Source organism: Hemitrygon akajei, chromosome 5 (assembly GCF_048418815.1).
Source record: "Hemitrygon akajei chromosome 5, sHemAka1.3, whole genome shotgun sequence".
Lineage (NCBI taxonomy): Eukaryota > Metazoa > Chordata > Chondrichthyes > Myliobatiformes > Dasyatidae > Hemitrygon > Hemitrygon akajei.
Genome location: NC_133128.1, coordinates 92,077,756 through 92,145,602, shown reverse-complemented (window position 1 = coordinate 92,145,602; position 67,847 = coordinate 92,077,756). Strand labels below are relative to the sequence as shown.

The 67,847-nt window shown below is 42.2% G+C and overlaps 1 protein-coding gene across 5 annotated transcripts; it reads left to right on the top strand.

Moving 5' to 3' along the window:
• The first annotated feature begins 7,489 nt into the window (after nucleotides 1-7,489).
• On the top strand, nucleotides 7,490-50,647 carry mtrf1 (mitochondrial translational release factor 1). 5 transcript variants are annotated; one of them, XM_073046047.1, is made up of 10 exons: nucleotides 7,490-7,603; nucleotides 10,377-10,822; nucleotides 13,134-13,225; nucleotides 14,891-14,972; nucleotides 18,465-18,515; nucleotides 20,708-20,880; nucleotides 30,283-30,400; nucleotides 33,804-33,940; nucleotides 47,504-47,602; nucleotides 49,917-50,647. In XM_073046047.1, the coding sequence occupies exons 2-10, from the start codon at nucleotides 10,420-10,422 to the stop codon at nucleotides 50,037-50,039; spliced, it is 1,278 nt and encodes a 425-aa protein (XP_072902148.1). In that variant the 5' UTR covers nucleotides 7,490-7,603; nucleotides 10,377-10,419; the 3' UTR covers nucleotides 50,040-50,647. The 5 variants fall into 5 exon arrangements, with proteins under 5 accessions (XP_072902148.1, XP_072902146.1, XP_072902149.1 ...); XM_073046045.1 differs by having other exon boundaries at nucleotides 18,408-18,515; XM_073046046.1 differs by lacking the exon at nucleotides 7,490-7,603 and adding an exon at nucleotides 7,604-7,683 and having other exon boundaries at nucleotides 18,408-18,515.
• Nucleotides 50,648-67,847: the final 17,200 nt, after the last annotated feature.

Sequence of the window (67,847 nt, the reverse complement as noted above, 5' to 3'; positions counted from 1 at the left end):
GACCAATCAGGACACTATCGACTTTTGCTTTAAATAAACCTTAGCCTCCACAGCATTCCACAAATTCACTACTCTCTGACTAAAAAATTCCTCCTTACTTCTGTTCTAAAGGGTCACCCCTCAACTTTGAGGCTGTGCCCTCTGGTTCTGGACACTCCTACCACAGGAAACATCTTCTCCACATCCACCTTATCTAGTCTTTTCAACATTCAGTAGGTTTCAATGAGAACCCCCCGCATTCTTCTAAATTCCAGTGACTACAGGCCCAAAGCTGCCAAACGCTCCTCATATGTTAACCCCATTCATTCTCAGAATCATCCTCCTTAACCTCCTCAGGACTCTCTCCAATGACAACATATCCTTTCTGAGATATGGGGCCCAAAACAGTTTTCAATACTCCAAGCGCAGCCTGACCAGTGTCTTATAAAGCCTCATCATTATCTAGTTGTTTTTATTTTCTATTCCCCTTGAAACGAATGCCAACATTGCATTTGCCTTCTTTACCACAGAATCAACCTGTGAATTAACCTTCTGGGAGTCTTGCACGAGGTCTCCTTAGTCCCTCTGCAGCTCTGATGTTTGAATTTTCTCCCCATTTAGATAACAGTCTTGCACTTTTGTTAGTTTTACCAAAATGTATCACAGTATCATATTTCCCAATATTGTATTCCAACTGCCACATTTGTGCCCAGTCTTCCAATGTGTCTAAATCCTTCTGCAATCACATTGCTTCCTCAGCACCACCTGCTCCTCCACCTAACTTCGTATAATCTGCAAACTTTGCCACAAAGCCATCAATTTCATTATCCAAATCATTGACAAACAATGTGGAAAGTAGCAGTCCCAATACTGACCCCCAAGGAACACCACTAGTCACTGGCAGCCAACCAAAAATGGTCCCCTTTGCTCCAACTCGTTACCTCCTGCCTGTCAGCCATTTCTCTATCCTTGGCTGTATCTTTCCTGCAATGCCATGGGATTTTATCTTGTTAAGCAGCCTCATGTGTGGCACCTTATCAAATGTCTTCTGAAAATCCAAGTAAATGACATCCACCACCTCTCCTTTGTCAACCCTGCTGGTTACTCCTTGAAGAACTCTTAACAGGTTTATCAAGCAAGATTCCCCTTTACAGAAACCATGCTGACTTTTGACTTATTTTATCATTAGTCTCCAAGTATGTTGAAACCTCATCCTTAATAATGGACCCCAAAACTTTCCCAACCATTAACTGGCCTATAATTTCCTTTCTTTTGCCTTCCTCCCTTCTAAAAGAGTGGAGTGATATTTGCACTTTTCTAGTCCTCCAGAACCATGCCAGAATCAAGTGATTCTTGAAAGATTATAACCAATGCATCTGCTGTCTCTTCAGCAACCTCTTTCAGAATTCTGGGATGTAGTTCATCTGTCCCAGTGACTTATTCACTTTAAGACCTGAGTTTGCTTAGCTCTTTTTCCTTTGTAATAACGATGACACTCACCCCTGCTCCCGGACCTCTGGCACACTGCTGGTGTCTTCCACAGTGAAGACAGATGCAAAGTACTTAATCAATTCATCCGCCGTTTCTTTGTCCCCCATTACTATTTCACAGGCATCATTTTCCAATGGTCCAAATTCTACCCACAGCTCCCTTTTTCTCTTATAACTAAAAGAAAATCGTATCCTGCTTTATATTATTGGCTAGTTTGCCCTCATATTTCATCTTTTCCCTTTTTAATGTTTTTGTTGCCCTTTGTTGGATTTTAAAAACTTGGTCTACTGAAAGATCAGAATGGTAATCTAAGCCAAAAGAGATGGGGAGATCTTAAATGGAGTCTTTGCATCTGCACTACTTGGGGTCTAATGCTCTTCTCTTGAACAATAGCGGTGGCATGGAAAGGGGAGACTTGCAGCTTGGACAACTGCCGGTCTTCCATAAAAAGAACTTTGCCCAGGTTTGCGCCCTGGAAACTTTCCAAGGCGCAAATCCATGGTCTATCGAGACAACGAAGGCCTACATCTAATATTCAGGGGTGGGGATTGGGGTTTTTGATGTTCTGGCTTCCATTTTCTGGATGGGTGATCCGTTGGCTTTTATTCTTTGACAATAAAATAAACCTTTGAATGGGAGGGTTTGGAGGCATATGGTTTGGTTGCAGGTGGATGGACTAGGCAGAAGATAGGGTCAGTATAGACAAAAATGGCGAAAGGGCCTCTTTCTGTGCTGTAGGACTCCATGATTATAGCAAAACATTGCCCAATTATTTGAATATTATTTTCATTTCAGTGGTTGATATACAGTGACGCCTACTGGGTAATAGTACACATAGCTGCAAACTACAACAGAAAAGTTAAAGAGGGAGTCAAGTTAAGTTCAATAATTGATATCTAGGCTTCCAAACTCAAAAATCCAGTTAAGAGAGTAGGAATGAGATCTTGCTGTTAAAAGGTTCCAACTATATTTTCTTACAGCCTGGAACAACATGAATACTTCCCCACAAATACTTCCGATTACGTTCTCTTAGTAACTTTCATCATCTGCTCTATATTGATGCCTGCTTCCTCTTCCCTCCCTTCAATTCCATGATGATTGATCATTTTAATTGTGTATCTTACCCTACATTATTAAGAAGTAAGTTTAAGTAGTTTTTGTGCGATTGAACATTTTGTCAGTATTTATTTAACTGACTGCAGCTAACTCATTATCATCCCTGCTGCTCAAATTAGTATTTTAGTTGATAAATCTGGAAAATAACTGATCAGTCAGAATTTTGTATGCTAACTATTACAAGCAAAAGTACAAAGATTCATCTATCAGAGTTAAAACTTCATAGCACCAATATGTGAAAGGCTCTTTTGTTTCCCCCCCAAATGCAGACTATGCCCCACAAATCTTCCTGTAATCACCCTCCCATTTTCTCAGCCATAAAGCACTTTAATTTTGCCAAACTGAGGTTATGGAACTTGCAACCTATCATGAGACTATTCCAGCCAACCCAAAGGGCAAGGGTATCAGCCCAAAACATCAACTCTTTATTCCTTTCCGTAGTTGCTGCCTGATCTACTATGTTCCTCCAACATCTTGTGTGTGTTACTTTAGATATTCAGCATCTGCAGATGTTCAGGGGATACTTGTGTGGAGTTCTGCATAGGTACATTCCAATGAGACAGGGAAGTTATGGTAGGTTACAGAAACCGTGGTGTACAAAGGCTGTAATAAATCTAGTCAAGAAGAAAAGAAAAGCTTACAAAAGGATCAGAGAGCTAGGTAATGTTAGAGATCAGGAAGATTATAAGGCTAATAGGAAGGAGCTTAAGAAGAAAATTAGGAGAGCCAGAAGGGTCCATGAGAAGGCCTTGGCGGGCAGGATTAAGGAAAACCCCAGGGCATTCTACAAGTATGTGAAGAGCACGAGGATAAGACGTGAAAGAATAGGACTTATCAAATGTGACAGTGGGAAAGTGTGTATAGAACCGGAGGAAATAGCAGACGTACTTAATGAATACTTTACTTCAGTACTCACTATGGAAAAGGATCTTGGTGATTGTGGTGATGACTTACAGCAGACTGAAAAGCTTGAGCATGTAGATATTAAGAAACAGGCTGTGCTGGAGCGTTTGGAAAGCATCAAGTTGGATAAGTCACCGGGACCGGATGGGATGTACCCCAGGCTACTGTGGGAGGTGAGGGAGGAGATTGGTGGGCCGCTGGCAATGATCTTTGCATCATCAATGGGGACAGGAGAGGTTCCAGAGGATTGGAGGATTGCGGATGTTGTTCCTGTATTCAAGAAAGGGAGTAGAGAGAGCCCAGGAAATTATGAACATTTGGAGAGGTGTAATATGATCAGGAATAGTCAACATGGCTTTGTCAAGGGCAGGTCGTGCCTTACAAGCCTGATTGAATTTTTTGAGGATGTGACTAAACACATTGATGAAGAAAGAGCAGTGTATATGGATTTCAGGAAGCATTTGATAAGTTACCCCATGCAAGGCTTATTAAGAAAGTAAGGAGGCATGGGATCCAAGGGGACATTGCTTTGTGGATCCAGAACTAGCTTGCCCACAGAAGGCAAAGAGTGGTCGTAGACAGGTCATATTCTGCATGGAGGTCGGTGACCAATGTAGCGCCTCAGGGATCTGATCTGTGACCCTTACTCTTCATAATTTTTATAAATGACCTGGATGAGGAAGTGGAGGGATGGGTTAGTAAGTTTGCTGATGACACAAAGGTTGGAGGTGTTGTGGATAGTGCGGAGGGCTGTCAGAGGTTACAGCGGGACATTGATAGGATGCAAAACTAGGTTTTCTATGTTTCTATCTTGTGATTATATTAATAACTAGTAGTTCTGTTGCAATGAATAGAACAAAGAACATAGAAAACATACAGCACAGTACAGGCCCTTCGGCCCACAAAGCTGTGCCGAACATGTCCCTACCTTAGAACTACCTAGGCTTTACCCCTAGCCCTCTATTTTTCTAAGCTCCACGTAGCCATCCAGCAGCCTCTTAAAAGACCCTATCGTTTCCGCCTCCACCACCATCACTGGCAGCCCATACCACGCACTCACCACTCTCTGTGTAAAAAACTTACCCTGACATCTCCTCTGTACCTACTTCTAAGCACCTTAAAACTATGCCCTTTTGTGCTAGCCATTTCATCCCTGGGAAAAAGCCTCTGACTATCCACACGATCAATGCCTCTCATTATCTTGTACACCTCTATCAGGTCACCTCTCGTCCTCCGTCGCTCCAAGGAGAAAAGGCTGAGTTCACTCAACCTATTCTCATAAGGTGTGCTCCCCAATCCAGGCAACATCCTTGTAAATCTCTTCTGCACCCTTTCTATGGTTTCCATGTCCTTCCTGTAGTGAGGCAACCAGAACTGAGCACAGTACTTCATGTGGGGTCTGACCAGTGTCCTATATAGCTGCAACATTACCTCTCGGCTCTTAAACTCAATCCCACGAATGACGAAGGCCAATACACCATATGCCTTCTTAACCACAGAGTCAACCTGCGTAGCAGCTTTGAGTGTCCTATGGACTCGGACCCCAAGATCCCTCTGATCCTCCACACTGCCAAGAGTCTTACCATTAATACTATATTCTGCCATGATATTTGACCTACCAAAATGAACCACTCACACTTATCTGGGTTGAACTCCATCTGCCACTTCTTAGCCCAGTTTTCTACCCTATTTATGTTCCGTTGTAACCTGATAGCCCTCCACACTATCCACAACACCCCCAACCCATAGACGCAAGTAAAAGATGTGAATGAAGCAATTGAATAGTTTATGCTGCTGTCCAGTCTGCCACGTTTTCCTGAGTTACTTTTCATATTAGGAGCAAAACACATGTTAATCTACATGTAGACCCATCAATGAAGGATTAGTGAAATATTTCCACATCAGTATTGTGTGTGACATTGAAGGAATCCACAGGTGGTTAATGCTTCCAAATGTCTGCTGCCCTTGTTGCCTTGACAGTGAAATATACCAGTCTTCCCATGTTCATCAGGATGACCTCACAAAGTCAGCTGGGTTGTGAATGACTTTGCCACATTGGAGTTTGGAGCCAATGTCAAAGCCAGGTGGGACCTGGTTTTATTCTTGCTTTGCCCCACTTCATCAGAGCTGCATCTGTAAACGTGACAGAATCTACAGACATAATGCTCCAACTATTCCAACAACTGTCAGACAGATTATGCAGTCACTGACTGGTAAATTCTTATGATTAAATATGTCATTACATCCCTGCCACAGACTCCATTGCTTCCTCAAATTCCACCTTTGAGTACACCAGATTGCTGATGGTTCTGATGGACTAATCACCCTGAACTGGAGTTCTGATGCCTTGACCTCTCCAGCAATGTTCCCTCTAAGGTGTGCACATACACATCTTTTGCTACTAGTACACAAAGGAATTTAAACTGCGCACAAAAGGTTGTCATCCTCTACCTCATTGGCATGTTAAGTATATTTCACAATTGTACACAATCACATTTTCTTTTCCAGTGTCTGATGTGGATGACATCATGGAGTTTGTGATGATTTATTTGCAGATTTTTGAACTAGCTTATACTGGTTTTAATCAAAGAAATTATTGATTCACTCTGTCAAATTCCAAAGAAGCAAAAGGCATGAAGTGCAAAAGAAATGCTACTTCACTTAAAGCAGAATGGCTTAATGAAACAGTAGAAACTGCTACACTAAAAGCTCATGAGGTCAGGAACCTGCAGATATGAGAAATATTTATGTACAATTCAGAAACTGGTGTTACCTCTGTGTATTGCAGCAATGCAAAATTTACTGGAGAATCTGCAAGTAGGAAGAAGGAATGATATTTATAAACTTGACTTTTTAAAGTATCACTTAACAAGTAAATCACATATGGACAGTGTGCAAAAGCTCCTGGTGAGAAAATCATTCATTACCCGCTACAGGCCTGCTATGTATATTTTGCGAGAGTGCAGGTGAATGAGTGCAAAAATGATCAAACCAAGAGGAGATCAAAGTTCTTAGTGTTTTGCTAGCTGTTAAAATGAATACCTCTATATATAAAATTCAGTACACACAGGTTGTCACTGTGCAAAAAAAAATGCACAGCACAAGATTTTTGTGTGCACTGGTCATTACAAATTAGAGGAAATGTTGCTCTCCAGTAATCTATGAAACAACATATCTTTCCTGGCATCTGCTGATGAAACCTCAAACTGGAGCAACTCACACTCTTCTTTTTCCAGTCCTGTAAGTTTTGGTGCTTTCTAAACACTACTGCTCATTCGAAACCCACCCTCCCTGTGTGCTCTGTCTTTGATGGTGTAACACCTTCCATATTACCAACCCATCCCTTTAAATGCCAGTTGTCCCTCCTGTGGCAATGGTCCAGCACATTAGCCTCATCAAAAAGATCTATACCTCTCCCTATTCTCGTCTGAAAGGGGCTGTCTGATACAGACACCGAAACCTGGAGCAATACACGAAATGCTGGAGGAATTCAGCAGGTCGGCAGCATCTGTAGAGTGAAGGGCTGACCATCTACCTCCCTCTATGGATGTTACCTGACCTGCTGAGTTCCTCCAACATCTTATGTACTGCTCTACCTCAAATCTTAGCCTTGGCCCTCAAAGTCGTGACAGGGACAAAGATCCAAAGACTTACAAGGCTGTCTTAAGCGTAGCAGGCTTACTTGTTCTCTTCAGCTCCCGCTCTCTCGGCAGATGATGTACCGGCGGCAGCAGGGGAGCATAGACCGGCCCTCCGCCCAACTCCTCCAGGGCTGTAGGGTGGCGGCACTGCGCCTGCGCAGCATCCCCAGGTGAGTCCGCCCGCCGCCGTTGCTGGGCGACCAGCAGCCACCGCAAAGTCCTCGCTCGCTTCTGTTTGTGAGGCGAAAGTCGAACGGCACCGGCTGATGAGTTTCGTTCTGGGTTCCTGGTCACCAGGACATAGCCCTCCCCCCAACTTCTTAATCTGGCTTCATCCCCCTCCTTTGAGGCCCGAAATGTCGACCGTGTACTGTAAACGCTGCCGAGACCCTCCGGCATTCAGCGTCTCTCCCAGAGGGCGCCGCGCGGCAGGCTACTGCTGCCGCACATGCGCATTGCAACAGGCCGCGGAGGTGAGTTGACTGGCAGGCCCAGATCTTCAAGCTCAGGGAGGGAAATGGTGGATGTCAGTGGCGTCTGCACAGTTAAACCGGTAGCAATTCGTCTTTCGTGCATGTTCTATCGCACGACAGAAGCTCATTCACTCCACACAGCTGTTGCCTGAGTCTACTAGCTGAGAGAACGCAGGCGATGGGGATGGTTACAGTGATTGGCATGGACTGGTTGGGCCGAAAGGCCTTACATCCGTGCCGTATTGCTCTATATAAGAGAGGCTGTCCTATCAAGAGGGGCTAGTTTTGGTCAAAATTCCTTGGGTTTAAATGAATGAGGGGCAACCTTGTTCAAACCTAAGGGAGTTTGGTTGTTTTCACCAGTGAGAGAGTCACAAACAAGGATACAAACTGGATTCGGAACGGAACTGAGGTACCTCAGTAGGCAAAGCAAGTGAAAAGCATACTGTTCCTACGGTATGAATTATTACACAATGCTTGAGGCAGTACAAGGTAAAGCAATAACAGAAGGCAAAATAGAGTGTAATTGCTATAGAGAAAATGCAGGTAGGCAAGGTCATAGTGATGTAGATTTTGAAGTGAAGTTTGGAGTATTGGGAACTATTCAGTAGTCTCATAATAGGTAGAAACTGTCCTTGAGCATGGATGTGTGTTCTTTTGGACTTTTGTATATTCTTCTTTATGGGAGAGGTGAGAAGAAAGAATGTCTAGGGTGGGAGGTATATTTACTTATGATAGCTATTTCACTGAGGCAACAAGAAGTATAAACAAAGTCCAAGCAAGGGAAGCTGGTTTCTGTGATGCACTGAACTGTGTCTTTAGGCAAAGTAGTATGATGCATCCAAATAACACTTTCTATGATGCATCAATAAAAATTGGTAAGAGTTGACAGAGACATGCTAAACCTCTTTGGCCTCCTAAGGAACAAGATGCATCAATGAGTTTTCTTGGCTGTGGCATCAACATGAGCGGACCAGGGAAGAGCATCAGTGAAGTTCACTCCTAGAAACTTGAAGCTGCCAATACTCTCAACCTCAGCACCATTGATGTAAACAGGAGCATATACACTGGACCCCTTCCTGAAGTCAATGACCAGCTCTCTTATTTTGCTGACATTGAGTCGTGACACCATGTTACTAAGCTTTCTATCTCCTTGTACTCTGACTCATTGTTATTGAGATATGGCCCACTACTGATGGAACCTGCAAAGGTGTCAATGGAGATGGCAGGGGTGTTGCTGCCTGTCCTTACTTGATTGTAGTCTGTTGGTCAGAAAGGAAAGGATCTGGTTGCAGAGGGATGCTTGACTTGTCCCAGGTCCTGGAGTTTAATGATGAGTTTGCTTGGAATTATAGTGGGTGACACGGTAGTGTTGCAATTGGTGTATCAGTAACCGGGGTTTGTACTGTACAGTCTCCCCATGAAGGCATGGGTTTCCTCTGGGTGTTGTGTTTTTATCCAGTATTTCAAAGATGGGCAGGTTAGTAAGTTGATTTGTCACATGGGTGTCATTGGGCTGGAATGACCAATCACTGTCCTATATCTCTAGATAAATAATTGTTTTGAAATTAATAAACAATCGTCTAACATTGGTGTTTTTACTGTCTAGATGGTCCAGGCATGAGTCTAGGACCAGAGCGATGGTATTTGCCAAAGACCTGTTTTTGTAGGAGGCAAGTTGCAGTGGTCTGGGACGCTGGAGTTAATGCATGCCATGACCAGCTTCTTGAAGCACTTCATGATAGTGGATGTCATAGCCACCTGGTGGTAGTCACCTTATATTACTGAGAAACTGACATGAGTAGAGATTTCATCTTTCGGAGACAAGTGAATTTCTACCCTGAGGGTGCTAGAGATGTATTTAAGCTGGAGATAAATAAATCTTTGAAAGATTGAGGAATTGAAGGTCATGGGGAACTGGTACAGAAGAAGATTTGAGGCCATCATAGATCAGTCATGATCATTTTTATCTGATTGGGCCAGGTTTGAGGGATCTGGTGGTCTACTGCGAGTGCTTTCTTGTGTTTTAAATGATTCTTCTGACTAGAATGTCTAGATTTAAAGTCACTATTTCAAAATAATGTGCTCGTCATTGAGGATAGCGTGAGAAGAAACTATGTCATACATAGGGTAGTGAATTGTTGAAATGCACCAGTTAGGCTCAGGGACTGAGTATATTCAGGGAGAAATTAATAGATTTTTAGATATGAACAGAATTGAGGCACTGATTTATAAATTACTTTGAATCAACTTCCACTTCATTTTTTGAGAATTTATTGCAAATTATAACAGTTCATTTCTTCAAAAGGAATTTTTTTTCATTCCCATGTCATATAAATCTGCCACCGCTCCTGTCAAAGGAAACAGTGCTTCTCCTTATCCAGAGACACGAAAGTCTAGATGCAACACACAAAGCACTGGAGGAATTCAGCAGCCACTATGGAGGGAAATGGACTGTCAATGTTTTAGGTTAAGACCTGTCATGTGGACATCATCGGCTGTCCATTTCCCACCATTGATGCTGCCTGACCCGCTGAGTTCCTCCAGTGCTTTGTGTTTCTTCCTATCTACTTTCAAGTCCCATCCTCACGTTGAACAATCCAATTAATTCTCCCATAACCATTCTTTGTGCAAGATGAGCAGATTTGCAAGTTCCTCATTCTTAAACCATTCCTCTGCACCTTTTTAAAGTGGGAAATAATTTGTATTTTCAATAAATATCATTTGTATTTAGTGTGTTGACTTAATGTGTTGACTCTTGTAATTCTTACAGATAATCACATTCACATCTATTATGAATTTGAAAGGCTGCTCAAATGATCAAACACTCAGGCATTTGGGTCATCACCAACTTAATCTGGAAGCAGAATCATTTCAGAAGGGCCTACAGAGAATTTGAGAAGCTGAGGTCAGTTATGACCACATCTAGGCTTTGGTTATCTTATAAAAATGGACGAAATGTTATATACGGGCAACAGTCAGCAAGGTACTGTCAACATTTTAGTGAATTGCTACAACTAGAAGTTGTAAGGAAATACATCGGGGCCCTGAAAGAAGAATACAAAGAAATTAACGATGGAGCAAATTGCATACAGCCACAAAATGAAGAAAGAAAATTTTTAAGTGCTCATCATGTTGAGCTCACTCCACTTGTACCTCTCTTGGAAGGGATTAATTCATCAGAAAAAGATTTACTGGAGTTGGAATTAATGTATGAGAGTAAGTAGAGTACGAGAGTAACTGCATGCTTTAGTACATCTTCTGCCATTTCAATTTACCATGTCATTTACTATACAAAATCGTGTCCTGTTCTAAAGCAATTTGTGGTCTAACTACTATTCTAGCATAATATTCCTGGTCAGCTAATAAATTACATTATGCCCTATGTCTATTAATCATACAATTGATCTGTCCTGCTGCCTTTAAGGACCTATGGATATGGACCTTATTCCTCCAGATCTATCTTTACCTCCCAGGTATTGTGTATTTGCTTGTGTATTGCTTCTCTGGATTAAATTCCATTTGCCTCTTTACTGGTCTACTAATCTGACAATCTATAACTTCCTGCAAAGCTTTTATTTGAAATATATAGTGTAGTATAATACATAAATATATTTGTAGAGCTTATAAATTTGAGTTATTATGGCCATAAGAATTAGAAGCAGAATTAGGCTATTCAGGCCATCAAGTTTGTTCCACCGTTTGATCATGGCCGACTTATTCCTCGCAACCCCATTTTCCTGCTTTCTCCCTGTAACCTTTGACACGCTTACAAATCAAGAAGTTTCCAACCTCCACTGTAAATATGCTGAATGACTTGGCCTCCACAGCCATCTCGGCAATGAATTCCAGAGATTCACTACCCTTTGGCTGAAGAAATTCCTCCTTATCTCTGCTCTACAGGGAAGATATCCTTTTATTCTGAAGCTATGTCCTCAGATCCTAGACTCTCCCACTACTGGAAACATCTTCTTCACATCTACTCTATCCACTTACTTACTTAAACCCATCACCTCTACTGGGGTATAGGCCACCTACAATAGCTCAACAGAGTCCTCTGTCCTGGCCAATCTTTCAGTTTGTCCCCAGGTTCCAATCTTCCATAGGTTTCAATGAGATACCCCCTCATCCTTCCAAATTCCAGTGAGTACAGGCCACTCCTCATGCATTAACCCTTTCATCTGATTCTTGTAAACCTCCTCTGGACCTTCTCCAATGGCAGTGCATTCTTCCTTGGATACAGGGCCCAAAATTGCTCACAATAGCCCAAATGTGGTCTGACCAATGTCTTATAAATTCCCAGCATTACATCCTGGATTTTATATTCTTTCGAAATGAATGCTAACCAGCATTGTAGGCCAAAAGGCTCATACTGTGATATACTGTTCTAAAACTTGTAAATTGCAATTGCCTTCTTTTTTACCAACTCAACCTGCAATGTAATCTTTATGGAATCCTGCAATAGAACTCACAAACTAGAGAAAATCTGCAGATGCAGGAAATCCAAGCAACACACACCAAGTGCTGGAGGAGCTCAGCAGGTCAGGCAGCGTCAATGGAAAAGAGTACAGTTGATGTTTTGGGCCAAGACCCTTCAGCAGGACTCCCAAGTTCCTTTGCACCTCTGATTTCTGAATTCTCTCTCCATTTAGAAAATAATCTACACTTACTCCTTCTACTAAAGTGCATTTCCATACACTTCCTTATGCTGTATTTCATCTACCACTCCAAGTCATTCTACAGACTCCCTGCTTCCTCAGTACTATTGTACCCATTCGCCTATTATCATTTGAAAATGTTCTGGATCAATATCTACACCATGAAGATTTGATTGAATTAAAGACTGTGCAAATGCATTTCATTGCTGAATCATTCCCAGCATTAGGGATTTGACAGGATGGACAGAGAAAATGTTTTCTGTGTGGGAGAGTCCAATATGAGAGGCAATATTTAATATGTTTAATATTTAGAAGAAACCTCTGATCTGTGCAACAAGACTGCAGATAGGACCATAAGACATAGGACCAGAATTAGGCCTGTCAATCCATTAAGTCTGTTCTGTCATTCCATCATGGCTGATTTATTATTTCTCTCAATGCTAGTCTCCCACCTTGTGTTCCCTCCTATGTAAGTGGTTAAGCTGAGTAGCATGGTTGTGTCTAAGAATATGCCAATTGTGAGATGAAGATGGGAGAAAATTTCACTAGCACATAAAAATTAAATACTTCTGTGTTGTAAAATTCCTGCACAAAAAGAAGAAAAGCTGTTAAGGTTTTTAATAAAATATGTTGTACAATAAGGAATAAACAGAAAATAAAGGTAAAGTGAGAGGAATTAAATTATTGCTCAGCAGAGTTCGATACTGACCACTTGATGCTTAAGTTACTGTACATTTTTCTGCTGATGCCCCAGTCATGAGGAACTTAATGAAGGTAAAATCCAGTGTTTGATTTGGACCACAATGAAATCTAATTTCAGAATTATTTGTCAACATTTATTTGTTTTAATTTTATAATCATTATTTTTTCAGGTATGAAAGCCAGTACTGACCAAGAGCTGATACCATTGCTCCTTGAAGAACGTCAGCAACTCATCAAAAGCATTGAAGTGTTGCAAGAAAAGGTAAATGCCTGGCTTGGAAATTCTTAGTAAATAGTACAATCAACTCATAGTATATTAATATTTATATTTTTCCACTTACATTCTGTAAATGTCTTGGGTAGGAGAGTCTAAACGACTGTGGCAGAAGTTAAAAAGGGTCAGCTCACTTCTATGGATGACAGATAATTGTTTTGGTAAGATTCAAACAGTCAAAGTACAAAGTACATTTATTATCAAAGTATGTATACATTGTACAACCTTGAATTTGTTTCCTTACAAGCAGTCACAAAACAAGAAACCCAAAAGAACCCATTTTAAAAAAAGACCAACAAACACCCAATGCGCAGAGAGAGGGAGAGAAAAAGCACACATCATTCAAACAATAAAAACAAGCAACAGCGTTCAGAATGAAAGTGGGTCTGTAGACACAAAGCCCAGAGCATGCCCACAGCCTCAGCCTTTGTGCAGCGAAGAGTAGAGCAAACGTCGTAGAGCAGCGAGCAGAACCGGCCTGACCCTCACCTCCAGTCCCAACATCCTGCCTTTTCAATCCACCTGTCCATGTTTAAATTGTCCAGACACTGGGTCAATTCTTACTCTAGACTCTGCTGCCACATTTCAACCTCTACCCAAGCTTTCCATGTAGGTTTATCAGACCTGGCTCTCAGTTTAGATGGATGGGCTCCGAAACTCTTCCGCTCTGACTTTACTCCGCTTCATATGCCCTGACTCCGACCCCACTCTGACCATTTCTTCTCGAATGTGCCTCAATTTCACTCCAAGTTTGCATCACACCTGCACGCCTTGACCCTCAAGTCAGCCTCGCCTTCATTTTCCTCTTCATTGTTTACAGTGATCGTTTACCATAACTTCTTACAGAAAAAGTTCAAAGATTCATTTATTTTCAAAGTACACATAACTCTGAAATTTTTCTTCTCCAGATAGACATGAAACCAAGAAAGAAAAGAACGACATGATCATCAACCCCCAAATCCCCCCTCACCTGCACAAAAAAAACTGAACAGGCACATCGACCACCCCCACCAATCCCTCTCCCCTACACAAAAGAAAACAAGAAAGATCAGGCGAAAAATGCAGTATATAAAAAACTATGAGTGAAAAAGAAGTTCATAGTCCATACCCATGTCCAAAACGCAGAAAATCTCAGTAACTATCTCCGGGCGCAGTGGCAGGCCACACAGGCTCCCCTCTCTGGCAGCTAGGCAACCCCACCAATGATCAAAAGGCAGGCAGCGGCGCTCACCTTCTTCATTCACCTCAATGTTTTAATCTCCCTTGTCACTTTAACAATGGAAGCTTTACTCAGTGAAATGGAGTTGATCATCGACTCTCGTCCCTCGCATCCACCTCGCCAGGAGGCTCATGCTCGCTGCCTCTGCCTTGTGTTACTAATAAAGTATTTAATTGTATTTCTTGCTTTGGGAACCGCCAGTAAGTTGTTGCTCATCTTCAGTAGCACCGTCTTAAGCCATATGTTTGGACATCTTTCCTTTTTCTTATATCTGTTGGTATCTAATTGCTGTGCAATCTTTTGGTTGAAGGCCAGCAAAGAAATGTGGTAGAAATGGAACAAGACTATGATAGCCAAGGATTATATCATTTGTAAACAAACTGCATGAAATATTTTCAAGCTTTACTTTTAATTCTGTTCTTTCCAAACTTCAGCTCCTTCAGACTCTGGTACAGAGGGATGAACACGACAAAAATAATGTGATTCTTGAGGTGACGTCTGGAAGAACAACAGGAGGTGAGAAGTTAGCCAAGTCAGAATCACTATATAGAGCAATAAACAACCTGCTGGAGGAACTTAGTGGGTCAAGCGACATCTGGGGGAGGAAAAGAATTGTCAGCTTTGGGTCATAACCCTGCATTGTGACAGCTCCTTTTCCCTCACAGATGCTGCTCAAGGCGGCTAGGTTCCTACAGATGACTGCTATTTGCTCCAGATTCCAGCATCTGCAGTCTCCTGTGTCTCCAGAATCACCATTTTTTTTTGCTTGAACTGCTGGGTTTTATCTTATCAGGAGCTGAATATTGTGGTATAGTTGAGGCTGAGTTGTGTTAACATGGGAGACAGTTAGGATACAGCTGGTGATACCAAGAGAAATTTGTGCAAGACATCCTACTATCTGATGTCACTGGCCACTGGAACATTGTGTGTGTTAAGGATAGGGTGGACCAGGACGACAATAAAAAGGCTGCAAACACTCAATGATCAGTGTTCCGTCTAAATGGAATCTCACATGACATCGTATTATAGGATATCCAGCATGTGTAAAACTACCCACCTGTCTACATCCTGCTCTCTGCCGTACCATTTCATCTTCGAATCCCAGTCTGCTGCGTCATCAAGCTGTCTCTGTGTTGTTACTCCTCTGCTTTCTGCTTGGAAACATATAATTTCTCCAGAGCTGTTCTGATCTGGTTTTTATTCAGTGCCTATTGTTCCGTCCAACTTGTATATCCTTGTCACGGTTGTTTCTATGAATATCTAGTCCCTGCTATATCAGTCTTGTATGTCTAATATGTGCTCTACCACCCAGTGCAGCATTGCTACTGTTATGACCCCAGCCCCCTCCTTTGTGAGAATCGCAAGAGAGAGAGAGAGAGAGAAGCCTTACGGTTTGGAATGTGGGCTGGCCTCTCAGCCAGACAAAAGCCTTGGACATAGCCATTGTCTTGGGAGACACCTTTGTGGAATAAGGGACTGGACTACGTGCAAACCCTCAGGGCAACGTGGGCTGGGTGATGGGGGAAAGATTGCCTCACCCCCACCCTGATTGACATCTACAACCCTGCCAGTCCAGATAAAAGGTGGGCTGCCGAGGCGGGGCCTCAGACGCACCAAGGAGACACACGAAGAAGACACGAAGCGCTTCCCGTCGGAGCGGGAAGCCATTTTGAAGGAAGCCACGTGCGTTAGATTCCGGATCGGGAGTCTGTGGCTGGAACCAAAGGAAAACCATTTTAATTAGCAACAGGGATTTGCTTCGCAAAGACGACGGGCAAGTGTTCCTTCTTTCTCACCACTCTCTCTCTCCAACACGTGAAATGCCAGCGGTTCCCAAACGGAAAAGCCTGCAGATTTTGAGTGACTCTTATATTCCATTGGACTCAGTATTATCCCCTAGACAACGACAGAGCTTATTTCTGATTGATTATTACTATACCTGTGCTTTAGATTGGGTTTTGACGATGTATATGATCTGAATGTTTTGTATTAACCATACGTTTGTGCCCCTTTATAAATAAAAACGTTTGAAAATAGTACCATCAGACATCAGCGGACCTCTCTATCTTTGCTGGTAAGTCACCCGGTTACTGGGAACATAACACTACAAATAGCTATAAAAACTGGATGACCTGGTAAACAGACAGCCTGCCATCATGACTATGCTAAGATTAATGATTTGGATATGATTAATATGTTTGCAGATGACATAAAAATTAATGGTTTTGTGATTGAGGGGAAGATAGTAGTGGGTTACAGGACAATATTGATGGGCTGATCAACTGGATAGAATTTAATCCTACAATGTGCAAGGTGATGTATCTTGCAAGGGGTCTAATATGGGTAGGGCAAATACCAAGAATAGTAATACCCTCGGTTATTGAGTTAAAAAGGACCATGGATCCCTAAAGAAAGCAGCATCGATAACAAAGGAAATGAAGGCATACTTGATACTGAGCCTTATTATGAAGTGCATTGAATAGAGTGGATGGAATGAGGTCATACTATAACTTCATGAAACTTTAGCTAAGCTACAGCTGGCATACTGTGTGCAGTTCTAGTCACCACACTAATAAAGGATGCAATTGCACCAGAAAAGAGTGCAGAGGAGATTCTCCAGGATGTTGCCTGGGATGGAACATTTGGTTTGGTTATAGTGTTGGGTTTGTTTCCCTTGGAGCAATGGAGACTGAGGGGGTCCTTATAGAAGTACACAAAATAATGAGAGGCATAGTTGGGGTGGATAGTGAGAAACATTCCACCATAATAAAAATGCCTACAACTAGAGGGTATAGTTTAAGGTGAGGAATAATAGGTGATCTGAGGGAATTTCTTTTCACCCTGAGAGTGATTGCAATCTGGAACATACTACCTGAGCAGTTGATGGAGATGGGTGCTCTCACAACATTTAAAAAAGTATCCAGAAGGACAATTTAGTCACCAAGATATAGAAAGCTATAGACTCAGCGTTGGTAAAATGGGATTAATGTGTATCAGTACTCAATGGTCACTGTTTGATATGGTGTACCAAAGGACCTTTTTCTATGGTTCTATGACTCCACAACATATTTGTGTAGAAGTTACAATTGTGTAGTAGTTGTGTTGCTGAAATAATTAGAGGATGAACTTTCAAATCATAATGGCTTTATGAAAATTGTATTTGCTCTTAAAAAAGTATATGTGATCCTGAAGCTTTATTAGTGTTATAAAGTCATTTAGTCATCACAAAAATGTAAGGAGCTATTTAATTCATCATGTCCATGCCAGCATAAAATTGTGCCACGAAGTATGGGATTACCAGCATTTGCAAGTTGCCCTCTTGGCCACATCCTATTCCTGCCTTCTATTCATCTACATTTATAAAATCAGTGAATCTATAGACCTCTAAATTCATGCCCAACCTTTGTATCTTCCCATAGAATGTATACTCGTATTTCTTAATTCTTTCTCTCAAAGTCTTAAACTTACCCTGCTGTTTGCTCCACTGAAGGTTTAAATTATTTTCTGGAGCAGAATCACCTGTAAATGCTGTTGGGTGCTGTTTGACCTTTGAGCTGTGCCTTTGATTACCATTGAGTTAATGTTGAATTCTACAGATCAGTAAGCTTGTAATTTGGTTCTTGCTCTTGTCATTTCTTATTGATTCTTAGAGTATATCTTTAACACAGAGTAGCATCTCCACTGCAGAGTAACCTGTCGCTAACCCTGAGGTTAGTTAGTGGAGGTCATCCATTTTCTTACATCTGTTTTCTGCCCAGTCTCACGTGAGCTGAGTAGGCTTAGCAATAATGACCTCTACTACAGTGGTAAACTGCTTGTTCTTATCACACCTCGTGTAAAATGTTTGACAGCTTTGTATTTTCGTGAGATCAGAAAGATAAGGAAATCAGAAAGGGAGAGTTTTCGGTTGCTCTCAGACTTTGTTTCATTGGATTTTGTTGTTCTTTCAAGGTGATATTTGCCAGCAGTTTACAAGGGAAATATTTGATATGTACAAAAATTATGCAGATTACAGGAACTGGAATTTTGAAGTACTGAACTACACGCCTGCTGACTATGGTAAGATTACGTCATGTGATTTAATCTTATTAGTGGGTGAGGGTAGATAACAGTGGTTCTTTTTTGATGATGACAGTGGCATTTTGTGTGGGTTACTCTGGATTTCAAACATCTAAAGATGACAGCTGGACTGGTCACCACTGTAACCTCCATAAACCTGCCCCTAAACACCACTGTGCATGGAAACATTACCACCAGAGAATAAATGCTGTTGCTTCCAAGAAATCTGTAAAGGTTGCTCTTGTTAGACAGCAACTCACAGACAACCTGTCAACTGCCAGACAAACAGGCTCTAGACTGCTCTGGTACTCTAATAACTGACACTTTTCACGACATTTTGTTTCTCAATGGCGTGCATCACCTTGCACATATCAGGATTAAATTCCGTCTGCCACTGTTTGCTCACCTCCAAAATTCTTGTCTGAGATCTCTGCACCCCCCTTCCCCACCTGAAATAGATCCTTAATGTCCTGGTCAAGAGACTGCAGTCTGTAAAGATAGGTAAAGTTCAAAGTACGTGAAGTTGCTATATACAATTACTATGTACAATCTTGTAAGCTTTTATAGAAAAAAACACAGAACTACAATAGAATGTACGAAAGTCATGTATGAACAAAGACAGAAAACCAGTGTACAAAGGAAGACAAGCTGTGCAAGTTAGTACTGAGGCAAGTCGTAAAGGAGCCCTTGAAAGTGAGTTTGCAGGCTGTAAAATCAGTTTCAGAGTTGTGGTCAATGAAGTTATCCTCTCCGGTTCAAGGGCCTGATGGTTATAGTGTAATAATTACTCTTGAACCTGATGATGTGGTGGGAGAAAAGGCTTTTGTACCTCTTGCCTGATGGTAGTAGTGTGGTCTGGATGGTGGGAGTCTTTGATGATTGATGCTCCTTTTTTGTGGTAGTGGTCCATGTTAATGTACTCAGTGGGAAGAGGACTTTGCCTATGATAGATTCTGTTGTATCCACCATTTTCTGTAGTCTTTTCAGTTCCTGGGTTTTGGTGTTTCCATTCTAAGCTGTGCTGTAACCAGTTAGGATGTTCTCCACTGTGCATTTACAGGAGTTTGTCATTGTTTTTGGTGACGTGCCAAATCTACGCAAACTGTCAAGAACCTTCCAGGACAGACCCTCTAATATGTTAATACCAAGGAATTTAAACAACTGACACACTCCACCCCTGATCCTATAATGGACCGACAGCTTCTTCCTCCTGTAGGAAGCAACACCCCATCCATGATTTCCTTTTCCTCTTTATCCAGCCCTAACATCCTTGTCATCCAGAGTTCCTTGCTCTTGATGTCAATGAGCTTTTTCCTAATGGGAACATGTTGGCCCTGAGTTCTCACTATCTCAATTGTCAGATGCAGACTTACCTACGAGATGCTAAGTTTACTTTGCTGGGTACCATTAGGTGGTTGCATTATGCTGTGGGGATGCTTCACTGCAGCAGGCCCTAGTGAGGTAGAGGGTGAAATGAAAAATACAAGGAAATCCTGGAGGAAAACCTGATGAAGTCTACAAGAGAACTGCAACTTGGGAGAAGATTTGTTCTCCAGCAAGACAATAACCCCCAAGCATAAAGCCAAAACTACACAGGAATGGCTTAAAAACAGCTAAGTTCATGTCCTGGAGTGGCCAAGTCAGAAATACAATAGAATTTGTACCTGGACTTGAAAAGGGCTATTCACTCAAGATCCCCATGTAATCTGAGAGAGCTTGAGCAGTTTTGTAAAGAAGAATAGGGAAAAATTGCAGTGTCCAGATGTGCAAAGCTGAAAGAGACCTATCCACACAGACTCAAGGCTGTAATTGCTGCCAAAGGTGTATCTGCTAAATACTGACTTGAAGGGGGTGAATACTTTTTAATGAATTATTTTGTGTTTTATATTTGTAATTCATTTAAATCACTTTGTAGAGATCTATTTTCACTTTGACATGAATGTGTCTTTTTCTGTTGATCAGTGTCAAAAATAACAAATCCACTGTGATTCAGTGTTGTAAAATAATAAAACATGAAAACTTCCAAGGAGAGTGAATACTTTTTATAGGCACTGTATGTAATAACAATATTATTTTCTTTCCATGTGCCAATCAACAGTAGTCAAGCTGTTAGCTTTAAAATAATGCAGAGTAGTGTAGCATTCCTCTTGTGTGCCTTATCACATTTTTGCATGTGTTTTACTGTTTTTTAGGAGGATTGCACCATGCTTCAGCGTGCGTTTCAGGGGAAAATGTGTATCGTTTCTTAAAACATGAAGGTGGGACCCACAGAGTTCAGAGGATTCCTGAAATAGGCCTATCATCACGGATGCAACGCATTCACACCGGCACCATGACTGTCATTGTTCTACCTAAGATTGATGAGGTGAGAGGCTATAGATTCATGTAAGCTGTGTTTAATATACAGAGATGGGGGCAGAGGCTTTATACAATCTCAAAGCTTGTTCCACCATTCATATTTATTCCTAACCTTTCATATCTCTAAATGACCCCTGGTTATCAAAACCTCCTAATGAATAATTGTGATCTGTGAAAGAAAAGGCTAAATTTCTTTTACTCACTGTATCCTAACTTCAAAGTTTGTTTTAATATTTTCACTATGTTCCCTAATTCTAGATTTTCCAAACCAGGTAAATTTCCTTCTATCTACTCTACAAATATCTTTGCTATCTTTAAATCCCCAATCCTAGATTTCGTAATAATTTGTAATTTAACCCTTAGAACCCAGGAATCATTCTGCTAAATCACTCTCATTCCAAAGCTAATACATTTGCTTCAAACTGTAAGTATGCACGTCTGTTCACAATAGTCCAGACATGTCCTAACTAGGCTTGATATAGTGATAGCATAGTTCATGTACTCCCATGTACCAGTTTGTATTTGGAAAGGCTAGCATTCTGATTATTGTAAACTCCCAGGAAATTTTAATTGGAATGGATCCCCACCTCCCTGGGTATTCACTACTTGTAGTTTCTCACCAGCTCATTGCATCCTTAATTAGTTCCGTGTTCACAGAGTCATTGATACAGTACATCATTGGAAATGGGCCTGTCAGCCCACCAACTCCATGTCGATCATGAGCTACGCATTATTACTACCCCAAATATTTTATTCTCGCTATGGTCCTATCATCTTTCCCCATCCCCACAGATTCTCCCAATTATGGACAATTACAGTAGACAATTAACCTATCAACCAACACGGTTTCAAGTTGTGGGTGGCAACTGGAGCACATAGAGAAAAACCCATATCGTCACAGTGAGATTCTCCATACGGAAGGTACCCAAGGTCAGGATTGAACTTGCATCAAAGTTCAAAGTAAAATTTATTATCAGAGTACTCGCCACATACAACTCTGAGATTCTTTTTCCTGTGAGCATACTTAGCAAATCTATAGAACAGTAACTAAACTGGATCAACGAACAACAAACTACACAAATGTAAATATAGATAAATTGCAATAAGAAACAAATATTAAACAACATGAAATGAAAGAGCATGAAATAACAAAATAAAGAACAAGAGTCTTCTAAGTGAGATCAGTTGTGGGAACACCAGAAATAGAATGAGTGTAGTTATCCTCTTGTTCAAGAGCCTGATGGTTGAGGGGTAGTAAATATTCTTGAGCCTTGTGGTGTGAGTCCTGAGGCACCTGTACTTTCTACCTGATGGCAGCAGCAGCAAGAAAAGAACATGGCCTGGGTGGTGAGGATCTTTGATGATGGCTGCTGCTTTTCTACAACACCATTTCATGTAGATGTGCTCAATGGTTGAGGGGGCTTCACCCATGATGTACTGGGCCAAATCCACTACTTTTTGTAGGATTTTCTGCTTAAAGGCATTGGTGTTTCTGTACCAGGCTGTAATGCAGCCAGTCAGCACACTTCCTGCCACGCATCTATAGATGTTTGCCAAGGGTTTTAATGACATGCTGAATCTCCACAGACTCCTGAGGAACTAGAGGCGCTGTCGTGCTTTCTTTGCAATTATATTTATATAATGGATCCAGGATGGGGCACTGGAGATCTACCAGCTGTATTACTATGCTGCTCCAATTGAAATCCATTTGCCATAATTTATTTACATCTCTTTCTAATTTAGTGCTTCAACCTGTATTGCTTACAATATTTGTGTCATTGGCAAACTTACAATATATGCAGTTTTCTGTCCCCTCATCTGTTCTTTATAAATGTGGTAAATAATTAATGCTCCCAGTGTATAAATCTCAATAGTTAGATCCTGCAAACTTGCATGTTATGCTATCATCTACTGGTCAGCTACCGGTAACTTCCTAGACAGACTTCAATTTTACTGACAGACTTTGTGGGGCACTTTATCTAATGCCTTTAGGAAGTACTCACAAATAACATTTCATGGTTATGATTCATTCTTATTGGCTGATCAATTGAAAATTCCCAAGGTGTTCAGTCACTCTATAATTGATTATTATAATTTCTTGACAACTAATATTAAATTCCTGCTTTCCCTCTCTCATGTTCTTGAATACTGGCATGCATGCAAAATTCTGTAAGCCTGAACCAATGGAACTTTAGAAAAATATAGTTAAGGGCATTTGCAATGATTTTAATATCCTTTCAAACTCTGTGTGCTTGTCATTCTTTGGTGACATTAATGCATCATCATCATTACCATTACTTTGCTGATATTAATTTTGACCAGAATATGTCCACAATTCAGATTCAAGATTCAAAAGCTTTATTGTCATTCCAACCATACATCAGCTCTGCAGGGCAGAATGAGACAGCGTTTCCCAGGGGCAAGTGCAATCATAACATAACAAACACAACAATAAATAGTAAAACACAACAGCCACATGTCGGTTAAAATCAAGTTATAAGTGTCCAGTGCAAGTTAAAAGTGTCCAAAGCAGAATCAGGTAGAGCAGCTATTTAGCAGTCTACTGCCTGTGGGAGGAAGCTGTTTAGTAGCCTTGTAGTTTTTGTTTTGATGCTCCTGTAACGTTTACCTGATGGTAGAAGAACAAACAGTTTATGGAGAGGGTGTGAGGGGTCTTTAATGATGTACCGTGTCTTCTGGAGGCATCGACTCTAAAAGAGGTCTTGGACAGAAGGTAGGGAGACCCCGATAACCTTCTGTACTCCCCTAACCACCCACTACAAGGCTTTTTTGTCGGCAGCACTGCAGCTGGAGTACCAGGTTGTGATGCAAAAGGTCAGCACACTCTCAACCACGCCTCTGTAGAATGTAGTTAAGATGTTAGTGGGGAGTGATGCTTGTTTAAGTTTCCTCAGAAAGTGCAATCTCTGCTGGGCCGGTTTCACAATCCCAGTGGTGTTCCTGGACCAGGTGAGATTGTCCAAGATCTGCACCCCAAGGAACTTGATGTTTTCCACTCTCTCCACTGTGGAGCCGCTGATGCTGAGGGGTGTGTGCTCAGGCTGAGACCATCTGAAATCAACGATCATCTCCTTGGTTTTGGTGACATTAAGCATCAAGTTGTTGTCACTGCAGCAGCTCTCTAGGTGTTTGACCTCCTCCCTGTACATTGTTTCATCATTTTTGCTGATGAGCCCCACCACTGTGGTATCATCAGCAAATTTAATGATCAGGTTCCCCTTGAATCTGACTGCACAGTCATGTGTTAGCAGTGTAAACAGCAATAGGCTGAGCACACAGCCTTGTGAGGATCCAGTGCTCAGTGTGATGGAGTCAGAGATGTTCCTGCCAACACGGACTGACTGTGGTCTCTCTGTCAAGAAATCCGGAATCCAGCGACACATGGCAGTGTTAAGGCCAAGCAGCGGCAGTTTCTCCACTAACCTCTGCGGGATGATGGTATTTAACACTGAACTGAAATCAATGTACAGGATTCTGTCATAAGTGTCTTTATTGTCCAAGTGAGAGAGAACTGTGTGCAGTGTGATGGATATTGCGTCCTCCGGAGAACGGTTGGGACGATAAGCAAACTAGAGGATCCAGCGATGAGGGGAGGCTGGCTGTGATATGAGGCTTGACAAGCTGTTCAAAACATTTCATCACTATGGGGGTTAGGGCGACGGGACAGTAATCATTCAGACAGGCTACAACTGATTTCTTTGCTACAGGGATGATTGTGGAGGTTTTGAAGCATCTGGGGAGAATGGCTTGACTAAGGGAGATGTTGAAAATGTCTGTCAGGACATCTGCTAATACATCAGCACATTCCTTGAGCACATGTCTAGGGATGTTGTCGGGACCTCCCGCTTTTTGTGGGTTGACCCTGGCAAGGGTCCTCCATGTGTGCTCTGAATCAATGATTGGAGCCGGCTGGTCAGATGGTAAGAAGGGACTGGCTCTCCCCCTTGCTGTAGTGTTTGATGCTTTGAAGCATGCAAAGAAATTGTTGAGCCTATCTGGAAGAGAGGCGTTGCTGTCATCAGTTTTCTGCCTGATCTTGTAGTCTGTCAGAGCTTGAATTCCCTGCCACATCCATCTGGTGTCACCTGTGTCACAGAAGTATCCATGTATTTTGCCCGCGTAGGCCCTTTTTGCTTTCCTGATCTCTAGTGAAAGCGCAGTCCTGGCTGAGCGAAGCGCACTCCTGTCCCCCGATCTGTAGGCTGTGTCATGGGCCTTCAGTAGCGAACACACCTCTGTTGTCATCCATGGCTTTTGATTACCACATGCGGTATTCAATAATAATGTTTGGGCTGTTAATTTTTTTCTACTGTAAGTACTGACAAAATAAACAGAATCTTGGTCAAAGGTGATGGTTCGAAGTACAGACAACCTGTACAATATTTGGTTTATTCTGATACTGTATTTGTGTCAGTTACTTGCTTTCAGCTATCTTCAGTCACAACTATGCTTTTACCACTAGATGGAGTCTGTATCAAATGTTTGTTTCCCAAACATCTTATTTAAATAGCTGGAGACAGGTGTGACTGCAGATGTTGGAATCAGGAGCAAAAGGTAATACTGGAGGAACTCAGTGAGGCAGGCAGTCAGTATCTATAGAGGGAAACTGGACAACGGGGTGCTCCGTTGGGGAACCCTTTGAGAGAATCGAAATAGAGCTGCCCTGCCCTTTTGCTCCGCTTGGTGTCGCTGCTGAGGCTGGCCTTGTGCATGTGTCTTGGTGTTGCGTCCCGATTTCCATGATGGCGGATCGGCTGTTGGGTGAAAGCGGGGCTGGTGATTTTGGCGAATGAGCAATTTTATACTAATTAACCCTGAACTTTGCCTGCATTCTGTAAGTTAGCGCATTTTAAGTTGACAGCCACAAAAAGGGCTGTTGTAATGCACCGTTTGGGCTAAATGGAGGTCACAAACAGACAGACAGAGCATGAGAGTTTTAGTAGAATGTAGATGGACAATCAATGAAGTCTCAGATTGTTTCGTCTGAAACTTTGACTATCCTACCTAACCAACTGTAGTCTTCCAGCATTTCTTTTGCTCCATATTTAAGTGCTTAACAGGTATATTCAACTGAAGCACAACAATCCAATCATCGAGGTAATCTCAGTCCAGTGTTTTGAAGCCATGCTGAGAATTGACTTTTTTTTTAGTTAGGATGTCTTTTTAGTGACTCAGGTCCTGATATTTTTCTCTCTCCACCTACTAGTATTTTTTGTCTATTCAAGGGACATGAACTCCACCAACTGATCCAGTGTTTAATTACCCTTGAGAAAGTGGTGGTGAATTGCCTTCCTGAATCCCCTGTATTCCTTGAGGTGTGGTTTTACCCACAATGCCATTTGGGACTTGACCCATTGTCAGCGAAGAAATGGTGCTACATCATTTATTTCCTTTGTACTTCAAAGTATCTACAGGACAGTTTTTGCCTTTGTCGTTTCCAGTGCTTCTGTTGATTCGTGGTGATCCATCCAGTTCAGAATCAGGTGTAATATCACTGGCATATGTAAAAAAATTTATTGCTATGTGTTGCCAGTACTTTGCAATACATAAATAGTGAGGTAGTTTTCATGAGTTCATTATCCATACAGTAATCTGATGCAGAGGGGAGGAAGCTGTTCCTGAATTGTTGAGTGCGTGTCTTTAGGATTCTATGCCATCTCCATAATGGTAGCGATGAGAAGAGGGCACGTCCTGGGTGAAGGTGGTCCTTAATGATGGACGCTGCCTTTTTGAGATTTTGCCTTTCTGGGGAGGCTTGTGCCCATAATGGAGTTGGGTGTTTACAACTTTCCAATACTATTCAGTAGCCCATCCATTGCACACGGTCATGCAGTCAGTTAGAATGATCTCCACAGTATATCTGTAGAAACTTGCAAGTGTCTTTGGTGACATACCAAGTCTCCTGAAACTCCGAATGAAATATGGCCACTGTCATGCCTTCATTGTAATTCCATCAATATATTGGGCTAGGATAGATTTTCTGAGATGTTGACACCAAAGAACTTAAAACTGCTGACCCTTTCCACTGCTGATCCGTTGATGAAGACTAGAGTGTGTTCCCTCAACTTCCTCTTCCTGAAGTCCACAATCAATTCCTTGGTCTTACTGACAGTAAGTGCAAGGTTGTTGTTACAGCACCACTCAACCAGCTGATCTGTCTCGCTCCTGTACACCTTCTCGTCATTATCTGAAATTCTGCCAACAATACTTGTGTCATCAGCAAATTTATAGATGGTGTTTGAACTGTGCCTAGCCACACAATCATGTATGGGAACAAAGTAGGCCCGTGGGCTAAGCACACATCTTTGAGGTTCACCAGTGGAGGAGATGTTATTTCCAATCTGCATAGACTGTGGTCTCCTGGTGAGGAAGTCAAGGATCCAGTTGCAGAGGGAGGTACAGAGGACTAGGTTTTGGAGCTTGTGGATTAGAACTGAGGATGTGATTGTGTTGCACTGTAATCAGTAAACAGCAGCCTGACATACTGTAGGTATGACTATTGTCCAGGTGATCCAAGGCCAAGTGGAGAGCCAGTGAAATTGCATCCATTGTAGACCTATTGTGGTGATTGGCAAATTCCACTGGGTCCAGGTACTTAGGCTGGAATTGATTATAGCCATGATCAAACTCACAAAGCACTTCATCACTATAGATGTGAGTGTCTGTGGGTGATATTGAGGCAGTTCACCTGCTCTTCTTAGGCATTGGTATGATTGTTGCCCTTTTGAAGCAGGTGGGAACATCTAGCCTCCAGTGGGAGACTGAAGATGTCCGTGAGCATTCCTGCAGTTGGTTGGTACAGGTTTTCAAGTCCCTATCAGGTATACCCGATGACTTGCGGGGATTTACCCTCTTGAAAGACATTCTGACATCGGCCTCCAAGACGGAGATCACGGAATCACCAGATGCTGCAGGGATTTGCAGAGGTGTAGTTTTATTCTCCATTTTTAAAGTGTGCATAAAAGGCATTGAGCTCATCTGGGAGCGAAGCATCACAGCTATTCAGGATGTTAGGTTTCTTTTTGTAGGGAGTAATCACTTGCAAATGTTGCCATAGCTGACATGCATACAATGCCATCTCTAAACTCAATCAGAATTGTATTTTGCTCTTAAAATAGCCTTCCATAGGTCATACCTGGATTTCTTGTATTGTTCTGGATCACTAATTTTTGAATGCCACTAACCTAGACTACGAATCTCCTGGTTCATCCGTGGTTTTCAATTTGGATATGTCTGGTATGTTCTCAAAGCCAAGCACTCATCCACACAGGTCTTGATAAAGCTGGTGACAACTGTGGTGTATTCATTCAGACGCAGATGAATCCCTGAATATTGTCTAGTCCACTAAGTCAAAGCATTCTTGTAAGCACTTCTCCTCCATTGACCATACACTTTTGGTCCTCACCACTGGTGCCGCAGTCTTCTGTCTATATGCTGGAAGTAAAAGTACAGCCATGTGATTGTATTTCCAAAGTGCAGGCGTGGGATGGCATGGTAAGCGTTGTTGATGGTGGAATAATGGCAGTCAAGTGTGTTGGTTCTGGTTTCACAGGTGGTAGTTGTGAGACCTCTTCAAGCTGGTCTGGTTGAAATCTCCCACAATAATAGGGTGGCATCAGGATGTGCATTTTCATGCCTGCTGATTACGTTGCTCTGTTCTCTTTTGGCTTTATAGCAGGTTACCACAACTGAATGATTTGTTATGCCATTTGAGAGGACAGTTAAGTGTCAACCACATTGTTTTGGGTCTGGAGTCATATGTAGGTCAGACCCTTCTGATCCAACAAGCCTGTGCTACCCAATTACTGTCATGTGACCAATTAACCTACTGATCTATGCATTTTAGAATGTGGGAGAAAACCAGAGTACCAGAGAAACCCATGCAGTCACAGGGAGAATTACAAACTCCATAGCAGACAGTGGCACCAATAATATACCTATATTCCTCTGACACCTCTTTGTCACATCTTACTCTCTATTTGTGTTCATGTCAACAGAAAAGTTCTTTGTCACCCTTGTCATTTCTATTAATTGTAAAAGATTGAGGCCCCGGTTCCCGAGGCATACCAGTCATAATAACTTACCAGCCAGAAAAAGACCCACTAATGCCTACACCAGGGGTGGGCAAACTTTTTGACTTGTGGACCACAAAGGGTTCTAAAATTTGACAGGGGGGCCGGACCAGGAGCAGATGGACGGAGTGTTTTGGTAATACACCTCATAAGAGAAAATAAAATATCATGGGATATGTAGAAAACATGTGCTTTAATTTCAATTGAAAATGAACAAATGCATTACAACAAAATATCTGTCTTTGAAGTCCCATGGTATTTAGCTATTTATTGAAATGACTTTTAAAACACTGAAAATTAAATGAATAAAATACAGCTTTTTTTTAATAGTAACAGTTATTATTTTAAAGCACTGAAAATTCTGTTATCCTTCAAGATATTATCATCATCACTCTCCTCCTGACTGTCTTTATTTCAAAAACGGTAGGAAATACAGGTCTACTTGTCCTGCTCCTTATTCAATTGTCCCCTGTGCCAAAACTCAACAACGACCAGCACAAGGACAGAACAGTGACAGCGCGCCAGTATGCGGAGCGCGTTATTTGATCTGGAGCGCATTTTTTATTTTGAGAACGTACGTGCACCTGCGCACTACTCATGTCCATCACTTAACAGAAATGACATGTAACATGTAAGGCTTATTGAAAAAAATATTTTCAAATGCATTTTTTACATAACACAACAAAGAAACTTATTTTTAATTTCAGTGGGAACAGTGTTGTTGGTCTCCCTTTTTAGCCAGCGCATCAAAGTCTGGATTTAGTTTTGTTGTGGCGAAAACGCCAGAATTGCGGGGAAAAAACGTTAACAAGGTTTATTAATATAATTTCATCAAGTTCTGCGGGCCGGATTAAAAAGCTTAACGGGCCGCATATGGCCCCCGGGCCGTAGTTTGCCCATGCCTGGCCTACACTCTTCCATATCAGTCAGCCAATCTTCAGTTCACTCTGATATGACCCTCCAATAAAGTTATCATTTATTGTCCACAGTAGCCTTCTGGAAATCTATGGGAGGGAGAAACAATTATCTTTTTAATTCATATATCTGGGTCCCTTGGAAATTCAGGAGCACTTTAAGATTACCCCTTTTTTTCCAGCCTTGCTATACTTTCTCTGCTTATTTTGAATGTGTCCCTTTCTATGATCTTTCAGCTTAAATTCTTTTGAGTGCAAAATTTCTTCCATAACACTAACCACATACTCCTGATAATTCAGTTATTTGATCTAAAATTTGGGGAACTTGTTAGACTTGTGTAAAAGGTGAATTGTTAACTGTTTTGAAACCTTGAACTATTAATAGCCTACTCTCTGTATTAGGTAGACATTAAAATAGATGTCAATGATCTAAGGATCGATACATTTCGAGCCAGAGGAGCAGGGGGGCAGCATGTAAACACGACTGACAGTGCTGTGAGGATCGTCCATATTCCAACAAGTGAGTAAATGACTGTTCCTTTATAATTCTCATCTTTCTGGGTTAAAATGCTTTCCAGTCTAAGAAAGAATTGCACTACTGCTTCACAGTTCTGAAATTATTCACATCTTTTATGCAGAATGATTTGAAAGCAAGTTACATTGAAGTACGAACCTGAGACAGCAGGATCAGATTCTGACAACACAGTCAAAGTGGTCTGTTGTTCTTAAATTCATTCGGTATCTAATTGATTTAATAATTCTGATAACTATGGGTAGGCAGCAGAAGAACCCAAAATACCCTTAGGAGGGCTAACAGTTACCACCTGATCAGATCTGCATTCAGCCAAATTGCCATGTTAATCCAGCTGGGGACTCAGCATTGGAAGGCAGTGGTGCAGGGCTTGAGAATGGTCAGCAACAATATTTAGGAGGGAGTGTAGCCCAGATTTTAGCCAGCTTGGAGGGGTGGATTGGTCATCAAAAAATGGCCAGAGGAAGAGTGAAGCCATGCAGTCTGGAGGACTCGTGTTCCTTCTAGCTCACTAGGAATATGGAATGAGGCCTGCTGAGCCTGAAGTCTGCTTACTACTAAGTCAGAATCAGACTTATCATCACTGTCTTATATGGTGCGAAATTTGTTGTGCAGCAGCAGAACAGTGAAAAGACATAAATTACAAAATAAACAGTGCAAAAAAAGGGAATAGTCTAAGTAGTGTTCATGGGTTTGTAGACTGTTAAGAAATTTGATGGCAGAGGGGAAGAAACTGTTTCTAAATTACATCCTGCCAAAGGGCCCTGGCCCGAAACATCAACTGTACATTTTTCCATAGGTGCTTCCCGGCTACTGAGTTCCTCCAGCATTTTGTGTGTGTTCCTTGGATTTCCAGCATTTGCAGATTTTTTCTTGTTTGCTTCTAAATTTTTGAGTATGGGTCTTCAGGCTCTGTATTTCTTTAATGGTAGTGGTAAGGAGAAGAGGACTTGTCCATAGTCTCCTAGCCTGGACAACTGCAATAGGCAACCCCGCACCAAGGGCCTAGTCCTCTCCACAACTGAGACAACACCGCTCCGTCACTGTTGGTCTTACCAGTGAACCAGACTTGCAGTATACAACAATATCTATGTCCAACTGGGTCTTGTATTATAATAAAAATGTCCAAGACAGTCACCTCACATCATGCACTATCTTAACACAACAGCAATGCACAAGTCCAGGTGACAACACAGTAGTGGTATGCAATAAATCCTGCTGCATTGCTATGGGCGGCTCACTGATGGGATAGTCCTACAGTACTTGATATGTTTAGTATCCAGCAGTGACCTGCAATCGTAAAAAAGACAAAGACGGACAAATACACCTTTGATTGGATGCAGAGTGGCTGCTGCATCTGAGCACACCGCCATCTTACTGGAAATAATGTTAGCTGAGACTTTCACCGATTGCAGCCCCTTGTGATTCTGAGCCTTCAAACCAGGCTGTGATGCAACCAGTGAGAGTGCTCTCCACCATAGATCTGTAGAAATTTCCAAGGGTCTTTGGTGATATACTATATCTCCTCAGACTTCTATAGAAATACAGCTTCTGGTGTGCTGCCGTCATGATTGCATCAATGAGTTGGGCCCAAGACAGATCCACAGAGATGGCTACACATCAAAACTTATATCTGCTCACCCCTTCTACCACTGACTCCTTGTTGAAGACTGGTGCATGTTCTCCCGATTTCCCCTTGCTGAAGCCCATGATCGATTCCTTGGTCTTGTGCAAGTTTGTTGTTGGGACACCATTCAACCAGCTGATCTGTCTCACTCCTGTGTTCCTGCCTGTTGCTATCTGATGTTTAACTAACAAACAATGCGCCATCTGCAAATTTATAGATGGCGTTTGAGTTGTGCTGAGCCACAGAATCATGAGTGTAGAGAGATTAGAGCAGTGGGCTAAGCATGCTTCTTTGAAGTGCACCTGCATTGATAGCTAGCAAGAAGGAGATGTTATTACTGATCTGTACTGACTGTGGTCTCCCAATGAAGAAGTCAAGGATCTTATTGCAGAGGGAGGTGCAGAGGCCCATCTTTAGAAATGTTGTGATTAATACCAAGGGACGATGGTATAAAATGCTGAGCTGTAATTGCTGTGTACTAAATGCTCCTAAGTAGAGTGGGGTGTTAGTGAGGTTGTGTCCACTGTGGACCTGTTGCAGCAATAAGCAAATTGTAGGGAGTCCAAGTCCTTGCACAGGTAGGAGTTATTTCTAGCCATAACTAACCTCTTGAAGTTATGGTGTTACTGATCGATAGTTGTTGAGGCAGATCACCCTGCTCTTCTTGGGTACTGGTGTGATTGCTTCCCTTTTGAAGCACAGGGACATCAGACTACAGCAGCCTCCACTCCCATTCCATGGGTGATCTACTTGGATGAGTGACAGTGAAAGAGGAGCACTGAAAGGCACTTTGAGCTAGAGGCATGTAAAGGTCATACACAAACAGCAGAGTGACAGCACTACATCTCTAAATAAACCACCTGCTTGTCCTGTCAACCACCCCTGTGGCTCTGTATAAGGTTCTTCAATCACCTCAGACTGAATTGGACTGGAAACTAGTTACTTTGGTTCTGAGGTGTTGACTGAGAAATCTAAAGGTCTCCTTCCTATCGTTGACCTCTGCCCCTTTCTCAAATATGTAAAGTTTATTCCAGAATGCAAACTGCATCTCAATGAAAATATTGTGTGTAGATAGATCCATTGCATTACAGTGCTACAGGTAGATTAAGAAAATGGGCAAAATTGTGGCAGATGACTTTCACCTTTCTCAATGATGAAAAGTTGGAGGTAGTAGATGTCCTAGAAGATTGGAGGAACTGGGGGTACATATAAAATTAAGATAAGTTAACATTTTATGGAATGAGAAGGAGATGGACAGGAGCCAAGAGACTCTTGGAATGCTGACTTTTACATTAATAGACTGGACAACATGGTACAAATTATGCCACAAATGTACAAGCGCTTCTTTGACCACATCTGGAGCATTGTACAGAGCACTGTTTGACCACATCTGGATACTATCGCTTGAAGATACATTGGCCTGAATGAGTGCAGATTTACCAGAATGATGCTTGGATTTCATTTGCAAGGAGTAATTACAGAAAAAGGTAGATGTTTTCAAGACATTAAAATGAATTGATATAATATGTATAAAAAGAAAATAGATTCCCCCCCCCCCAACCAGATTTGGGAATTGTGGAATTAGGGAACATGATCAATATATTAAGATCAGGTGAAAAATCATTAATTCTGTTTCTCTCTCTGGGGTTTTTGCCTGATTTGCTGAGTGTTTCCAATATTCTCAGTTTTATTTCTGAAAGGATGTGTATTGTTTCAAATAAAAAATTAATGCAGGTTATTGATAATGCATCCAAATTTTTCTAGGATTAACAATAGAATGCCAACAGCACCGATCACAGTTAGAAAATAAAAAGTTGGCCATGGACGCATTGAAAGCAAAATTACACCAGAAGGTTGCGGACAAAGAACTGGAGAGCAAGCAAAGTACTCGGAAACTGCAGGTAACAGTTGATGAGAAACAATTTCAGTCTCAGCTGTTTTCAGTGTGGCTCAGGTTGCTGAGAATGTGGGGAGAACAAAAGCAGGGTTGATGTAGGATTAGTGCAAGTGTATGTATGGTTGATAGTAAGCATGGACTCAGAGGTTCAAAAGGGTCTGTTCCGGAGTTGTAGCGCTCTAAATTCCGGTATTCTGATCCATGATTCCATCAGCTAAATGTAAAATCGAGGCCTTCTGAACTTACTGCACCAAACAGATAGAACCTCAGCCTCAACACCTCCTTTCTGATCAATCCCACTAAAGTGTCTGTCTCAGCTATAAAACTCTTAATGGCACAACATTTACATACTCTAGGGGATAGAAAATTCCAAAGATATACAAGCCTCTGAGAAAGAATTTCTTTTCTTCAGTCCTACAGCCAGCCCTCTGACCTGAGTCCATTTTTCTTAGCTCCTGGCGATGGTTTTTTTGGGAGTTTGAGGGTCAGGTTAGGGTGTAGGGACAAGTATAAGACATAGGAGCAGAATCAGGCCATTCAGCCCTTCAACCGTGTTCCGCCATTCCATCATGGCTGATCCCGGATCACACTCAACCCCATACACCTGCCTTCTTGCCATAACCTTTGCTCTGACCAATCAGGAACCTATCAAATTTCACTTTAAATATACTCACGAACTTGGCCTCCACCACAGTCTGCGGCAGAGTATTCCACAGATTCACTACTCTCTGGCTAATAGAATTCCTCCTTATCTCTGTTCTAAAAAGTCGCCCCACAATTTTGAAGCTGTGCCCTCTATTTCTGGATACCCTCACAATAGGAAACATCTTCTCCACATCCACCCTTTCAACATTTGGTAGGTTTCAATGAGATATCCCCGCATTTTTCTAAATTCCGGTGAGTACAGGCCCAAAGCTGCCAAAAGCTCCTCATATGTTAACCCCTTCACACCCAGAATTTCCTCCCCTGGACTCTCCAATGACAACACATCCTTTCTGAGATATGGGGCCCAAAACTGTTGACAGTACTCCCAAGTGCGGCCTGACTAGTGTCTTGTAAAGACTCAGTGTTATCTCAAGTAAGGGGAAATCTTCAGATGCTGGAAATCCAAGCAACACACACAAAATGCTAGAGGAACTCAGCAGACCAGACAGCATCTATGGAAAAGAGTACAGTCGACTTTTTGGGCCGAAAACTGTCAGCTTTTCCATAGATGCTGCCTGGCCTGCTGAGTTCCTCCAGCATTTTGTGTGTATTGCTCAGCATTATCACCTTGCTTTTATATTCTGCTCGCCTTGAAATAAATGCCAACATTGTATTTGCCTTCTTTACCACAGACTCAAGCTGTAAATTAACCTTCTGGGAGTCTTGCACAAGAACTCCTAATCTCTCTGCACCTCTGATGTTTGAACCTTCTCCCCATTTAGATAATAATTTGCACTTTTGTTCCTTTTACCAAAGTGCATTATCATACATTTCCCAACACTGTATTCCATTTGCCATTTTTTTGCCATTCATCCAATTTATGTAAGTCCTGTTGCAATCACATTGCTTCCTCAGCACTACCTACCCTTCCACTTATTTTCGTATCATCCGCAAACTTTGCCACAAAGCCATCAATTCTACTATCTAAATCGGTGACAAACAATGTGAAAAGTAGTGGTCCCAATACTGACCCCTGAGGAACACCACTAGTCACTGGCAGTCTACCAGAAAAGGCCCCTTTTATTCCCAATCACTGCCTTCTGTCTGTCAGCTATTCCACTATCCTCTAATGCCATAGGATTTTATTTTGTTAAGCAGCCTGGCACCTTATCAAATGCCTTCTGAAAATCCAAGTAAATGACATCCACTGCCTCTCTTTTGTCCACCCTGCTGGTTACTTCCTTGAAGAACTTTTAACAGATTTGTCAGGCAAGATTCCCCTTTACAGAAACCATGCTGATTTGACTTATTTTATCATTTGTCTCCCAAGTACATTGAAACCTCATCCTTAATAATGGTCTCCAACACTTCCCCAACCATTAACTAGCTTATAATATCCTTTCTTTTGCCTTCCTCCCTTCTAAAAGTAGAGTGACATTTGCAATTTTCCAGTCCTGTGGAACCATGCCAAAATCAAGAGATTCTTGAAAGATCATGACCAATGCACCTGCTATCTTTTCAGCAACCTCTTTCAGATTTCTGGGATGTTGTCCATCTGCTCCAGATGACTTATCCACCTTAAGACTTTTTAGTTTGTCTGGCACTTAGTCCTTTGAAATACCAATAGCACTCATTCCTGACACTCTCAAACGTCTGGCACACTGCTAGTGTCTTCCACAATGAAGACTAATGGAAAGTACTTAATAAATTCATCCGCCATTTCTTTGCCCCCATTACCACCTCACCAGCATCATTTTCCAGTGGTCCAATATCAACTCTCACCACCCTTTTACTCTTTATATAACTTCCCACTGACTTCTGCTGCATTATATGGCCTTTCCTTGGTTTTGATGCAGTCCTTAACTTTGCTTGTCAGCTACAGTTGCCTGCTCCTGCCATATGAGAACAACTTCTGCGGGACATATCTATCCTGCGCCTTGTGAGCTATTAGCCACCTCTGCTCTGCCGCCATCCCCACCAGGTCAAGGATGGTGAATGTACATTTGGGGGAAGGAGCCAGGGATCGATGTTCAGAATGGAACACTCTGAGGTCAGAGGCCTGAAGACAGAGGGCCCAGGTCTGTAGGTCTCAAGAATGTGCCAATTACGCTTGAGGTTGGTGAGTCCTGACGTCAGAGGTCCGAGGTCAGTGGAGCCTATGGAGGTCAGTTGGCAGGTCCTGAGGTTGGAGGCGCATAATTGACTGCGATCTAAAACGAGGTTGGTGAGTCTGGAGATCAAAGCCCAAAGCCCTGGGTCAGCACACCTGGAGGTCGGAGGCCCGAGGTCTGTGAATTCCAGGGCCAAGGACTGGAGATCGGAGGCCCAAAGATGTCTTGCGGAGACATCAAAGACATGTCAAAGACGGAGGCCTGTCTGTGGGTGGGAGGGCCAAGTTTTCCTGCTGTTCGTGAGAGTGCTATGTTGGCACTGGAATGTGCAGCAAGAGTTGTGCCGCCCCTAGTACATCCTAAAGTTGTGTTGGTTATTTACACAATCAAAGCATTTCACTTTATGTTTCTGTATACATGTGATAAATAAATCTGAATCTTTTCCTCCGCTAAAACATCTAACTTATAAAGCCATGCTGAATTTTACATGTTTAGCTGACGTTGTCTCTCCATCCAGTCCACCTTAAAGGTGCATTGCTTCAGAAAGGTGCATGGTAATCTTCAGGATACCTGCCACACTGGCCATTCCATTTTTTTTTCTTTTTACCTTTGGGAGAAGACATAGGAGCCTGGATAACCAAACTCAAGAATAACTTCTTCCCTACTGCCATCAAACTGCCAGTCACCTCTTTCAACTCTTCTTGATGATGCTGCCATGTTCCTGAACTCTTTACCTGGCTGAGTTATTTTGTTATGGTCACTTCAGCAGTTCTTTTGCACTACTTCAAATTAGACTGCAACCTTTGACTTTGTGTGTTCTCCGTGTGACCACATGAGTTTCTTCTGGGTGCTGTGGTTTCCTCCCACGTTCCAAAGATGTACTGGTTGGTAGATTAATTGCCCATTGTAAACTGTCCTGTGATTAGGTTTTATTATTTCTTCTTTCAATCCAATATCATCTTTAGTTAAGCATTGACGGCAAACACGAGGAAATCTGCAGGTGCTGGAAATCCAAGCAACACGCACAAAATGCTGGAGGAGCTCAGCAGGCCAGGCAGCATCGATGGAAAAGAGTACAGTCAATATTTTGAGCAAAAATGGCGACTGCACTCTTTTCCATAGCTGCTGCCTGGCCTGCTGAGTTCTTCCAGCACTTTGTGTGTGTTAATCATTAATGGGTCACTTTTTGCATGGAATCCATATTTCTTAATGGGAAATATGTTCAAATACAGTTATTAAATATTCCTTTAATTGACTGCTTGTTATATACATACATGGGATATAAGGAACAGAAAGAGGACCAGTCAGTCCCTACCAGACTTGTCTCCTTCCCTCATTTATCAGCACAAACCTCTTCCTTCTTCATTTGCTTGCCCACCAAGATTGGGGATGTAATGGACAGCAAGAAAGACTATCAAAGCTTGCAGCAGGATCTGGACCACTGGAGAAATGTCAGATGGAATATAATGCAGAGAAGTGTGAGGTGTTGCATTTTAAGAGAATCAACCAGTGTAGATCTTGCATGGTAAATTGTAGTGCATTGAGAAGTGTGGTAGAGGTTTCCGGTGATGTCATCGTCGAGAATGGCAGCATAAGTCACTAGCTCCTCTGTAAAAATGCATACTAAGCCCTGTTAACCCATCAAATATAGTATTTTTCCCATTTTTCGAAAAATATTTGAACTGAAAAGAGGGGCAAGAGTGGGGAAAAGGAATGGAAATTTAAAAAGTGACACTGTGGAGCCTGCGGCTGAGAGGAGAGCAGTGAACTGAACGCTGGGCCTCGTTCAGGCGAAGCGGCGAATATGATCGAAATTCTGAAAGAGATAAGGGAGTTCCGGAAAGAAATAGAGCAGCAGCTCCGTGATATTGTCAGAGCTCACCAGCGTCAATCAAAAAATAGCAGTGGCAGAGACTCGAATTGAGAAGGTGGAAGATCGCGTTCAAATTAAAAAAGAAATTGGTCTCTACTTAGAATTTAATGATAATGGAGAGGTTTTACCTCCCATTTTATGGGATACTCTGAAGGCAGTCTTAAGAGGGAAAATTATAGCGATACCTTCATATAAGAAAAAAATAAGGAATAAAACATTAGAGGAATTACAAAATAGGCTGAAGGAACTAGAGAAAAAACACATTGAATTTGACACGGTACATTAGGGGAAATTAAAAGAATTAGGAATGAAATAAATAGTTTGACTACACAAGAAATCAGGAAAAACAATGTTTCTGAAACAGACATTATGAAAGTGGATTGAAATCTATGAAAATACTGCCGTGGAAACAAAAAAAAGATAGCACAAAATACAATTCATAGAATTAGGGACCCAAGAACGAAAATGATAAAAAATAAGCTAAGTGAAATTCAAGAAGCTTTTGAAGTATTTTACAAAACTCTAAATTCCAAAGTTCCAGGGGGAAGCATAACCCAAATTGACACCTTCTTGAATTCTCTAGTTACCCGCTTTAAGCGAAGAACAAAATAGAACGATGACTGCTGACATAACTGAAGTTGAATTAAAAGCTGCAATTAGTAGGCTTAAATTAAAGCAAGTCACCAGGATCAGATGGGTATGCGACAGAGTGGTACAAAGAATTTAAAAATGAGTTAAGTCCTGTTTTACTCCCCACACTGAACTGGGCTCTAAAAAAGGCACAAATGCCACCCAGTTGGAAGGAAGCGCTAATTTCAGCTATACCGAAAGAAGGCAAGGATAAAATGGAATGCGGTTCATTTAGACCAATATCCGTTCTTAATGTAGATTATAGATTATTTACCTCCATCATGGCCAAACGATTAGAGGAGTTTCTACCCATACTGATATGTAACGATCAGACAGGTTTTATACGACAACGCCAGACACAAAGGACACAAAGGACACAAAGGACAGTATACAAAGGACACTTCACATTATGGATCATATACAAAAAAATAAAATCGAAGCAATAGTGATAAGCGTGGATGCTGAAAAAGCATTTGATTCGGTTAATTGGAATTTTCTTTATAGAGTTTTACGTAGATTTGGTTTCCAAGACACAATTATTAAAACTATACAGACACTATATGACAATCCTACTGCTAGGATTAAAATCAATGGATATTTATCAAATAGTCTTACCCTAGAAAGGGGCATGAGACAGGGTTGTGCATGGTCACCACTACTCTTCGCGCTATATCTGGAACCATTAGCTCAATACATCAGACAAAATGAAGATATCAGGGAAATTACTATTAAAGGGACAGAGCATAAATTGGCTTGCTATGCGGATGACATTTTGATCTATCTAGGGCAACCAACATACTCTTTACCTAATTTGATGCAATCCTTTGAACAATATGGTCAATTATCAGGATACAAGATCAACATAGATAAAACCCAATTTCTTTCATATTACTATAGCCCACCAAGAGAAATTGAAAGTCGATGCCCCTGGGCATGGCACACAGAGACTTTAAAATATTTGGGCATCATTATGCCAAAAGATTTGGCAAAATTATCAGAATGTAATTATCAGCCTTTATATAAAAAAAATTAAGGAAGATGTGGCAAGATGGAGCCTGATTCCTTTCCTCAGTCTCAGTTCAAGGATTGAGTCTATTAAAATGAATATACTGCCCAGACTGTTATATCTCTTTCAGACCCTACCAATAGAGATTAATCAAAATCAATTCAATGAATGGAACAAGATGCTATCAAGGTATATTTGCAGGGTAAAAGGCCTAGAATTCATCTCAAAACTTTGCAATTAGGCAAAGGAAAAGGGGGGATGGGGCTTGCCTTCTCTTAGAGATTATTATTTTGCAGCACAGATGAGAGCTGTGATATGTTGGTGCAACCCATCATATGATGCTCAATGGAAAAACATTGAGGAGCGAGTACTTCCCATCCCCATACAAACAATTTTGGCTGATAACAACCTGCAAAGGTACATAAATACTATTGATAACCCATGGGTGAAATTAACTCTTAAAATATGGAAAACTACTATAAAAGAATATAATCTAGAGGGAGATATTGCAATTCTTAAATGGTGTGCATATGACTCGGATTTTACACCAAATAAATTGGATGCTAGATTTAAGGACTGGACAGCTAAAGGAATAACAGTTCTTTGCAACATAATGAAAGAAGGAACACTTCAGTTTTGAAATGCTTAAAGAGAAACACTTATTAGAAAAACAAGATTTTTTACATCGGTATTTACAGATGCGACAATATGTTAATAAGATACCTAAAAATGTAACCAAGGCAAATACATGCTTGATAGAGCTCTTTAGAAAAGCATATAATTCAGATAATGGTAGTAGAATCATTTCAAGCATGTATAAGGGGTTGTCAAATCTTAAAACACATTGACTTCATACATTAAAACAAAATGGGAGAAGGAAGGAGGGATAATTATATCTGAGGAAGAAAGGACAACAATATGGAGGTATCAATGGAAGTGTACCAGTTCACAGAAATAGAGGGAGTTTGGATGGAAAAACTTAAGATATTTTATTACACCCTCTCAGAAATCCCATTATGATAGTAACCTCCCTGTTTGCTGGAGAAATTGTGGAAATCAAAATGCAAATCATTATCATATTTTTTGGGACTGCCCTGTTATCAAAAACTATTGGAGGGGGATACAGAATGCCCTACAAGACATCTTTAAATGTGAAATACCCTTAGAGAGTAAGACCATATATTTTGGATATATACCTCAAGAATGGTTGAAAAGAGATAAATATTTAATGAATTACTGTTGGTGGCTGGTAAAAAGACTCTTACTAGGAAATGGCTATCACAGGAGAGCCCAACTTTAAATACATGGATGGAAATTACAATGGACATTTACAAAATGGAGAAGATAACAGCATCTGTTAATCATAAGCTGGAACAATTTGATTCATACTGGGAAAAATGGTTTAACTACATAACGCCTCATAGGCCTGATTTTATTCTCACAAATCAATGAATCTGTTGTAAAAAAAAATCACTCCCTACTTGTACATAGTTCTTTCCTTTTGCTTGTTTTTTTCTTTCCACTCTTTTCTATAAGTGTATACCTCAGATAAATACTTTGTGGAGATTTGTGATATATATGTACAATGTTTGAAATACATCTTATGGAAGTGTTTGATGATGAACTTCAATAAAAAATAAATTACAGAGAAGTATGGTAGAGGGATCTGGGAATATAAATCCATAATACCTTGAAAATGGTCACAGGTAGATAGGGTCATAAAGAAAGCCTTTGGCACATTGGTCTACATAAACCAATGTATGTCAATGTTATGGCAATATTATGATAGTTGTGGGAGATTTCAACATGCAGGTCGATAGGGAAAATCAGGTTGGAATGGATCTCTAGAGAGTGAGTTTGTTTAATGCCTATGAGATGGCTTTTTAGAGCAGTTTGTTGTTGAGTCTTCTGGGGGATCAGCTATACTGGATTGAGTGTTATGTAATGAACCAGAGGTGATTAGGGAGCTTAAGGTAAAAGAACTAAGGGGACAGTGATCACAATATAATTGAGTTCAACTTGAAATTTGATAGGGAGAAAGTAAAGCCTAACATACAGTATTTCAGTGGAGTAAAGGAAATTACAGTGGTATGAGTGAGAAATTGGCCGAAGTAAATTGGAAGGAGATGCTGGCAGGGATGACTGCAGAACAGCAATGGTGTGAGTTTCTAGGAAAAGTGAGGAAGATGCAGGATAGATGTATTCCAAAAAACAAAGAAATACTCAAATGGCAAAATACGACAAACGTGGCTGACAAGTGAAGTCAAAGCTAATGTAAAAGCAAAAGAGAGGGCATACAACAAAGCAAAAATTAGTGGGAAGACAGAGGATTGGGAAGCTTTTAAAACCCTACCAAGCAACTAAAAGAATCATTAGGAGGGCAAAGATGAAATATGAATGCAAGCTAGCAAACAATATCAAAATGGATAGTAAAAGCTTTCAAAAATGTAAAAGAGAGATGAGAGTGGATACAGGACCGCCAGAAAATGAGGCCAGAGAAATAATAACAGGACAAGGAGATGGCAGATGAACTAAATGAGTATTTTGCATCAGTCTTCAATATGGAAGACACTAGCAGTGTGCCTGATGTGGTGGAAGGGTGTGAGGGAAGAGAAGTGAGTGCAGTTACTATTACAAGAGAGAAGGTGCTCAAAAAGCTGAAAGACCTAAGGGTACATAAGTCATTTGGACCAGATTAACTGCACCCCAGGGTTCTGAAAGAGATAGCCGTAGAGATTGTGGAGGCATTAGTAATGATCTCTCAAAAATCATTGGACACTGGCATGGTGCCAGAGGACTGGAAAATTGCAAATGTCACTCCAGTCTTTAAGAAAGGAGGAAGGCAGCAGAAAGGAAATTACAGACCAGTTAGCCTGACCTCACTGGTTGGGAAGATGTTGGAGTCAACTGTTAAGGATGAGATTACGGAATACTTAGTGACCATAAGACATAGGGGCAGAATTAGGCCATTCAGCCCATTCCATCAAGACTGCTCCACCATTCCATCAGGGCTGATCCTGGGTCCCACTCACCCCCATACACCTACTTTCTCACCAGATCCTTTGATGCCTTTACTGATCAGGAAATGATCAACTTTCACCTTAAATATACACACAGACTTGGCCTCCACCACAGTCTGTGGCAGAGCATTCCACAGATTTACTACTCTGGCTATATAAAAAAAATCCTCCTTACCTCTGTTCTAAAAGGTCACCCTTCAATTTTGAGGCTGTGCCCTCTAGTTCTGGAACACCCACTCCACATCCACCCTATCTAGTCCTTTCAACATTTGGTAGGTTTCAATGAGATCTCCCTGCATTCTTCCAAATTTCAGTGAGTACAGGCCCAAAGCTGCCAAATGCTTCTATGTTAACTCCTTCATTCCCAGAATCATCCTCCTGAACCTCCTCTGGACTCTCTCCAATGACAACACAGCCTTTCAGAGATTTGGGGCCCCAAAACTGTTAACAATACTCCCAAGTGCGGCCTGACTAGTGTCTTATAAAGGCCCAGCACTATCTCAAGCAAGAGAAAATCTGCAGATGCTAGAAATCTGAGAAACACACGCAAAATGCTGGATGAACTAAGTAGGCCAGACAGCATCTATAGAAATGAGTACAGTTGATGTTTTGGGTCAAATGTACTCTTTTCCACAGATGTTGCCTGGCCTGTTGAGTTCCTCCAGCATTTTTGTTCGTTGCTCAGCATTATCTCCTTGCTCTTATATTCTATTCCCCTTGAAATAAATGCCAACATTGCATTTGCCTTCTTTACCACTCAACCTATAAATTAACCTTCTGGGAATCTTGCACAAGGTCTCCTAAGTCCCACTGCACATCTGATGTTTGAAACTTCTCCCCATTTAGATAATAGTCTCCACTTCTGTTCCTTTTACCAAAGTGCATTATCATACATTTCCCAATACTGTATTCCATTTGCCACTTCTTCCCAATTGTCTTAAGTCCTTCAGCAATTGCATTGCTTCCTCAGCACTAACTGCCCCTCCACCTATCTTCATATCATCCACAAACTTTGCCACAAAGCCATCAATTCCATTATCTATATCATTGACAAACAATGTGAAACGTAATGGTCCCGATATTGACCCCTGAGGAACACCACTAGTTACTGGCAGCCTACCAGAAAAGGCCCCTTTTATACCCATTCACTGCCTCCTGTCTGTCAGCTATTCTGCTATCCAAGCCAGTATCTTTCCTGTAATGCCATAGGATTTTATCTTGTTAAGCAGCCTCGTGTGGCACCTTATCATATGCCTTCTGAAAATCCATGTAAATGACATCCACTGCCTCTCCTTTATCCACCCTGCTTGTTACTTCCTTGAAGAACTCTTTAATAGGTTCATCAGGCAGGATTTCCCTTTACAGAAACCATTAGTCTCCAAGTACCTCGAAACCTCATCCTTAATAATAGACTCCAAGACTTTCCCATCCACTGAGGTTAGGCTCAATGGCCTACGTTTTCCTTTCTTTTGCATTGTTCCTTTCTTAAAGAGTGGAGTGACATTTGCAATCTTCCAGTCCTCCGGAACCATGCCAGAATCAGGTGATTCTGGTGATCAGGTGATCATGACCAATGCATCCATTATCTCTTCAGCAACCTCTCAGGACTCTGAGATGTAGTCTATCTAGCCCAGGTGATGTATTCACATTAAGACCTTTGAGTTTGCCTAGCACTTTTTCCTTTGTAATAGCAATAACACTCTTGCTCCCTGACACACTGGCACTCGTTTGTGACTTCCACTGTGAAGACTGATGTAGAGTTCCCATTAAGTTCATCTGCCATTTCTTTGTCCCCATTACTACCTCACCAGCATAATTTTCCAGTGGTCCAATATCAACTCTCACCCCCCTTTTACTCTTTATGTAACTGAAAAAAGCTTTTGGTATCCTATTTTGTATTATTGGCTAGTTTGCCCTCAGATTTCATCTTTTCCCTTCTTATAGCTTTTTTAATATAGATTTTAAAAGCTTCCCTAACATCCATCTTCCCGCTCACTTTCGCTACCTTATATGTCCTTTCCTTGGCTTTTATGTACTCCTTAACTTCCTTTGTCAGCCACAGTTGCCTACCTGTGACATTTGAGAACTTCTTCCTTTGTGGGACATATCTATCCAGTGCCTTGAGAACTATTCCCAGAAACTTCAGTCATCCCTGCTCTGACTTCATCCCTGCCAGTATTCTCCTCCAACCCATCTGGGCAAGATCTTCTCTTATGCCTCTGTAATTCCCTTTATTCCATTGTATTACTGATACATGTGAGTTATGCTTCTCCATCTCAAATTGCAGTATGAATTCAATCACATTGTGATCACTACCTCCTTTACATTCAGCTCCCTAATGAGATCTGGGTATTACACAACACCCAATCTAAGATGGCCTTTCCCCAAGTAGGCTCAAGCACAAGCTGCTCTAAAAAGCCATCTCATAGGCATTCAACAAATTCCCTCTCTTGCAATCCGACACCAACCTGGTTTTCCCAATCCCCTTGCATATTGAAGTCCTCCGTTACAATTGTGTCATTACCCTTATTATGTGCCTTTTACATCTCCCTTTGCAATCTCAACCCCACATCTTGGCTTCTATTTGGATGGCCTATATATGATTCCCATAATGGTTTTATTCCACCCACAAATATTCAACATTCTCTGATCCTATGTCACCTCTTTCTAAAGATGTAATTCCTTCTCTTGCTAACAGAGCCACACCACTGCCTATCCTTTCAATACAAAGTATATTCTTTGATGTTAAGCTCCCAAGAATGGCTTTCTTTCAGCCACAACTCAGTGATGCCCATGTCATACCAACCAATCTCTAATTGTGCCGTGAGTTCATTCACCTTATCCGCACAGGACAAGATAGGACAAAGTCAGCATGGTTTCCTCAAGGGAAAATCTTGCCTGATGAACCTGTTGGAATTCTTTGAAGAAATTACAAATAGGATGGATAAACTGGATGCAGTGGATGTTGTATATTTGTACTTTCAGAAGGCCTTTGACAAGGTGCCACACATGAGGCTGCTTACTAAGTTAAGAGCCCATGGTATTACAGGAAAGTTACTGCATGGTTAGAGCAATAACCTGTCACTTCCCTTTTGGAGTTGAGCCTATATGACCTGGCATTTTTACAGAGTGAACTGAACTCTCAAAGGCGCAGGACAGTTGCTGCGTAGCATGTACGGGACAAATTAAGGTTGCGGGATTCGGGCCTGAGAACAGGGAACGAGCCCATGTTTGCCTTATTTAAGCGCTGGGCCAGTTTGGAAAGGTCAGGTATGGGCTGAATCGAGGCAATGGGTCCCTGACCCGAGAGGAACGGCCCAGCATTTGGTTGATTTAAGCGATTGAAAAGATCATCGTGTCAGAGGAGAGAGACGGGTGGGTGTGCAGCTTGCTGGTTCACAAGGTTTACTTGTGTCTGTGCTGAAAAGAGGCTGTGGCCTGCAACTGGCAGGCTCCTGGATCAGCTGTGACTGGCTTTATGGCTGTGGACTAATTTTCATGGACTTCAATTCTGAATGTTATTTGCTTTTTTCATTGTTTGTGCCATTTGTTTTTTTTCCTACATATTCATTATTTGACAGTCCTTTTAATGGATTCTATTGGGTTTCTTTGTTTTCTGGCTGCCTGTAAGGAGAAAAATTTCAAGGTTTATATAGTGTACATACTTTGATAATGTACTGTCAACTTCGAACTTTAGAAAGTTAGTTGTGGGGAGAGTTGGAGAGTGGGTCCTCTGTAAGTGGACCCAATGGCCTGAAATGGCTTCCTTCAATATCGTAGGGAAACAATGGATAAATTATGCAGTATTTGGAGTCAACCCAAAGACTTCCTGTGTTATGCACATTGATCTGATAGAACTGACTTTGAAGAGAGAAGTGGTCTCAAGGGCAACTTCATGCATATAACCATCTAACAAAATAACCATATAACAATTACAGCACAGAAACAGGCCATCTCAACCCTTCTAGTCTGTGCCGAACTCTTACTCTCACCTAGTCCCACCTACCTGCACTCAGCCCATAACCCTCCATTCCTTTCCTGTCCATATACCTATCCAGTTTTTTTTTAAATGAAAGCAATCCTATGAAGACAATTATCGATCAGTGTATTATGGACAAAACCAGGGAGCTATTTCACATAGGTCAGGATTATGTTTGGTAGTGAGTAATCCACATAGGTTACTGCTATATTGTTATATTTTAAATTGGAACAATTGTTTTTCCTTAAAGATGCATAACAAATAACTGCAATAGGAAATTTGTTTTAACTTGGTTTATTACAGGTTGGAACAAGAGCCCAGTCAGAAAGAATTCGTACCTATAACTTCACTCAGGACAGGGTTACAGATCACCGAATCAACTATGTTTTGAGGGATATTAAGGTGAGATTATACTAACAAAACAAAGATTTTTTTAAATAATTAATTGGAAGTATGTAATTTAATTGGTGGGTTTTAGTTACAGAGGCTGACTCAGTAGTTATGGTAAAAACCCAGAAAACTAGAAATATTCAACAGAAGCTTCTTTTGGTAATTTTTCCAGATATTCCTTTTGTTCTCTCCACCCTCCTCAATCCCTCCAATTTAAAACATGATTGATTACAAATATTGCAAGTTCTGATGAGAGGTTGCTTACCTGAAAAGCTGACCATCACTTTACACATGCATAGGCCTACTGAGTGTGCTTGGTTTTGTTTGCTTTCTAGCTACTGTTCAATTTTTGCTTTGTTAGTGGTTATGGCGCCTATAACCAAAAAACAATTACACAATTGTTATAGCACATGAGACATCAGCCACTGAAACCTTAACTACCCTGTTTTGAACAATAAACTCAATCCCATCCCCTACTCTTTTACTGTAACCTTGTAAATTATTTTTCTTGAAATGCCCATCTAATTCTCATTTGAAATTTTGACTCTACAGGCAGTGTAGTGATGACTTGCAGTGGACTGACAAGCTTGAGTATGTAGATATTAAGGAAGAGGATGTGCTGGAGCTTTTGGAAAGTATCAAGTTGGATAAGACACCGGGACCGAACGGGGTGTACCCCAGGCTACTGTGGGGAGCAAGGGAGGAGATTGCTGAGCCTCTGGTGATGATCTTTTTATCATCAATGAGGGCAGTAGAGGTTCCGGAGGATTGGAGGGTTGCAGATGTTGTTCCCTTATTCAGGAAAGAGAGTAGAGATAGCCCAGGAAATTATAGGCCAGTGAGCCGGTGACCAGTGGTGTGCCTCAGGGATGTGTTCTGGGACCCCTACTCTTATAAATGACCTGGATGAGGAAGTGGAGGGATGGGTTAGTAAATTTGCTGATGACACAAAGGTTCGGGGTGTTGTGGATAGTGTGGAGGGCTGTCAGAGGTTACAACAGGACATTGATAGGATGCAAAACTGGGCTGAGAAGTGGCAGATGGAGTTCAACCCAGATAAGCATGGGGTGGTTCATCTTGGTAGGTCAAATATGGCGGAATATCACGTTAATGGTAAGACTCTTGGCACTGTGGAGAATTAGAGGGATCTTGGAGGTCCAAGTCCATAGGACACTCAAAGCTGCTAACTCTGTGGTTAAGAATGCATACGGTGCATTGGCCTTCATCAATCATTTAAGAGCCGAGAGGTAATGTTGCAGCTATATAGGACCCTGGTCAGACCCCACTTGGAGCACTCTGCTCAATTCTGGTCATCTTACTACAGGAAGGATGTGGAAGCCATAGAAAGGGTGCAGAGGAGATTTACAAGGATGTTGCCTGGTTTGGGGAGCATGCCTTATGAGAATAGGTTGAGTGAACTCGGCCTTTTCTCTTTGGAGTGACGGAGGATGAGAGGTGACCTGATAGAGGTGTACAAGATAATGAGAGGCATTGATCGTGTGGATAGTCAGGCTTTTCCCCAGGGCTTAAGTGGCCAACACGAGAGGGCATAGGTTTTAAGGTGCTTGAAAGTAGGTACAGAGGAGATGTCGGGGTAAGTTTTTTTTTATATAAACGCAGAGAGTAGTGAGTGCGTGGAATGGGCTGCTGGCGGCGGCGGTGGAGGTGGAAACGATAGGGTCTTTTAATAGGATGGCTACATGGAGTTTAGAAAAATAGAGGACTACAGGTAAAGCCTAGGTAGTTCTAAATTAGGGACATGTTCGGCATCGCTTTGTGGGCCGAAGGGCCTGTATTGTGCTGTAGGTTTTCTATAATCAAAAGTGTCTTTATAATAAAGCTGTTCTGTTTAAGATTTATAACCTGTTACAAATAACAGCCACGTTGGATTCTTAACTTACTTTCCAGATTGAGAGCTATTCAGTATGGTTAACAGGTTCTTCGGCTCAATCATCTATGTCAATCTAGTTGCCTAACTGAGCTAGTTTCATTTGCAAGGTGTCTGTGGACCCCAGGTCAGGAATCCCTGTTCTAAACCTTTCCTATTGATATACCTATCCAAATCTTTTAAATGTTGTAATTGTACCCTCATCTACCACTTTGTTTGGTAACTCATTCCATATACCCTCCACCCTCAGTGTGAAAATATTTCCCCTCAGGTCCCTTATAAATCTTGTCCTCCTTGTGTTAAACTAATGCTGTCTAGTTTTGCAGTCCTACCCCAGGGAAAAAGACTGTGACCATCCATCTTAACTGTTCTTTAATTAACAGCACATGTAAATGTCCCACATTTTGTCCCTTAGCTAATTTTCCTGTTGTTTTCCAGGAGGTGCTATGTGGTGGCAGACAGCTGGATGAACTGATTAATAAACTTCTGGAATCAGCAGAAAAGGAAGCTGTGCTGGAACTTATAAAAACAAGTAATAAAAAGGCTACAGAAGGCAGTTAAAGCTAAAATAACCAAACTCATCATGGAAAACATTATGTTCATGGCACAGTACACACTGACTTGCGTATCCATGCGTATTGGAAACTGGCATACTTGTTTCAAAATAACCCAAAGCACAGGTCCATTAATTTTATAGCTTTATGGAGTTAATGATTAACCACCTTAAATTTCAGTCCCAGTTGTTTTCCCTGAGCTACAGCTGGTCACTGCTTAGGTTTAATCTGTCTGGGTTGCAGGAGTAAAGACAGAGTGACTGTTAGGGTTGTGAAGGAACCTGTAATATAAACACTGTTTTCAAATGACAGTAGGGAAATACATTTCAACACAAACTGCTTGCTTTGTGCCTCAGGGAAACCATTCAATAATGTCCACTTTGACAGGAGTTCCCTGCTGATGCAGGTATAATTGTTTTCAAGATATAGTCTGAATAATATTGTTATGCAGTTACAAAACATCTAGACTGACACATTACAAACTGACCAGCCTGAGCCTATGGGGGAAATCAGTTCAGCTCCCCTCTTTACCCATATAGCAGAAGACTTCCAAAGTATTAAGTAAAACCTTAATGTATTAGCCACTAATAATAAAGCTGCATATTTGTTGTATAATTTATTCCCCCCACTGCACATTCTTAATGCATTTATTTTTTCACTACAGTAGAAACACAGCAACATACACGTAGCTGGTAAAATTGCTGCCTCTCAGCACCAGTGGTCTGGGTTCAGTCTTGAACTCGGTTGCTGTCCGTGTGGAATTTCAAACGAGAAAATCTGCAGATGCTGGAAATCCAAAACACACATGCTGGACGAACTCAGCAGGCCAGGCAGCATCTGATGAAAAGTGTAAGCAATTCAAAATTTCAGGCCAAAACCCTTCTTCAGGACTGTGTGGAATTGACATGTTTTCTGCAGACAAAGTGGGTTCCTATAATGTGGGCTCTGCCATCATAAAGAGCTGGAGCTTAGCTAGTTAATTGGCAACAGTAAGTTGCCCCCAAGCATGTGGCTGAGTTGTAGAATGTTGATGGGCTTGTTTTGCTGCTGCCTTTTCATTGTTGGTTGTGTTCTGAATATTGTGGGTATGCTATGATGACGATACTCGGGCTGCCCACAGCGAGTCAGTTGTTAACGCAAGCGGCACATTTCACTGTGTTTTGATGTAGAAACAGAAAACCTACAGCACAATACAGGCCCTTCGGCCCACAAAGTTGTGCTGAACATGTCCCTACCTTAGAAATTACTAAGCTTACCTATAGCCCTCAATTTTACTAAGCTCCATGTACCTATCTAAAAGTCTCTTAAAAGACCCTATTGTATCCGCCTCCACCACCATCGCCGGCAGTCCATTCTACACACTCACCACTATCTGCGTGAAAAACTTACCCCTGACATCTCCTCTGTACCTACTCCCCAGCACCTTAAACCTGTGTCCTCTTGTGGCAACCATTTCAGCCCTGGGAAAAAGCCTCCTACTATCCACATGATCAATGCCTCTCATCATCTTATACATCTCTGTCCGGTCACCTCTCATCCTCCTTCACTCCAACATGAAAAGGCTGAGTTCACTCAACCTATTCTCATAAGGCATGGTCCCCAATCCAGGCAACATCCTTGTAAATCTCCTCTGCACTCTCTATGGCTTACACATCCTTCCTGTAGTGAGGCGACCAGAACTGAGCAATTCCACAATTGATGAAGGCCAATACACCATACATCTTCTTAACCACAGAGTCAACCTGCGCAGCTGCTTTGAGCGTCCTATGGACTCAGACACCAAGATCCCTCTGATTCTCCACACTGCCAAGCGTCTTAACGTTAATACTATATTCTGCCATCATATTTGACCTACCAAAGTGAACCACTTCACACTTATCTGGGTTGAACTCCATCTGCCACTTCTCAGCCCAGTTTTGCATCCCATCAATGACCCACTATAACCTCTGACAGCCCTCCACACTATCCACAACACCCCCAACCTTTGTGTGATCAGCAAATTTACTAACCCATCCCTCCACTTCCTCATCCAGGTCATATACAAAAATCACAAAGAGTAAGGGTCCCAGAACAGATCCCTCAGGCACTCCACTGGTGACGGACCTCCATGCAGAATATGACCCGTCTACAACCACTCTTTGCCTTCTGTGGGCAAGCCAGTTCTGGATCCACAAAGCAATGTCCCCTTGGATCCCATGCCTCCTTACTTTTTTTAATATGCCTTGCTGAAATCCATATACACTACATCTACTGCTCTTCCTTCATCAATGTGTTTAGTCACATCCTCAAAAAATTCAGTCAGGCTCATAAGGCATGGCCTGCCCTTGACAAACCCATGCTGACTACTCCTAATCATATTATACCTCTCCAAACGTTCATAAATCCTGCCTCAGGATCTTCTCCATCAACTTACCAACCACTGAGGTAAGACTCACTGGTCTATAGTTTCCTGGGCTATCTCTACCCCCTTTGTTGAATAAGGGAACAACATCCGCAACCCTCCAATCCTCTGGAACCTCTCCCGTCCCCATTGATGATGCAAAGATTATCTCAGCAATCTCCTCCTTCACCTCCCACAGTAGCCTGGAGTACGTTTCATCCGGTCTCAGCGACTTATCCAACTTGATGCTCTCCAAAAGCTCCAGCGCATCCTCTTTCTTAATATCTACATGCTCAAGCTTTTCAGTCTGCTGCAAGTCATCACTAAGATCCTTTTCCAAAGTGAATACTGAAGTTAAGTATTCATTAAGTACCTCTGCTATTTCCTCCAGTTCCATACACACTTTCCCACTGTCACACTTGATAGGTCCTATACTTTCAGGTCTTATCCTCTTGCTCTTCACATACTTGTAGAATGCCTTGGGGTTTTCCTTATTTCTGCCTGCCAAGGCCTTCTCATGGCCCCTTCTGGCTCTCCTAATTTCCTTCTTAAGCTTCTTCCTAGTAGCCTTATAATCTAGATCTCTAACATTACTTAGCTCTCCGAACCTTTTGTAAGCTTTCCTTTTCTTCTTGACTAGATTTATTACAGCCTTTGTACACCATGGTTCTTGTACCCTACCATAACTTCCCTGTCTCATTGGAACGTTTCTATACAGAGCTCTACACAAATATTCCCTGAATATTTGCCACATTTCTTCCATACTTTTCCCTGACAACAACTGTTTCCAATTTAAGCCTCCAATTTCCTGCCTGATAACCTCATAATTCCCTTTACTCCAATTAAACGCTTTTCTAACTTGTCTGTTCCTATCTCTCTTCAATGCTATTGTAAAGGATATAGAATTATGATCACCATCTCCAAGATGCTCTCCCACTGAGAGATCTGACACCTGACCAGGTTCATTTCCCAATACCAAATCAAGTACAGCCTCTCCTCTTGCAGGCTTATCTACATATTGTGCCAAAAAACCTTCCTGAACACACCTAACAAACTCCACCCCATCTAAACCCCTTGCTCTAGGGAGATGCCAATCAATATTTGAGAAATTAAAATCTCCCATCACGACAACTATTATTACTACACCTTTCCAGGATCTGTTTCCCTATCTGCTCCTCAATATCCGTTACTATTGGGCGGCCTATAAAAAACACCCAGTAAAGTTATTGACCCCTTCCTGTTCCTAACCTCCACCCACAGAGACTCTGTAGACAATCCCTCCATGGCATCACCTTTTCTGCAGCCATGACACTATCGCTGATCAACAGTGCCATGCCCCCACCTCTTTTGCCTCCCTCCCTGTCCTTTCTGAAACAAGTAAAACCTGGCACTTGAAGTAACCATTCCTGTCCCTGAGCCATCCAAGTCTCTGTAATGGCCACCACATCATATCTCCAAGTACTGATCCACACTCTAAGCTCATCTGCTTTGTTCACAACACTCCTTACATTAAAATAGACACATCTCAAACCTTCAGTCTGAGCGTGTCCCTTCTCTATCACCTGCCTATCCTCCCTCTCGCACTGTCTACAAGATTTCTCTATTTGTGAGCCAACCTTCTCTTCCCCAGTCTCTTTAGTTCGGTTCCCACCCCCCAACAATTCTAGTTTAAACGCTCCCTAGTAGCCTTAGCAAACTTCCCCACCAGGATATTGGTTCCCCTGGGATTCAAGTGCAACTCCTTTTTGTAAAGGTCACACCTGCCCCAAAAGAGGTCCCAATGATCCAGAAATCTGAATCCCTGCCCCCTGCTCCATTCCCTCAGCCACGCATTTATCCTCCACCTCATCCTATTCCTATTCTCACTGTCACATGGCACAGGCAGTAATCCTGAGATTACTACCTTTGTGGTCGTGCTTCTCAACTTCCTTCTTAACTACCTGTAGTCTGTTTTCAGGACCACCTCCCCTTTTCCTGCATATATTGTTGGTACCAATATGTATCCTCCTGCTGCAGGATATTTTGGATGCGATCTAAAACATCCCAGACCTTGGCACCTGGGAGGCAAACTACCATCCGAGTTTCTTTCCTGCATCCACAGAATCGCCTGTCTGACCACCCAACTATGTCCCCTATTACTACTGGCTTCCTCTTCCCTTCCCTACCCTTCTGAGCCACAGGGCCAGACTCTGTGCCAGAGGCACAGCCACTGCTGCTTCCCCCAGGTAGGTTGTCCTCCCCAACAGTACTCAAACAGGAGTACTTATTGTCAAGGGGTACACCACAGGGGTACTCTCTAGTACCTGACTCTTCCCCTTCCCGACTGTGACCCACTTGTCTGTCTCCCGTGGCCCTGGTGTGACCACCTGCCTATAACTCCTCTCTATCACCTCCTCAATCTCCCTGACCAGGCGAAGGTCATTGAGCTGCATCTCCAGTTCCCTAACTCAGTCCCTCAGGAGCTGCAGCTCGCCACACCTGGTGCAGATATGGCCATCCAGGAGGCTGGGAAACTCCAGGACTCCCCACATCTGACACCGAGCACAAAAAGCTGGCCTCACACATATACTAACTCTTTTCCGCAAATAACACAGGTATTATCTACCTACCTCGCCTCATCCCGTTATTGCCTAAGCCCATTGAGCCAAAGCCCTACCACTCTGCTGCCTCTCACTCAGCTGCCCGCTGTATATGGCGGTCTTCTTTTTAAACCTTTTGCGCTCGACTGGCTGACGTCACACACTTGCGCAGTCTCACCTCAGAGTAGTAAAAAACTCCCTTCACTCCGAAAAATCAGCCGTTCACTCGTAGCCTTCTTGCTCCAAATCCGAATGTACATGTGATAATGAAATGAATGTAGGTAAACAATTGGATTAGTGTAGATAGGTGCTTGATAGTCAATATGTAATCAGTCAAGTTCAAATTCATTGTCATTCAATCTACAAACGTGTGTATATACCGCCAAATGAAACAACATTCCTCTGGACCAAGGAGCACAATGCAGTATATAAAACTCACTCACATAACACAAAGTAATATTACCACTAATTAACAAATAAAAAGGTGCATTACACACATTTTAAAAAGTAAACAGTACTGGCGCTTCATGTATGATGAGAGCTGGGTAGTGGCAGGGAATTCAGTAGACTCACGGCCCTGGGGGAGGAAGCTGTTTCCCATCCTAACAATCCATGTCCTAATGTCACAGTGTCTCCTTCCTGATGGTAGGAGATAAAAGAGATTGTTGGTTGGTTGATTTACAGTGTTCACAGTGCTTCTGATAATTATCTCTGATGGGTGGAAGAGAGACCTTAATGATCCTCTCAACAGTTCTCACTATCCTTTGTAGGCACTTATAGTCAGATGCATTGCAATTCCCATACCAGACGAGGATGCGTGGTGTTCTGTAAAAATTGATTAGAATGAAAGGGGAATGAGCCTTGGTCGCTCAGTCTCCACTTGCTGCTGTGGTTTCTTGACCATAAGAGGTGGTGTTGAGTGAGCAGGTGAGATTGTCTGTTATGTGCACTCCCAGAAACTTGGTGCTCCTAACTCTGTCCATGGAGGGGCCACATATGTGCAGTGAAGAGTGGTCATCCTGCACCTTCTGAAAATCTACCATTATGTCAGGTTGGGTCGGGTTACAGTAGGACTCAAGTGCAGACCAATGAATGCTCTTTTACCAGGATTTATTAGGGAGCACAAGGGCATCAGTCTTTCAAAAACAGGAGGCAGGCACGAATCCAGAATGGCAGGCAGAGGTCTTACCCGGAAAAGGCAGTCCAGCGAGGGCAGATGATCCAGAGCGCACAGGCGAAAATCAGGCAAAATCCAGGAACACAGAGTCCGGCAAAATCAGTTGGCAGCAGTCGCAATGGCAGGCTAGACCGACTCAGGTCAGAGCTGGGACGAACTGGCAGAGAATGTGAGTCAAGGCAGGGTTTGAATGGACCGGGTAATGAGTGAAAACAGAAACAGGTGGATGCTAGTGAGGAGATAAGTGGGTAATTGGTGAAAGTCCAATAAGGAAAGGGGCTGGGTCAAAACCCACATGGCCAGCTGAAAGGCGGCAGAAATTAAGGGCTGTCATGGTCCAGAGCTATCAGCAGAGGCCCTTCGACCCAGTGTTCAGGCCGGATCCTTAACACATTATCTCTTTGGTCTTGTCCACACTGAGACTCAAATTGTTGTGTTCACACCTTTCTACCAGCCGCTCTACCTCCTCTCTGTACGCCATGTCATCGTTGTTGTTGTTGATTAGGCCAACCACTGTTGTGTCATCGGCGAACTTGATGATTGGGTTTGGATTTAGCAGTGAAGTCCTGCATCATCAGCAGCCTGAGTATTAGCACTAGTGCTCAGTGTGAGATGTTTCTGCCAGCAAGGACTGACTATGGTCCACCAGTTATAGAGAGAGGTGTTGCAACCCAACAAGGACAGTTTACCCACCAGCTTCCAAGGGATAAACAGCATCCTAGCATATGAAGTACCATTTTCCAGGAGGGACAGGACAGAGTGGAGTGCAGAGACATCAGTAGACCAATTTGAGCAATAAGCAAAATGGAAAGGGTCCAAATTGCAGGAAGATGGAACTTAATGCAATCCAGAACCAGCCACCGAAAGAACATTATTATTGAGGTCAGTGCCACTGGATGGTAGTCGTTGAGTGTGGTGGCATCATCCTGAGAGGACAATGAACTGTTCCAGAGAGATACTGAAGATGTCTGTTAGTATCTCTATTAACTGGGGTGCACAGTTCCTCAGCACCTAGGCAAGTACATTATCAGGCCCTGCGGCTTTGTTGGTTGACCCAACAAAGGTCTTCCTCACATCACCATAGCATAGCAGTTAGTGAGATATTATTACAACTCAAAGCACTGGAGTTCAGAATTCAATCCCAGCATCCTCTGTAAGTAGTTTGTATGACCTCCCTGTGGAACACGTGGGTTTCCTCCAAGTGCTCTGGTTTCCACCCACAGTCCAAACACATATCAGTTCATTGTAAATTGTCCTATAATTAGGCTAGGGTTAAATTGTGGGATGTTGGTGATGGGTTGAAGGGCCTATTAGAGTCATAGAAAAGCACAGCGCAGAAACAGCTCTTTAACCTATGTAGTCCATGCTGAACCATTTAAACTGCCTAATTTCATTGACCTGCACGCAGACCATAGCCCTCCATACTCCTACCATCCACATACCTATCCCAATGTCTCTTAAGTGTTGAAATGAAGCTTGCATGCACTACTTGTGCTGGCAGCTCATTCCACATTATTATCCTCTGAACAAAGGTAATGTTCACTTTAAGCATTTCACCCTTAACCCATGACCTCTAGTTGTAGGCCTACCCAATCTCAGTGGAAAAAAGGCAACATGAGTGAATCTGCAGATGCTGGAAATAAAAACACAAAATGCTGGCAGAACTCAGCAGGCCAGACAGCATCTATGGGAGGAGGTAGTGAAGGGTTTCGGCCCAAAACGTCGTCACTACATCCTCCCATAGATGCTGTCTGGCCTGCTGAGTTCTGCCAGCATTTTGTGTTTTTACTCAGTGGAAAAAAGATTGTTTGTGTTTATGTTTTCTATATACGTCATAATTTTGTATACCTCTATCAAATCTCCCCTCAATCTTCTATGTTCCAAAGAGTAAAGTCCTAACTATTCAATCTTTCCTTATAACTCAGGTCCCCCAGTCCCAGCACATTCCTTGTAAATTTTCTCTGTACTCATTAAACCTTACTTACATCCTTCCTGTAAGTAGGTAACCAAAACTATACAATACTCCAAAGCAACACACACAAAATGCTAGAGGAACTCAGCAGGTCAGGCAGCATCTATCAAAAAGGCCTCACCAACGTCTTATACAATTTTAACATCATACCCCATCTCCTGTACTCAGTATCTTGATACATGAAGGCCAGTGTGCCTTTCTTCACGACCCTGTCTACCTGTGCCTCCACCTTCAATAAATTATAGATTTGTATTCCCAGATACCTTTGTTCTACCGCACTCCTCAGTGTAAGACCTATTCTTTTTGGTCTGTTACGTATCCCGTAACTGGATCACTTACCAGCAAAGATAGAGAGGTCCGTTGAAGTCTGATGGCACTATTTTTCAGAAGTTTTTATTTATAAAGGGGCACAAAAGTAAGGTTAATACAAACATTCAGATAACATACGTCGTCAATACTCAATCTAAAGCGCAGGTATAGTAATAATCAATAAGAAATAAGCTCTATCGTTGTCTAGGGGTAATATATTGTCCGATGTAAATATAAAAGTCTCTCGAGGTCACTGCAGTTCCACCAGCTGCCGTCTTTTGGGTGTCGCGGTGGTGCACTTTGTTGGAGAGAAAGAGAAATAGGTATAGAATGGAACAGTTACCCGGCGGGTTTTCCAACCTTTATGAGTTCGATCCGTCGGAGTCTCGTTGGGAGGTGGCCGTTCACTTGTGGCCTCTCCGGTAGCTAAAGCCGTTCTTCCGTGGTGAGGTCGCCAATCCCAGGCAAGGAAAGGACGCACACGAGCCCCCCACCGGCTGTCGCTATTAAACGCTGTCACAGGATTTCTAGCGTGTCTTCTGGTGCGTCTCTGGGGTACTGCCTCCTGTAGTCACCTTTTTATCATGACTGGCAGATTTGTAAATGTCAATCAAGGTAGGGTGAGGCCATCCCCACACCACATTGCCCGAGGGTGTCCATGTCCCTGATAGCTGGCACGTACTATAGAGTTGCAATTCACACAGGTGTCTCTAAGAACAATGGTCAAATCCGTTGCATTGTCTCTCATTTCCTGGGTCCGAGACCCGAATTAATAGCGATCTTGCGATTCTCCGGAAGGAGGGGGCTGGTCCCGCACCCTTCGGCCCCTCAGAGCTGTGGTATATTCATAACACCCCCTTTCTTCAAAGCGTTTTCACCAGCGGTGAAAACAAAGTGGTACAGAGTCTTACAGGATTTTAGAATCTAACACAATACACAAGCTTTCCATGTCACTACAAAGCTATACAGTCATACATTTAATTCAGCATCTAAACAGGTAACGAGTACAGTGGCACTTCCTTTAATATTTTTTTTGTTTCTCTTGTGCCTGACTGAAGGCTGGTAGCATCAGATTTCAACTTAACAGGCAGGTTCCAAGGGGGGTTGTCTTTGTTATTCACATGCTTTGTCAAAATCCCGTACAGCCAGTTTTCCTATTTAAAATGGCGCCCCCATTAACCATCACCTTTTTTTCGGTGAGTTTCTACGGGAGGAACTCGAGTAGTTTGGCAGGGTAAACTCCCGTCCGCCTTATTCATAGGAGTTCTCGTATTAACACTGGATCCCAGACCTAATTCATTCCTACCCAATTCTTTAGTTTTAAGCAAGTTGCTATTTTTCTCTTCAGGACCCGTCATGCTATTAGTTTCCAATTTAAGATCTGCAAGCGATCCCGCTTTTTCCAGACAGCCTGTCAAGTGTTCACTTCACATCCTTGAATAACAATAGCGTGTGGGGCCCCGGCAGCTCTTGACTTACTCTGTAAGCGAGCTGCCGGGTTTAAAATTTTTTCATTCGATCTGGTAACTACAAACTTTCCGTTCCCTTCAATAATAATGTTTATCCCCCCATGGTCGAGCTCCACTTTAAGGTTCACCACCCCTTCGTGTACAAACACCTGGGAACCCTCCCTTCCCCCAGTTACCAGGGTTAACCCTGTCTTCACTGAACCCAGTCCATCTGACCCACAGGGACTGCATTCCTTTTCAACTGAATCAAATACCTCAGACTTTTTCTGAGCTCCATTACTAGGTTCAGTACCACGTGCATCCACATCTTGGACACACTCAAACGGGACATCTGCCTCTTCCAGGCTTTCAATACCCGTACCCTTTTCAAATTCTAAGTTCCCCTGATCCTCCCAGTTCCTCTCTGGGCAACTCCCTTCCGGAGTAAACTCAACTCCGCGGGCTGAAACAACCTCATCTGCCAACACAGCAGACCTCTCCAAGGTAATGGCATCCTTTTCATCTAGGACTGCCTTCATCTCATTATCGGGAACACCTTGATAACTCTCAACTTCTTCAAACAGGGCTGCCAAACCAGACAGATCATCCATGTCCAACTCTGGACCTTTTAACAGCTTTTTCCGTTTCTCATCTTTATTTCCGACCTCTAGGACCTTTCTCTCCGCTACGGATAGAGCTATCTCCTCTCCCTTACCCCCTTTCACGTTACTATTCCTCGTTTTACCACCCTCTAAACCCTCGAGGCACAGGGTCGGTAAAGACGTCTCGGCCAAATCAAAACTGGCCAAATTTAAACTGCTCCCATTCTCAGCTGCCGCTCTTGACAGGCTGCGAGTGACCGCGCATGTGGTATAGCTCGGGGACGCTATGGGCGGGGCCTCAACACGCACCGGTCAGCGGGTCATAGTCATGGTTGACCAAATCTTACCCCCCGCTAAATCGTTCCCAAGGAGGACGTCCACGTCAGTTCTCGGGAATTCTGATGGCACCCCTATTTCAACTGATCCATGCACCAGCTCACAATCCAAAATGACCCTATGTAAGGACACCATTTCTGTCTATTTTCCTATTCCTCTCAGGGCTACCTCGCCCGTCTGAGGTCCGAATTTTAACACATTACCGCTAATCAATGATAGCTCCGCCCCCATGTCTCTCCAAATCCGTACGGGAATTGGTGGGTCCCCCTCCCTCACAGACACGGTTCCGTGTGACAGACAAATCTCAGACCCTTCTTGCACTCTGCCTACCCGGGACCCTCTTGTCGATTTTCTGATTACCACTGCACACCCGATAGGGACCGCTGCTTTCCCTTTCTCTGGCCCCTTCCTCGGAGCAAAGCACCGAGACGCAACATGCCCGCTCTTCCCACAATTAAAACAGGTCAAGCCCAGAAATCTCTGGCCGCCTGGCCTTTTCCCCTCAACCTTACCACTAGCTCCCGGCGGGACCTCTGCCTCAGCCGGCGGACTTTCTCGGTCGTTCCCACGGTCTCTTGGGGTACTTTTATTCGAGGGAAACTTTGTCTTGTGGGTTAGGGCATATTCATCTGCGAACCTAGCAATTTCCAAGATGGACTTATTCGGCTTCTCATTCAAATACATCCGGATCTCCTCCGGAACACACCCTTTTAATTCCTCAATCAAAAATAACTCCCTGATACGCCCATAATCCCCGTCCACCTGTTCCGCGGTGCACCAACGGTCCAAGAGCACACCCTTTTCATGGGCTAAGCTCGGTATATGTTTGATTCCACCCTTTTCGTAAATTTCTGAACCTTTGTCTATAAGCTTCAAGTACTAGCTCATAACCGCTTCCCCCTCCCCGACGGACAATGCCACATATGCTCGTTGTGCCTTCCCTTTTAACACACTTTGTAACAACGCCACCCATTGCTCTTTGGGCCACTTCTGATTTACTGCCATCTTTTCAAAAAGCAAGAAATAACTATCAACATCCGACTCTTCGAATGGAGGTACTACCCTCAACTCCCGACTAACATTAAACCTCTCCTCTCGATCTAACCCTGGATCTCTTCGCTCTTTCCTTAACTTCTCCATCTCCAAGTCATGTTCCCTCTGTTTCTCTTTCTCCTCATACTCTCTTTGCTTTTCAGCTTGGCCCTGCTCTTTTTTCACCTCTAACCCCTTTAGTTGGAGCTCCTGGTCCCGTTTCACCTCTAACTCCTTATGTGGAACGCCTGCTCCCTTTGTTTGTCGGCCCTTTCTTTCTCTTTCTCAGCCCTTTTTCTCTCTCTCAGCCCGTTCTTTCTCCTTCTCAGCTGCTTTATTTTAAATTCATATTCCAACCTTAATTTTTCCAACTCTAACTGATCCGTCCCACTCGCTAGAACCTTTTCAGGGATATTTTCCAACTCCTCAGCTGCAAACACCTTCTTCCCAATGTAATACTGAGTTATGACCCTTCGCACTTCCCGCTTTTTCATGGACGACCTCACTTCTGTGAGGTTCAATCCCTTCACCAAATTTAACAAGTCTGATTTGGTGGCCGCCTCTAGCGCCTCCACAGTCGGGTTTTTCATAAATTCACCCACGTCCATCTTTGCTGGTTTCCCGTCTGGCTACCTGTGTAACCAGATTCAAGTTTGGACTTACAAGCCCGATTCACTGGCCTCCCAATTTGGTGTCAAATCCCGAGACGAGAATCCCAAGTTGTTACGTATCCTGTAACTGGATCACTTACCAGCAAAGATAGAGAGGTCCGTTGAAGTCTGATGGCACTATTTTTCAGAAGTTTTTATTTATAAAGGGGCACAAAAGTAAGGTTAATACAAACATTCAGATAATATACGTCGTCAATACTCAATCTAAAGCGCAGGTATAGTAATAATCAATAAGAAATAAGCTCTATCGTTGTCTAGGGGTAATATTTTGTCTGATGTAAATATAAAAGTCTCTCGAGGTCACTGCAGTTCCACCAGCTGCCGTCTTTTGGGTGTCGAGGTGGTGCACTTTGTTGGAGAGAGAGAGAAATAGGTATAGAATGGAACAGTTACCCGGCGGGTTTTCCAACCTTTATGAGTTCGATCCGTCGGAGTCTCGTTGGGGAGTGGCCGTTCACTTGTGGCCTCTCCCGTAGCTAAAGCCGTTCTTCCGTGGTGAGGTCGCCAATCCCAGGCAAGGAAAGGACGCACACGAGCCCCCCACCGGCTGTCGCTATTAAACGCTGTCACAGGATTTCTAGCGTGTCTTCTGGTGCGTCTCTGGAGTACTGCCTCCAGCAGTCTCCTTTTTATCATGACTGGCAGATTTGTAAATGTCAATCAAGGGAGGGTGATACAATCCCCACCCCACATTGCCCGAGGGTGTCCATGGCCCTGATAGCTGGCACGTACTATAGAGTTGTAATTCACACAGGTGTCTCTAAGAACAATGGTCAAATCCGTTGCATTGTCTCTCATTTCCTGGGTCCAAGACCCGAATTAATAGCGATCTTGCGATTCTCCGGAAGGAGGGGGCTGGTCCCGCACCCTTCGGCCCCTCAGAGCTGTGGTATATTCATAACAGGTCCTACTGAAGAACACCTCGCACTTGTCTGCATTAAACTCCATCTGCTGTTTTTCCAACTGGTTCAGATCCCCCTGCAAGCTCTTCCTCGCTGTCCGCTACATCCCCAACCTCGGCGTCATCCACACATTTGCTGATCCGGTTAACCATATTATCATCCAGATCGTGTTTGACAAAGAACGGACGTAGCACCAGTCCGTGCAGCATTCCACTAGTCACAGGCCTCCAGTCAGGCAACCATTCGTTCTCTGACCTCTCCCACAAAGCCAATGTCTAATCCAATTTATTCTCTCATCTTGAATGGCAAGCGAATGAACCTTCTTGACCAACCTCCCATGCGGGACCTTGTTAAATACCTTGCTAAAGTCCACGTTGACAACATCCAGTGCCTTGCTTTCCATCAACTGAACTTCATCGAAATACTCTAAGATTGGTTTGACACGACCTACTACGCACAACGCCATGGTGACTATCCCTAATCAGTCCTGGTCTATCCAAATACTCATAAAGCCAGTTCCTAATAATATCTTCCAATAACTTCTCACTACTGGTGTTAGGTTCACCGGCCTATAAATTTCCTGGTTTATTTTTAGAGCCTTCCTTAAACAGCGGAACATTAGCCGTCCTCCAGTACCTCACCGGTCGCTAACGATGATTTAAATATCTCTGCTACAGCCCCAGCGATTTCTGCACTTGCTTCCAATAGGGTCCGAGGGAACAACTTGGCCCTGGGGAGTTATTCCGTACTATATCTGTAAATAAGAATAAACAAACTCCCTGGGGGTAGGGAGGCCTTCCTCGCCAGTACATCGTTCCGTGCATCAAACCGAGAGTAACAAACAGTCTGTCAGGAAGAAAGGCGCCCCTGTCTTTGAAACGCAGAATGGACATACTGTATAGTGTAGTCGGTTATGGTCTGAATACCCTGCGACATGCACCTCCTGAATCTGGTGTCACAGAAATGTTTGGCTGATATGGCCAAATATATTAAGCACAAATATGTTCACGCAGGCAGACGCGCATGTAAAAGCATACACATATTGAAATACTAACAGTTGAGGTATAAATATGCTCTTTAAGGATATGTTGTGTTTTACACGTGGGACAAAAATAGTTAAACGGTTAAGAGCTAATGACTTAGAGTAAAAATATTACAGGTGTTGCAGATGAGAGTTAATTAGCGTTATAGTAAGGATAGCAGCAGTGATTGATTGGTTTGAGTAAAGATAAGAGTGAACGGACTGATCCTCACTAACTGTGGAACTGTCATCAGCGATAACGGGAGACAGAATGTTTTTTGGGGGGTTCCCACGAAAGTGGGAGGAGGGGAATTGTTCACGTTCGGTGTGTCAGATGTGGGTTCAATCATCTAAGTTTGTTAGGCTTCTCTTTAAATGTATTCCTATATTGCAAGGTAATCTATTCTTTTTTGTTGGAAATGTCTCAAGGTGTGAATCTTAACTTTGTTTCTTGGAACTGCAGAGGTCTGCAGCAGCTTAGAAAAGTTAAACAAGTCATGAACAAGATAAACGATATGGACTCCAAAACTGTATTTCTACAAGAAACTCATCTCTTAGATGAGGTGTATAAAATCCCCAATAATTTTAAAAATTAAAAGGAGGTGGCAGGGTAGTGTATACACAACATCACTCTCATCTAGGGCTAGAGGAGTTATGATTCTTATTCATAAAACAGTCCCATTCCAAGTGAAAAATGTAATTAAAGACAGAAAGGGAAGATATTTAATAATCCAAGGTTCTCTACTAACTGAAAACTTAAACTTAGTAAACTTGTATGGCCCCAATATAGATGATCCTAGTTTTTTTGAAGACCTGTGTCCTTAATTTATTAACATTTGCAGGGCAATACATAATAGCAGGAGATTTTAACTGCACATTGAACCCCAGTATGGATAGGGCCACAGGGACAGATCAAACACACAACAGGTGTAGAACAGTTATTCATCACCTTATCAAAGAATTAAGTCTGATAGATATATGGAGAGAATTGAAACCAAATATCAAAACCTACTCTTGTTACTCTGGTACATTCCAGACGTATTCTCGAATAGATTATTTCTTAATTTCAGGATTAAGGACCAAAATTCAGAACTGATACTATGACAATATTATGATCTCAGATCATGCACCATGTTGCCTAGAATACATAGATAAAAAGCTGACAAAAGATCCTTCCACATGGCACTTTCAACACAAATGGTTACAAGATGAAGAATTTGTAAAATATTTAGGGAAACATATAGATGAGTTCTTTGAAGTTAATACTACACAAATATCTGCATGTACAAAGTGGGAGGCATTTAAAGCTTTTCTTAGAGGGCATATTATCAGTTACACAGGCTCAAAATCAAAAAATAATGCATGAGGAGAGAGTACATATGGAACACAAAATAAAGACTCTCCAGGAAAAAGTCTTTGAAAACAGAAACCCACAACTGGAAAAAGAATTACTAGTTTTGAAAGCTGATTATGAGACGATGTCTGCATTTAGGGCTGCTTCTAGTCTTCTTAGACTAAAGCTATCATTTTATGAACAGGGCGATAAATCAGGCAAATTATTAGCATGGCAGATCAAACAATTAGAAACTAAGACATCAATTACAACCGTCATATCCAATGGGCACGAAGTTGTGGATCCCACAGAAATCAATGATGCCTTTAGAGGCTACGATGAAGAATTATATAATACAAAAATGAAATCAATTTGCAAACCCTAAATAGGTTTTTGGATGAGCTACCTATACCACAAAGGAATATAAAGATGATCTGGAATTAGACATCAACAAAGAAGAAGTTGGGCATGCCGTTGATAATTTGAAATCAGGAAAAAGGGCAGGACCAGATGGCCTTCCAATTGATCTGTATAAAAAATTCAAGAATAAATTGCTAACTCCACTTTTGGAAATGTTTCTAGAGGCATTTCAGAATGGTAGTCTTCCACCCTCTATGAATAGCGCTTTGATTACCTTACTGCCAAAATCAGGTAAACCTCCAAACAGGTGTGAGAACATGAGACCCATTAGTTTGTTAAATTCTGATCCTAAGATACTCAGACAGACAGACATACTTTATTGATCCCAAGGGAAATTGGGTTTCATTACAGCCACGCCAACCAAGAATAGTGTAGAAATATAGCAATATAAAACCATAAATAATTAAATAATGATAAGTTAATCATGCCAAGTAGAAATAAGTCCAGGACCAGCCTAATGGCTCAGGGTGTCTGACACTCCGAGGGAGGAGTTGTAAAGTTTGATGGTCACAGGCAGGAGTGACTTCCTATGACGCTCAGTGTTACATCTCAGTGGAATGAGTCTCTGGCTGAATGTACTCCTGTGCCTAACCAGTACATTATGGAGTGGATGGGAGTCATTGTCCAAGATGGCATGCAACTTGGACAGCATCCTCTTTTCAGACACCACCGTCAGAGAGTCCAGTTCCACCCCCACAACATCACTGGCCTTACGAATGAGTTTGTTGATTCTGTTGGTGTCCACTACCTTCAGCCTGCTGCCCCAGCACACAACAGCAAACATGATAGCACTGGCCACCACAGCCTCGTAGAACATCCTCAGCATTGTCCAGCAGATGTTAAAGGACCTCAGTCTCCTCAGGAAATAGAGACAGCTCTGACCCTTCTTGTAGACTGCCTCAATGTTCTTTGACCAATAATCTGTAAACTTTTAGCAAAATGACTACAAAACTTACTGCCTAATATCATAAGTAAAGATCAAAATGGATTTATAATGAAAGGCAAGGTTTCCATAATCTAAGAAGGGTATTGAATATTATTCACAATAACAAAGAAGCATCAGATACAGCACTTCCATCATTGGATGCCAAAAAGGCCTTTGATAGGGTTGAATGGCCTTATCTTTTCAATGTCTTAGAAAGATTTGGGTGTGGAAATAATTTCATTAAATGGGTTCAGGTAATATACAAAAATTCTACAGCAGAAATCTTAACAAATAGAAACATTTCAAAACCAAAAACAATCAGTAAAGGCTGCCGACAAGGTTGTCCACTCTTGCCTTTATTATTTACAATGGCAATTGAACCTCTAGCAATAGCAATACACCCGCAGTTCTGTGGAATAACAACAGGACAGATAGAACACAGAATTGCCTTGTATGCTGATGATATAATTTTATTTATATCCAATTTAAATAAATCAATCCCAACCTTGCTACAGCTAATTAAATCATTTGGTGAGATTTCAGGATACAAAGTGAATAATACTCTATATTACTGCTCAACGCTAATGAAAGAAGGGATCCAATTTCGGAGGTAATCCAATTTAATGTTGTACAACAGTTTAAGTATTTGGGAGTAGAGATTCTGCCTAGGTTAGAACATATTGTTAATGCTAATTATAGATATTATAT

What these genes read in the sequence shown, in the direction of transcription:
- mtrf1 (XM_073046045.1), top strand. Translation starts at nt 10,420, where the DNA reads ATGATCAAACACTCAGGCATTTGGGTCATCACCAACTTAATCTGGAAG. An exon ending in TTGAAGTGTTGCAAGAAAAG is followed by an intron (nt 13,226 to 14,890) that starts GTAAATGCCTGG and finishes TCCAAACTTCAG; the next exon opens with CTCCTTCAGACTCTGGTACA. An exon ending in TTCTACCTAAGATTGATGAG is followed by an intron (nt 20,881 to 30,282) that starts GTGAGAGGCTAT and finishes TCTCTGTATTAG; the next exon opens with GTAGACATTAAAATAGATGT.